The sequence below is a fragment of the Quercus lobata genome, chromosome 5 (genome assembly GCF_001633185.2).
Source record: "Quercus lobata isolate SW786 chromosome 5, ValleyOak3.0 Primary Assembly, whole genome shotgun sequence".
NCBI lineage: Eukaryota > Viridiplantae > Streptophyta > Magnoliopsida > Fagales > Fagaceae > Quercus > Quercus lobata.
In genome coordinates, this window is record NC_044908.1 from 3,076,397 (window position 1) to 3,148,485 (window position 72,089).

At 33.8% G+C, this 72,089-nt stretch overlaps 5 protein-coding genes, 1 long non-coding RNA gene and 1 other non-coding gene across 9 annotated transcripts in view; all 7 read left to right on the plus strand.

Moving 5' to 3' along the window:
* Positions 1 to 27,816: 27,816 nt before the first annotated feature.
* LOC115989298 (MATH domain and coiled-coil domain-containing protein At3g58210-like) lies at positions 27,817 to 31,463 on the plus strand. The gene is made up of 5 exons (XM_031112971.1): positions 27,817 to 27,884; positions 30,029 to 30,198; positions 30,535 to 30,826; positions 30,941 to 31,101; positions 31,300 to 31,463. The coding sequence occupies exons 1-5, from the start codon at positions 27,817 to 27,819 to the stop codon at positions 31,461 to 31,463; spliced, it is 855 nt and encodes a 284-aa protein (XP_030968831.1).
* Positions 31,464 to 38,666: 7,203 nt separating this feature from the next.
* LOC115992150 lies at positions 38,667 to 40,904 on the plus strand. 2 transcript variants are annotated; one of them, XR_004092432.1, is made up of 3 exons: positions 38,667 to 38,878; positions 39,462 to 39,536; positions 40,033 to 40,610. It is a non-coding gene; the product is annotated as an uncharacterized LOC115992150 (long non-coding RNA). The 2 variants fall into 2 exon arrangements; XR_004092431.1 differs by lacking the exon at positions 40,033 to 40,610 and adding an exon at positions 40,621 to 40,904 and having other exon boundaries at positions 38,669 to 38,878.
* Positions 40,905 to 42,720: 1,816 nt separating this feature from the next.
* Positions 42,721 to 44,618, plus strand: LOC115989302 (ubiquitin carboxyl-terminal hydrolase 13-like). The gene is made up of 5 exons (XM_031112975.1): positions 42,721 to 42,746; positions 43,367 to 43,513; positions 43,745 to 44,008; positions 44,121 to 44,281; positions 44,473 to 44,618. The coding sequence occupies exons 1-5, from the start codon at positions 42,721 to 42,723 to the stop codon at positions 44,616 to 44,618; spliced, it is 744 nt and encodes a 247-aa protein (XP_030968835.1).
* A 2,968-nt stretch (positions 44,619 to 47,586) lies between these two features.
* On the plus strand, positions 47,587 to 47,659 carry TRNAA-UGC. Its single transcript has one exon. It is a non-coding gene; the product is annotated as a tRNA-Ala (tRNA).
* Positions 47,660 to 47,689: 30 nt separating this feature from the next.
* Positions 47,690 to 52,724, plus strand: LOC115992467 (2Fe-2S ferredoxin-like). Of its 2 annotated transcripts, XM_031116673.1 has the most exons (8): positions 47,693 to 47,810; positions 48,412 to 48,485; positions 50,110 to 50,177; positions 51,084 to 51,151; positions 51,381 to 51,487; positions 51,842 to 51,891; positions 52,170 to 52,252; positions 52,337 to 52,724. In XM_031116673.1, the coding sequence occupies exons 2-8, from the start codon at positions 48,428 to 48,430 to the stop codon at positions 52,410 to 52,412; spliced, it is 510 nt and encodes a 169-aa protein (XP_030972533.1). In that variant the 5' UTR covers positions 47,693 to 47,810; positions 48,412 to 48,427; the 3' UTR covers positions 52,413 to 52,724. The 2 variants fall into 2 exon arrangements, with proteins under 2 accessions (XP_030972534.1, XP_030972533.1); XM_031116674.1 differs by lacking the exon at positions 52,170 to 52,252 and having other exon boundaries at positions 47,690 to 47,810; positions 52,337 to 52,415.
* Positions 52,725 to 56,510: 3,786 nt separating this feature from the next.
* Positions 56,511 to 58,876, plus strand: LOC115992068 (trihelix transcription factor ASIL2-like). The gene has a single exon (XM_031116112.1). The coding sequence runs from the start codon at positions 57,352 to 57,354 to the stop codon at positions 58,645 to 58,647; it is 1,296 nt and encodes a 431-aa protein (XP_030971972.1). The 5' UTR covers positions 56,511 to 57,351; the 3' UTR covers positions 58,648 to 58,876.
* A 9,910-nt stretch (positions 58,877 to 68,786) lies between these two features.
* The window catches only part of LOC115992566, a 13,218-nt gene continuing 9,915 nt past the window's right edge, over positions 68,787 to 72,089 (plus strand). The window contains exons 1-5 of the mRNA XM_031116783.1: positions 68,787 to 69,186; positions 69,816 to 70,032; positions 70,130 to 70,312; positions 70,425 to 70,524; positions 70,622 to 70,652. Of these exons, the coding sequence (XP_030972643.1) occupies positions 69,974 to 70,032; positions 70,130 to 70,312; positions 70,425 to 70,524; positions 70,622 to 70,652 (373 nt within the window). The 5' untranslated portion in view covers positions 68,787 to 69,186; positions 69,816 to 69,973. The remainder of the gene's footprint in view (positions 69,187 to 69,815; positions 70,033 to 70,129; positions 70,313 to 70,424; positions 70,525 to 70,621; positions 70,653 to 72,089) is intronic.

Here is a 72,089-nt window from a genome sequence, read left to right on the forward strand (position 1 = left end):
TGGACCTGAATTTGCTTTGAATTCCTTTTATGATTCTAAAGGAATTATACACCAACTGTCTTGTGTGGAAACACCTCAACAAAATTCAGTTGTTGAGAGGAAACATCAACATCTTCTTACGGTGGCTAGAGCTTTGAGATTTCAAGCTAATTTACCTCTAAAATTCTGGGGTGATTGTGTTCTCACGGCCACTTATTTGATTAATAGAACACCTAGTCCACTTCTTCAAAATCTCACTCCTTATGAAAAACTGTTAGGGCATTCACCTTCCTATGGTCATTTAAGAATTTTTGGTTGTTTGTGTTTTGTTTCAACCTTATCTAGAGATAGGACTAAGTTTGATGCCAGGGCTAAGCCTTGTATGTTCCTTGGTTATCCTTTTGGCACTAAAGGCTATAAAGTTTATGATTTGGCTACTAAAACTTGTTTTGTCTCTAGAGATGTTGTTTTTAAAGAAAGTATCTTTCCTTTTAAACATTGGTTGTCCAATTCTAAGTCTGTTCCCATTTCTTCCTGCCCTAACATGTTTCCTTCTCAACCTATCATATCAGATTCCTCTTCTTCTTTTCCCACTGCAGAATTCACTCCCTCTTTCTCCATAGACTTGGCTGTACCTCCTGATGAGTTCCCTGACCTTGTTCATCCTGATTCTAACCATTCTAATTCTTCTTGTGATGTTCCTCAATCCCAACCTAATGATCAACCTGTTAGACAGTCCACTAGAGTTAGGAAACCTCCTAGTTATCTTCAGGATTATCATTGCAACTTGGCTTCTGCACATGTGTCTGCCTCAGTTTCACTTCCTCAATCAGATGCTTCCACTGCTTCTGGTGATACAGGTATTCTTTATCCTCTTGCTTCAACACTTTCCTATGCCAAACTTTCTTCTTCCCATAAATCTTTTGCTCTTGCATTAACCATTGCTAAGGAACCTGAAACTTATGCTCAAGCTTTGAATGATCCTAAGTGGCTTGATGCCATGAAGGCTGAAATTGATGCACTTCAAGCTAACCGTACTTGGGTTATGTGCAAGCTTCCTTCTGGTAAGGTACCAATTGGGTGTAAATGGGTTTATAAAATCAAGTCGAAGGCTGATGGTTCTGTTGAGAGGTATAAGGCTAGGTTAGTGGTCAAAGGTTTTACACAAACTGAAGGTATAGACTTTTATGAGACCTTTTCTCCGGTGGTTAAGTTTGTTACTGTCAGGACTCTTTTGGCTCTTGCTGCTATTCATGGTTGGCATTTAACTTAGTTAGATGTCAACAATGCTTTCTTGCATGGGGACTTACATGAAGAGGTTTACATGCTCCCTCCACCTGGGTTTGGCAGCAAGGGGGAGGTTTGTAGACTGACAAAGTCCCTTTATGGGCTTAAACAGGCAAGTAGACAATGGTTTGCAAAGTTATCCTCTACAATTGTGGATCAAGGCTTTGTACAATCAAAGGCTGACTATTCTGTTTTTACTAGGATTAAGGGAGGTTCTATGATCATCATACTCGTTTATGTTGATGATATTCTTATTGCCAGTAATGATGTGGATGCTGTGAATGTGTTTAAGCAATTTCTGGACAGCAAGTTCAAGCTCAAAGATTTGGGAACCTTGAAGTATTTCCTAGGTCTTGAGGTAGCAAGAACTGCCAATGGAATCTCATTATGTCAGAGAAAGTACACTCTTGAGCTTCTGTCTGATACTGGTATGTTAGCTTGTAAGCCAACAAACATTCCCATGGATCAATCAGCTAAATTCAGTAGTTTAGTTGGTGATGCAGTCCCAGATGCTTCATTGTACAGAAGGTTAATAGGAAGACTTTTGTATTTGACATTGACTAGGCCTGACATTTGTTATTCAGTCCACAAGTTAAGTCAATTCATGAGTTCACCTAAAGTACCTCACCTTCAAGCTGCTTACAAAATCCTCAAGTACTTGAAGAAAACACCAGGTCAAGGCTTGTTCCTGTCTGCAAGATCAGAATTGCAATTGAAGTCCTATTGCGATGTTGACTGGGCAGCCTGCCCTGATACCAGAAGGTCAATCACAGGGTTTTGTGTGTTTTTAGGAGATTCACTAATCTCTTGGAAGAGTAAAAAACAGCAGGTGGTGTCCAGATCCTCTGTTGAGTCAGAGTATAGATCAATGGCAACAGTCACTAGTGAGGTGGTTTGGCTCATTACTTTGCTCAACACTTTTGGCTTAAATCATTCTCAACCTGCTTTCCTTTATTGTGATAGTAAAGCAGCCTTCTATATAGCTGCTAATCCTGTGTATCATGAACGAACGAAACATATTGAAATAGACTGCCATTTCATTCGAGAAAAGATTGAAGATGGAGTTATTAAAACATTTCATATTCCTACACGGCACCAGATTGCAGATTTCTTTACCAAAGCTCTTGGGCAGAAGTAGTTTCATCACTTACTTTCCAAGATGAACTTTATTAACATATACGGTTCATCTTGAGGGGGAGTATTAAATATCTTGTAATCTTGTAGATATTTGAGTCTTGTTGAGTCTTGTAGATATCTGTGAGTCATGTAGTTAGTCATGTAGCTATCTGTAGTATCTTGTAGATATTAGTTTAGTTTAGTAGTTTTATATTGTAGTTTGTAAATAAAGTGTTAAGCTATATGCCACTTGTCATGTTTGTATTGGCTGACTTAGGATTGAATATTGTTGGTCAAATATGGCTACTCTGTTTCTATTATATATAAAGAAACAGAGTCAGATAATTATATGATATGAAAATCATTCTCTCATACCGAATGTTCATTCTCTCTCTTTGCATGCCTTCACGTCTCTGCATGCTTTCCGCCATTGCTGAACCTTCTTTAAGCTTGATTTTCAACAAGTTCAAGGTTTTCTCTCTCACAATTGATGCATGAATGTATAATTCTGAACGAAATTGAAATATTCTATTTCATTTTTTGTGTCACTCTATACTCCACCAATTGTGTTATGTCATGTTTGTTTGATTTTATTTTATTACATTTTCTACATTTGATTTGATTTTTTTTTTTTTTTTTTAAAGATGCCGGTGGTGGTGGTGCTATAAAAAGATTCAATGACATAAATAGCGAATGGGGATTTGCCAAATTTCTTCCCCTTGATACCTTTAATGATGCTTCTCAAGGATACCTTGTCAATAACTGTTGCATATATGGTGCAGAGGTTTTTGTTCATGAACACAATGTCAAAAGGCAGTGTCTTTCCTTTATTGTAGAACCCTATAACAGCACTTTGACTTGGAAGATTGAAAGATTTTCGACACTGAATGAAGAATATTATTTTTCTCAAGAATTCACTGATCGAGATTCAAAATGGTAATATATATGCATGCATTACTAGAAGTTGCATTAACATTGTTATAAAAATGAAAATCTTGCTTTTCTGAACTTAGCAACTGTTTTTTGTAACTCTTGCTTTTCTGAATTTTTGCTCCTAAAGGTTCTCAATACTGCATCAAAGGGGTTTCTTGTGAATGATACTGTACTTGTAGAAGCATAAATTATAGTGATGTCTAAACTTAAGTAGTTAAGTAACACATCACATACGTATCAGCGAACTACATTTGGTGATACTGTGGGACCATTATTAGTGCAATTTTATCAATATGAGAATATATAGTTTAAATTCGTCTTGGTTGGTCATTCTACCGTACCCCCTATTTTTTTGGGGGGTACAGTACCCTCTTTAATCTTAGTCATAGATTTTGCACATTTGAATCCTGACCATTTATTTATTTTTAATGAAAAATTAGTTACCAGTTAAGTAGGTAATATATAAAAGCAAGAATACACAGACAAACAAACTAATGTTCTCTCTCGCGTCTTCTCTCTCAAACTAAAAACCTAGTGGGCGTTCTTTCTTTCACTTCAAAATACTAAATGATGCATCTCTGCAATGCTTGGTTTCCACCGCCAATGGCCCAAGAGAGAGAAGGACTCATTCTGTTGGGTCGTGTGCTTCATCAATAACTCATTCAAACCTAATTACCTAGATTTTGTCTATTCCACTCTCAAATGGATCTCTATCATCGACCTGAGAGATTTCTTCAATTCTCTTTACTCTTAATATTTTTTTAGTCTTATCAATTTGTTTTATGAAGAAATCTTAGCCAGATTTCTGTATTCGATATTTATTTTCAGTATCATTTCAATTCTGGGTATGTTTTGTTTTTCCTTATCTTAATTCAAGTTGAAAATTTGTTTTGTTTTGTTTTTGTCTCTAAAATTTGGTTATGCCTTTTGTTTGCATGAGTAAATAGCAATAATTTGCTGGCTCTAAATTGTGGATTATTAGATGCTCATTTGATCAATGATTGAGTTAAGAAATGAATCACTGACGGTGAATATTGGGGTTTAAGTTAAAGTGAGACTACATAAAGAGATGTACTTCACTTATGGTTTGGCCCTTTTCCTTTTTGTTTCATTTTTCATATAGAAAGCTAGTTTTGCTTATATTTCGTCCTACCTAACCATGTGGTTTGTTGGGGGTATTTGGATGACATTTATCTATGGAACTGTACTAATTTCACCAGGAAAAAATGTGTTTTTTTCTTTTTTTTTTCTTTTTCTTTTAAGTTAAATTAATTAAGCAATAGTGATAGAAGACCTTTAGGGGTTGATTTGTGAAATGCAATAGATAATGAACTTGTTTATCTTTCTTGATATTGAGAAATGGAGGAATTTCTAATTATCTACTGAAATGCTAGCTGTAAAGTATGCCTTAGCTTGAGTCATGGAGCAGGGAAAGTTGCGAAGGAGTAGAGGGATGATTATTGCAATTGTGAAAAATTTGTAGCCATTACCATTCATTTGCTTTTGAAACTATCGTAACGGTATTGAATTGAAAACCTTGTGAAACATACCATTCAATAGCTTTGTTTTGGTGGGTCAAATTTGAAACTATCCTAATTGGAATGAACTAAGTTCCTTGATAAAAAATCTACCCCATTTATAAGTTATTACTAAGAACCTACTCCTAATCCAGTGGTGTAACCAGAGACTAATCCTTTATTGATGGGTTTATTAAATAAGTTTAATTATTTGCTTACTTTGTGTATTGCTTCTGTAAATGGGTCCAAACACTTATAACATGTTTTTTAAAGCAATATCTAATTTTAATAACTCAACTTATATATAACCATTTCATTTTTCCTATCAAGATAACTCAGCTTATCAATATGAATAATTTATTCATTGTTTCCTTTTCGGCCTCATTTTATGCTTAACTGAGTACTTGTTCCTTATTCCTTTTTTCCTTTTTAGCCTCATTTATTCTTGAGCTGTTATATGCTACTCCTCGGAAACCCCAACTATCAAAAATACACAAGGGTTTAAAAGCAAAGAAAATGAAAAAGCCTTGTAGTTAATTTAGAATAATTATCATGTTATTTAGGGTTTCCAAGGAGTAGCAAATAACAGCTCAAGAATAAATAAGAAGAATTAGTCTGACAGATTTTGATTATGGTTTTATTTCTTCATAAATCTGGCTGTTTTTACTTGTTTCTTCTTTTTCCCCCCTTACCAAAGAGATGCAGATAGTGCACTGGAGCAAAAATAGATAAGCGGGAGAGATAATCAAGTTATCTCTGTGTTTATAAAATTCTTTTTAAGAGAAAAGACAATGTAGTCCAAGGATGTTGAGTACTTTTAATCAGTTATTCAAAATATTGCTAGTTTTAGCTATTTCATGTCTTGTTATTTAATTGTAGTTGTTCAACAATTAAAACATTGAACAACATTTCAAAGTCTCATGTGCTCAATTTTGATTTTAGCTTTGATTCTATCACTTTTAAAGACATGACAAGCATGAGTGGAAGGTAGAGTTAATTGATAATTTTCTGGCTCATGAAGCAAAGATTAGAAAAGGGATACCTCTTAGTGTTTATGAATCACAGGACAAATAGGTGTGGTTACCCTCAAACCATGGCGAATACACCACTCGGTTAGCCTATAAACTGCTAGCAATGAATGACAAAAATTTGATGCCAAGTTGCTCATCAGGGGAAAGGAGTACATAGTTATGGAAGGGGATATGGCATCTACAAGCTCCTTACAAGGTGAAGCACCTGATTTGGAGAGCAACTAGTGAGGCTTTACCAACTCTACATAACCAATTGTGTAGAGGTGTGGTTAAGTATGCTTGCTGTCTGAATTGTAAATCTGATGGTGATAATTATCAAATCGTTGTTGGCCAGCGAGGTCTCTCATCCAAAATATGGCCATGTTATCCAAGATGTTTTGTTTATTGCTTCTGGTTTTCGGGTCTGTAACTTTACCCATGTCCAACACTTAGGCAACTCTGTTGCCCATTTTCTTGCCAAACGTGCTAAGTTAGGCAATGAGCTACAGGTTTGGTTTGAGTCTATTCCTGATGATATAGCTCCTCTATTTTAGAGATGCTTTGTAATTTATTTCATCAATGAATAAAACAAGGGCCTCGGTTTGGATTCTCAAAAAAAAAAAAAAAAGACATGGCCTATGTGTTCCCCTTAGAAAAATTGCAACTTTATGCAAAATTGAAATAATGAATTCTAATGACCACTTGTAGATCAAGTTTTCCATTTGCCCCACATAGATTAATTCAAATGACCATCAAAGCACATTGAGCTCACAAGTTGTGCGAGGTCATGAATTATCTTCTATATCATTTTGATTTAATCTCTCGTGTTTGCTAAAGGATTTTTTCTATTCTAGCATAGAATGATGTACTTTGATCCATTTGTCCTTTAATTTCATTATAAATAAATAAGTAATCTAAAACATTTCTCTGACTCTGAGATAGTAATGGTGATATTTGGAACTTATATAAAATCATTGTCATGGGTTTTATTAAAATTGATCAACAGCCACCAATTCTAAAGAGTTACTTGGAGAGGTAGAGAGTGTAAGAGTGACGGACATACTTATACTCTTTATATAATCCAATATTTTTTTTATCAAAATATGAAATTTATTTTTTTCAAAAATTTGTAAAATATCTCAAATGCAAAGATGGCTAGAAGGACATATGAGAGAGAGAGAATATCGTGTTGGTACCATCCAATGTGACTAAAAATAAATGAATGAACTACCAAATATGACATTGGTACTAACCATTTTGATGTTAGTATTATCTAATGTGACAAAAAAAAGGGACTACCAAATGTGGTCATGGTATTGTCATGTGATATTAGTACCACCAATTTAATGTTGGAACCATCCAATGTGACCAAAACATAGGGGAATCATCAAATGTGACAATAGTACAGTCATATGTAATGTTGGTGTGATTTTAGGGTAATTCGGTCATTTTTTAGGTCCTAAGGGTAGTTTGATCATTTTTTTTATTTAGGTTCTAAAGGTATTTTGATCATTTTTAAGGTTCTAAGTGTATTCCAGTAATTGTTGAGGGTGTTAGGGGTATTTTGGTCATTTTCAAGTTTTATGAGGTATTTCGGTCATTTTATAGGTTTCAAGGGTATTTTTGAAATTTATTCAAGGTTTTAGGGTCATTTGGGTCGTTTTTAAGGTTCTATGGGTATTTCGGTCATTTTTTAGATTTAAGGTGCATTACTGTCGTTTTTTAGGTTCTAAGGGCATTACAGTCACTTTTTAAGTTACAAGGTCATTTCAGTCATTTTTTTGGTTTTATGGTCATTTAGGACATTTTTTTAGTATCTAAGGGTATTTAAATTATTTTTTAGGTTTATAGGGTATTTAAATCATTTTTTTAGGTTTTTAGGATATTCCAATAATTTTTGAGAGTTTTGGGGTTATTTTGGAAATTTTAAAGTGTTAGTATGCATTTTGGTAATTTTAGTATATTTAAAGGTATTTCGAAAATTTTAGAGATTTTAGGAGTATTTTTGTTATATATATTCATTGATTATTAGGTAATTTGGTGGGGTTGGGTTGGGTTAGGTTGACTATGCCCATATGTAATGTTGTTATGGCTTAATGTGACGATTGAATTGTCAAATGTGAGTAAAAAAAATGAGAAACATTGAATGTGACAAAAGTACAAATATGAAATAAGAATGTGATGATACATGGAAAAACTATTGAATATGAATTATTAATTAATCTTTGTTTATTTTCTACAATCAAAGCACATGGGAAAAAAAATTCTAACAATGAAATAAGAATTTAAGCTACTACTTATTCAATGTTGCCTTAGTAACCTTGCACAAAACAAAAACATGAGACAAACACATGGAATGGGTTTGAATTTTTTCACAGAGAAAGAAAGCATAGGATATTTATCATTAAGTTTTGTGAATGTGAATAAATATTGCACATTAGTATCTAACTCTCAACACAAATAATGAATGTTGCACATTAGGATTCCAATCTCAAAAATCCCTATCCTTGATACAAAACATTCAATTACAAAATTGAAAATATCAATTAAACAAAAATTTAAATAAAAATTAGGATTCCAATCCCCCCAAATAATCAATAAAAAATTAAATTTAAATTTCTGACATTCCAATCTCCTAAATCACATGAACCTAGATAAAATTCACAATATTAAAGTCAAATCTAATCAAAATACCTAAAAAACATAAAACTTGGTGTATTAGCCTTGATTGATGATTAAAGAACCACCAAATGTGACTAAAGAACTGTCACGTATAATGTTAGAACTGCACAATGTGAGGATAGAATTGTCAAGTGTGAGAAAAAAGTAAGGGAATCACCTAATGTGACAAAAGAACTGTCATATGTGATGTTAGAACCGTACAATGTAAGGATGAAACTATTAAATGTGAAAAAAAAAAAGTAAGAGAATAGCCAAATGTGACAAAAGAATTGTCACATGTGATATGGAAACTGCACAATATGATAATGGAACCGTCAAATGTGAGAAAAAAGTAAATGAACCACCCAATGTGATAAAAGAACTGTCATATATAATGTTAGAATCGTACAATGTGAGGATAGAACCGTCAAATGTGAGAAAAAAAAAAGTAAGAGAACCACCAAATGTGAGAAAAAACTGTTGCATATGATGTTGGAACTGCACAATGTGAGGATGAAACTATCAAATGTGAGAAAAAAGTAAGGGAAACACCCAATGTGAGAAAAGAACTGTCATATGTGATGTTGAAACCGCATAATGTGAGGATGAACCGTCAAGTGTGAAAAAAAAGTAGCGGAACCACCCAATGTGACAAAAGAACTGTCATATGTGATGTTGGAACCGCACAATATGAGGATAAAACCGTCAAATGTGAGAAAAAAAAAGTAAGGGAACCACCAAATATGAGAAAAAAATTGTTACATGTGATGTTGGAATTGCACAATGTGAGAATAGAACTTTCAAGTGTGAGAAAAAAGTAAGGAAACCACCTAATGTGATAAAAGAACTGTCATATGTGATATTGGAACCACACAATGTGAGGATGGAACCGTCAAATGTGAGAAAAAAGTAAGGAAATCACCCAATATGACAAAAGAACTATCGTATGTGATGTTGGAACCGCACAATGTGAGGATGAAACCGTCAAATGTGAGAAAAATGTAAGGGAACCACCAAATGTGAGAAAAGAATTGTCACATATGATGTTAGAACTACACAATGTGAGGATGGAACCGTCAAATGTGAGAAAAAAGTAACCTAGTGTAGCAGGTTATCTACTAGTGGATACCGTACCCCTCTTTTTTTGGAGGGGATATCGTAGAATTACTCTTCTTGGTTATACAGTAATTAATAGAAAATGCTAAGGTACTGCATAATTTATTACATAATGCTTACAAACTTATTTGACAATGGATATGATTGGTATACTTTAACTACCTCATAAATGAATATTTTTTTATGGAAAAGAAGACTTTATTGAACTAAGAAACAAAACACAATCAAAGGCTAGCTTCCTTCCTAATTATAGAAGCAAAACAAAAAGGACAGCTACCCTAGTCAAAAGAACCAAAAAAATTACAAGTTAGAGGCCACTTAGCTAGGGAGTGAACTGTCATATTAGCTAGCCTAGGAACCCAAAAGATAGACACATTAGAATAAGTTACAAGAAGAGACTACATGTCCACTAAGATTGAAGCAATTCTCCAAAGTGGGGGCAAAATCACCTCATAAATGAATATTTGAACTACCACTTTGTGATCATTGACATATTAATTGTAAGGACGCAATTTGAGTCCTTAGCTCAAAGGATGAATGAACTTAGACCCAAAAAGCTCAATACAATGAATTTGTAGAGAGTGAGTTAGAAAATTGGGCTTTAATGAATCAGGCAACAAATATAGTGGATTCAGATGACAAGAAAATGAAGATAGACTGGTTTATTCTAAAGAAAATCGTCCTCGGCACAACCCGAGGAGATCAGTTCTGATATATTTATCTCAAGTTTGATTACAAGTTCAGTTCTTGATTGCTACAGTATTTCTCTCTTAATTTCTCGATCTCTGCTCCATGGAGGGTCTCTTACATTATATACTTTTCTTTAGACGATCTTGGCCCTCCACTTGTTGATCATCCAAGCCACTACTTAAGTGCTTTTCTCATTGGATACCCTCTCAGGTCTTCTGTGAGTTGGGGCAGCCAAAATAGCAATGTTCAAGGGTCTTCTCCATATTAATGCAACCAAAAAGTTAGCTGCAGAGCATTTAATACGGTGGTAGCAGTTTTTCCTTAAGATATTTCATAACCTCCCTCTGTCCTATTCCTTCTGGATACTTATCCTCATCAGCGGAATCTTCTGAAACATTGCTCTTGATTTAGACCGTATCTTCTGACATCGGCTTTGCCCAGCCGAGGAAGCATTCATCCTCGAACCACCTTTTTGGATGATCATTATCATACTTCACTTCTTCACTTACTAACATGGATTCTCATGAGAGTGTTTACTCGTCCTCGGCCTATTTAATATCCTCGGATTAGGCCTCCGGCCCAATGTATACATAGACATGTGCTCCTGGGCCTATCACCCCTACAATTGCCCCTCAAGATTCATCTTTCTGGCTCCTTAGGAAGAAAGAAGGATTTCGATGTCACTACAGATACTCTGTGCTCACCGTATACCACCCCTAACTGTGAAGATGCCCTTTTAACTACCCAAGACACGCTCCTGTTGTTTCGGCATTCGAGATGCACCTTCATTAAATTTGTACGGCTCCCTATCCCCCATATTCTACGATGTGATGCGGATCCAACAGCTGAGGATTTCGCTAGAACTCGAGCAGGAATTTTCCTGCTTGTACCTATCTTTTTAATATAAATACTACCTAAATCAATCATCCTCCACACTTTAGCACTCATACACTGAACCCGCAAACTTATCCAATCTACTCATGCTCTCACAAATTTCAAAAGCCTATTTGAGGAGACCTTTCCTCTCTACGTAAGTCATAATAAACCCTTCCATTTATTTTTCAATCTATTTTTCTTTCTCTGTGTCTTTTTCTCTTCAGCTCTTCTTCCTTCTCATTATCTTCTTAGTACCTCCAAGTCTCTCTTAGAAATGGGTAGATTCGCCTATTTGGTAGACTTCAAGGAGGGACTAGAGAGTTTTAGAGCTCTGTATAGGATTCCTCCAAGGGTGTCCATTAGTTATTGTAAGGAAGGAGAATGGCACGAGAAAGGGCAAGAGGGAGAATTGGTAATCCCAATGATTGCCTTTACAGAGGGTGGGATGAGAATTGCCATAGGCACTGTAATTAGGGATTACCTTAGGGCTCACAGGTTAGCTCCCATCTAGTGTGTCCCAAACATGTTTAGGATTCTAGGGAGTGTAGACGCCCTTAATGAAAAGATGGGCTTAGGGCTTACCCACCATGATGTCAACTGGGTTTACAACCTCCACCACCTAAAGGGGCAGGGGTATTACCTAAAGTCTAGGTACCCTGAGATTAGGCTCATTCAATGCCTCCTTGAATCCAACAAAGGCCTGAATAAGGATTTCTTGATCATGTTGAGGGAATGGCACGATGGCCTTTCCTACCCGACAAGAGAAGGGCAACTAGGTGGGGTTTTAGGTTTAGGGTGATTATTTTAAAGTTACCCCATTTCCCTTGATTTGTACCATTCCTATTTCTAACAGCCTTTTTTATTTCCCTAATAGTTTTGCAGATAAGCACACTATCAAACCAAACTTCAATCTGGTCAACAAGGAAAGTCTAGACAAAATACTCCAGGTCGAGGTTTTTGTACACAAGGACGGTCAACTACAAGTGGCCCACTTAATCCTAGGATACACATCGATCTCGTCCAACTTCTAAGCACCTAAGTGCGTAATTAAAGCAAAAGACCCTCACCTACACCAAATAAGTGTCGCTGCTCTGGGTTTTCTCATCATCGGTCTTATCCTAGAAGGCGTCCTCACCACCAATCCTATTCCCGAAGGCGTATCTAAGGTAGTGTTGTCATTTCAACGAGTTGTCGAGGAAGAGGCCACACCATCACAACCTGCCAACGTTGCCATTTCAATGAGCTATCGAGGAAGAGGCCACACCATCACAACCTACCATTAAGGAGGAGGAAGAGGTAGTTGACATCTCTGAGTCCGAAGACGATTTTGAAGTCTTCAACTACCTTCAATCCTTAAAAGTTCCTGCCGAGGGTTTTAGCTACTCCCCCTTTACCCAAGTGAGTCAAATACAAAAAGATATGAGGATACAACGCAAACCCAGGGCCAGCCTCATGGAGGCAATGGAGTCCCAGGTTGGAGGAAAAGCGCCCGAGGTTGCTGCTCAAACTAAACTCCCCTCCCTTCTCACTCCTCATGACCCTCAGTAAGAGCTCGCATATAAGAAGAGTAAACGAGAGAAAAATGGGAAAGATGTGATGGAAGAGGGCCGAGGTGGCCTCCCTAAGGAGATGGAGCCTCAAAAGGGGGCTAAGGTGGCCAAGACTAATCAGAAAAAGTCCTTGGGTGATGGGGCGCCTAGAGATAAAGGACAAGATCTTCGCACCAGGGTTCCAAACTTGAACCCCCCTCTGGTGCTAGATGGGTCCTTTCTATAACATCCCGTCAGTTAAAAAAAAAAAAAAATGTAAGGTCAGATTTTAAGTTCCCACATGCCCCACCTAACCCCACTACCCATCATTCTCAACCACTCATTTTCACACTATCCATTTTCTCTCTTTGGCCGGCTCATTCACTTCACTTCTTTTCTTTCTTTCTTTCTTTTTTTTTTTTTTTCATTCTCTCATACGCTCCTCTCTACTCTCATCTTCTCCACCGGCACTTCCACACCACCACCACCATTTCCACCATCATTTTCCGGCAAGATCACCTGAAAATTTTTGGGAACCCATAAACACCTTCACATCCATTTTTTGAGGTAAAAATTTCTCATCTTTTTGGTGGGTTTTGCACTTTTGCTTGAGGTTATTTTTATCTAAACTTTAATAATAATACCCATGTGATTTATGAGCATTGAAAGTGATATTTATGTGTTTTTATGTATTGGTTTTGTATTGGTGGAATAATTTGATGAGTGGGTATATACTTTGTGCTATTGATGACTACTTAAGGTTTATGTATGGTGGAAAATTTAGGGGTTTTAAGTTATAACATGTGATGGTTGGTAAATTTTTCCATTGCCATTGGGTTTATTTGGAGTTAGTTGAAGTTCTAAATTTCTTATCTTGGAGGATATATTGATTTTGCTTTCATAGTTCTCTTAATGATGTAGTGTAAATTTTATGGAAGTTAGTCATAATGTTGGAAATGATATTAAATAGGTTAACTTTGTAAATTGGAGTTTATGTCCTGTGAATCTAATTGTTGAGAAACTTTGGAAGAAGAATATATTATTATTGATGAGGTTAAATACTAGGTTTGCCTAATTAAGTGATTATTTGGTAACTCCTAAATTGTGGCTAGATGCAATTTCAAGCTCTATGCTTATTGTGATAGGTTTGCTTGATATTGTTTAGGTTCTAACTAATCTCCTTGGAGCTTGGAGAATTAGGATTTTGCGGTTGCGAGGTAAGTAGCTTTTTAATGGGATTTTGAAAAATAATCATGTTGCATAAATGTTGTTTTTGGGTTAGACACGATTTTGGAAAATACCTATGGAAACTATATTTTCCTAAAAATTATTGTGTCGTAACCTTAATACATATATGATTATATATATGAAAATGCATCATATTTGGTATTGCATTTGGGGAATGCATGAACTGTTGATATGGAAAAATGAGCATATTTTTTAATCTTAGATTTTATGGTATATTAGAAAATTTAAAGATGCTTATCTCGTCTTGTTATGTGGGAAATTGTTAGAAAATCTTTTGACAAGAATGAAGTTGAAAACCTTACAAACTTTGTGGAAGTTAGATTATTTAAGGTTTTTCTGAAACTACCTGGATATGAACTATGTGCTTCAAAGTAATGTAACCTGTGAGTTGTTTTAACACCATGCTATGTGTGATTTTCTGGTGATCACCCGATTTGGTTTCCGTAGTCTTTGTGACAATGGAATCAAATCTAGGTTAGTGCCTTTTCACTTTGGATGACGCGTTCTTCCCTGCTATCCATGGGGGGAAGAGGTTCCTTGATTGCGTGTAGGTGAGGCTGCTGTCCATAGGGCCAAGAGACCACATGCAAGAGAGGTCCTATTTGACACGCTCGCTTTGCTACCCATGGGGGGAGAGACAAACTTTGAGGGTATGGGTGAGGCTGCTGTCCATGGGTCCAAGAGTCTGCATACCAGAGAGAACAATATCATGCCAGTTGTGAATGGGTGGATCCCCTGACCGGTTTATGTGGTAGTGTGATATATTTGTGATAAGTTACCTTATGTTAGATATTATGGCTTTGGAAATTATATTATTGGTGTTCACAGATTATAGTATGTAGTTTCAAGGTATTTACTTTGGGAAATTTTGTGTTTCATTATTTAATCATTCTTGTCATATTATTATTATTGAGGATGAAACTTGCATTTCCCCCACCCCCATTAAATATGCTACTTACTGGGCTCTATCTCATCCCATTATTTTATAAACTTTTCAAAGTAAGCAATAATCTTTTGAGACAGCTTTTTTATGGCTAATAGTAGTTAGACTAACTATTGATGGAGACTGAACTTTTGTAATGGATATATTAAATGGTGTACATATTAGACTAGGCTTGACTCATTCTTTTATATATTATAGTGGCTATGACTGTATTCCCACTGATGGGACAAGCTGTTGATATGTAATTATTTATTCAAACATCTATTCTTTTTTGGCCATTGGTCCTTGTAATTAATGCTTAGAGTTCTGACTTACTCTAAAAGTATATTCTATGGGATTATTATGATAATTCTTGATGTTGATACTTGATAGGATTTATGTGGATTGAATTTATGTGGATTGAATTGTCAAAAAAGGAAAATTTTACAAGTACTTGAGACGTCTTTCTCATGCTTTGGACCCTTTGGGGTTTAGGGTGTGACACCTTCTCCTTGCGAACTCATCAATCAGGGACTTTCAGAAGGGAAAGGTTGGGTATGTAGCAGATGCTGTAGAGCAAGCTCTACTACTTCCCAAGGACATGATTGATTTGAGGACCATGAAGAAACACTTCGTGTTTCTTAGTCTAAAAAGAGACCTCACTATGGTAAGCCTTTCAAACTAAGTTATATATATATATATATATATTCACTGCCAAGTTTCCTTTATGGGCTGTTCAAGCCACTTTCAGAGCCAAGGTGCTGGTGGATATTTCCCACTGGCGAATGAAGGAGGAGGAAAGGAGACGAATAACGGCTGTGGATGCCTTCCACGTGGCCCAAAAAAGCAATCAAGAGCTTAAGAGTAAGTTGCTCAAGGTGAAGAGGGAAAAAAAAAGTGTTGAGGCTGCCTTGGACAATGCTGAGAGACAAGCTGAAAGTCAAAGAATGCTCCTTTGCCAGACCGAGTACCAACTGGCCACCTCCAAACAGCAAATCATCGCATTAAAGAGGAAATTGGAGGAGGTCGAGAAGGCCAGAGATAAAGCCGAGCAGGATGGCTATGACATAGGGTGACAGAAACCGAGGAGGCCCTAAGGGATAAGGTTTCGGGGGTGTATAAAAACTACTACCTCCAAGTGTGGAATGAGGCCCTCAACCAAGCCGAGGTTGAGGCCTCTTCTATTCTCAGGAGGGCAGAGAGTGTATACTACCCCCTGCTATTCGTGCCTCCTCCTCTAGTAGCTCCAAGGCAGACACTCCTTCTGAGGTGGCATCACCTAAGAAGAACAGCCCAGACGAAGTCCCTCCCTCCTTTGGCAGCCCTCCAAAAGAGGCCAAGCAGCTTGGGACTTCCATTAATTTTCTTTTTAGCGCTAGCTTCTTAGTACAAAATAATCTAAACAATTATTAGTAAAGTCTTGTAGAGTAGGGTGGGAGAGACTTTGTTAATGAATAGTAGTATTTCCCATTTATATACCACGTGAATAGTGATCCAAGTCTCAACGTTGTACTTCTTTATAGCCTCCTCATCTAAGCACTCCCTCAATTGCCTGATGTTCTTAATTATCTCGTATAATTCTTCATGACTCTTGCCAATTTTTTCAATAAAGTTGTTCGTTTGGATTTAAAAAAAAAAAAAAACTCGCGTTAAAATTAAAAAAGTTATTTTATTTAATATAGAGTTCATTAAGATTTGATATAAACCCTTATGCCGCCAATAAATTTTTTTACGTAAACCCAACACAATTCTTTTTGTTTGGTGGCAACACACTACAATTCCAACAATAGCAGAAATATTTGTGGGAATATAACCCATTAAACTTTCAATAAAGTCAAGAACATTTTTCTTTGCTTAAATTTGTCAAACCAAACTGTAAAGTTGTAATTTACAACTATTTTATGTTGGTTTTAATTCCGTGCCAAATTTGATTGTAACTTCTTGAATCATATTTCCATATATTTATATGGGTTTTTAATTGTAAGGGATGAGTGTAAGAAAGAGTGAAGACTCAAGCTTAAAAGAATGAACAAGTGGATTTTTCAAGTGCCTCATGAGAAGCTTACCAACGAAAAAGTCACGTCTAGAGCATATAACTGGAATGTGAAGAGTCATGCCAACCTGGAGGATTTTGCAAGTGTCTTGCGGGAAAGGCCTACCCACGAAATACTTGTGAAACATTCTGTTTGGCAAAATGTCATGTTTTGTTTTACCAAGTCTTTACTCACCCTATATATACCCTCATTACCCACAAATTGGAAGGAGTGCTTTTCAGAGAAAAAAACCCTAGAAAATATACTTGAGAGTTAGAGATTGTCATACCCACAATCATCTACACATTTCCTTGTAGTTTTCCCCAACTCCTACCTTCCTATCTTCATATCCTTGAAAGGTTAATAGCTCAAACACTTACCACATCCATTCTGAGTGTCAAGTAAGATTTTAGTATTGTTCGGAAGTATTGGAAGGAGTCATTCACTGGCGGATGCAATCAGGCTGAATTGCGGGATCCGAAAAGTTAGAGAAGACAAGGTTCCGAGAAGCCATGTTGGTAGCATGAGCTTGAAGAGCTCAAGTACATGAGGTAGACTAGGCTTGGAGTGTCTTTTGTTATTCATGTACTCCAACTTTATTCTCTAGTGGAACGATTTCGAGTTGGAGGGTCGCGAAGAGGTTTTTCGCCGAGTTATTCGGTTTCCTCTTCGATAACACGTCTCAGTGTTATCTTGTGTTTGCATATCTCTTCCCTACTCTTTAAGTTTTTCTTTAATTATTGAAAATGAATGAATATGGCTTAGGGTAGTGTTATCGGTTGTTTGCGCTCATTTACTCTTATTCAGCACTTAGCTTAAGTTAGAGTAAAAGCAATCTAGCTATAATTTTTAATTGGGGGTCTGAAGAAACTCTTATGTTTTCACACAAATCTGAACTTTCACAAACACTATTCAAAAACTGAACATTATGTGCCAAAACCAACTATAATCCAATGGAAAAAAAAAAATAAAGATAAAAAAAATTGGCATTTGCTAATGTGGCAAATTGTTAGTAGTGAATAAAAATGTGATGTCAATTGTGACCTAAACGAAAACTAGTGAAAGATTGTCAATTCAACAATTGTGAAAAAAGTTGTCAAAAATTTGTTGGGTATCATGTTTGCATTACTCAATATGAAAAAATTTAGGCAATGATATATAGACATGGCAAAACGGGTCAAAAAATTCTGACCCGACTAGACCAGACCCGAAAAATACTTGACCCAAACCCAATTTTTTTTACTCAAAGCAAAAAATAGGTTGACCAGTGACTCGACCCTTGTTTTTTGCAGGTCAACGTGACTCGACCCGAACCCAAACCATTTTTTAAAACTTTTTTTTTTGGTAAAAAAAAAATTAAGACAATATTGGTTTAATTGTTTGTTATGAGCTTTAAGAAAACAACTGAGACATTTACATAACTGCATGCAAATTAATTGAAAGATGAAATAATTGAGCATATTGTAATGAGTAAAGAGTTTTAGATATAAAATAGTAAAGTACATGTCAAGATAATCTGGTTACAGTAGAGTTAAAAACATAAATTTAAAATTGTAGACATGTGTGAGAAACATTCACAAGTGTGAAAATAGTGAAGCCAAAGTATCAAATTAGCATAAATCATGAATACTTAGACCTATTTTTTAACAATTTATGTCCAAAATAAACGGTTTTTCAAAATAAATCATGATATTTCCTAGTGTGTGTTACTTAACAATGATATGATATTTATAAAAGATACCATGTATAAATAAGTAAACAATCAAACTTTAATGTATATCTCAAATTGAAATAGAGTGCCAACCACAATTGAAAATAGATTATAAAATTAATTTTCAAGATTGTAAATTTCTTATATATTTTTATTCTTTGTTAAATGAGTTATCCAATAAATCATTTGTAATTTTGTTTTATAGTTTAGGATGTTGATATTGTGTAGAAATAAAACCTGTGTATTTGTTACTTATCTTTATGTTATTTTGTTTTAGATAGTAGTGTTAGGATTTGTATAATTTTAAAATTATTGAATAAATATTAATAATTTTAACTGAGTTCATTTTTGATATAAGTGGTGAATTCAAAGTAATGCATTTTATATCAAATAATTTGTTGTATGAATTTCCAAATGGAAAATACATATTGTTTTCTTTATATATATATATATATATATATATATATATATATATATATATTTTTAAAAAAAAAAATCATGTGAAAAATAGGGTCAACCCAACCCAACCTGTAACCTGATTGATTCAAACCCATTTTTAACTTGATTCAAATGACCCAATTTTGACCCACTTCAAATGACCCATTTTTTACTCGCAACCCGATTGACCCAACCCGACCCGCTCATTTTGCCATGTCTAGTGATACACAATATAAATAAACAACCATATAAATTCTGTAGCTGTGATTGGAGGAAAGTGAAATTAGTCAAATTACCAGCAATGGTATATCTCTCACAATTGTTACGGTAAGCTTAATGGAACAATCAGTTACAATTACAACTGCAAATATTTTGTGGACTGCATTTAAGGATACGCACGCTTTGATTTGCCTCAATGTCATGTTATCAAATGCCTTTGAACTATTGCTGGTTTAATCCAATTGTTGTGTAATCTTTTTGTATGCTTATCTCCCTTCTTTGGTATACCAAAAAAAAAAACACTTCAAACCCGCTTGCTTGAAAGTACTGTTTTTCTCACTTTTTGTGAAACACATCCCAATGATTTTTATCATTTGACAGTTGAGAAATGATGTTATTAATGATTTTTGAAATGGTATTAATTGTTAGAGCATATTTTCTATGTATTGACTTATCTTTTGACAAAACGTACTTTGCTTGCAATTGAGTAGATTTAAGTTGGGTTTAATGTATCATCAAATATGTGAAGTTCATTTTACAAGTGGTATCATTAAATAAATAAAGATTGATCCAAGAAATAAGTGAAGAAAAGTTGTTTCATTAAAGCTTGACACTAGGCTTGACACTAGCATATCTATTGAGGATTATTAAAGAAGCTCAACACAAGCTTGATGCAAGCTCATTCCATCGAGACTTATGATTTTAAAATTCTCAGATCTGAAATTCGGCTTATGATGACTTGGATGATTAGGGTTTCTCTCTCTACAACCCTAGACCATATAAAAGGCTTATTTTAAAATCATCAAACATATAAAGACTCAATTAGAGAACTCATACACTCTGTGATAAGCTATTTTATCTATGCACCTTAGGGTTTTGAAACCAAGTGAATGCTTTCTAATCTTTAACGTGCTTTAAAGTAAAAAACTTTGCAGCTAACAACAATTAATTAGTTACTAAGAGTTAATCACGTACTAAAATCCATGTATACGAAGAAGTCTTCTACAATATCAAGTCCAATTAGAGATTGGTGCAAATATTCAACTGTAGTGGATTCTTAGGAGTGGTGACTTAAAAATCACCCAATGGAGTTTTTTCTTTACGAAAGATTTTCCCTATTTGTCAACAAATCACCGTGTCCATTTAATTTCTGCTGCACTTAGTTTATTTGCTAACTTGTTGGTTCCTCCACTATTTGCATGTAATTTGACCTAATTAATCAACTTGGATAATTGAATTAATTAACTGGGGTCAATTTATAACCCAACATTAATGTATTGTTTGCTCTTTCAAAAAAGGAATTAAAGTATGGCTTGTGAAATTTTAGTTTGGAGAAAATAATGGCTTGCGAATTTGTGATGGTGATTGAGTGTTCTGAAATTCATTTAATATAGTTTAGTCTTGATGTGGTAATGAAGTCTCGCTTTTGATGTAGAAAACTAGAGAAGACAATGGCAGTAGAAAAATACCTAGAGATAATGCCACTCTTGAATTGTCAAAGCACTGGCCCAGATGCCATGTTAAAGACAATTATATATATATATATATATATATATATATATATATATTGATGATGCACAAAATCCTCAGTGAGTTGACCATCCACACACGTACCAATGGGTGTACCTGAAGAACAAAAGAGAAGAACCAAACAGAGAGCACCAATAGAGTGTCGACCAAAGACCCTCCAAAAATTAAGTCAGTAATAAGAATCTCCAAGAACTCGAGAGTGCAGGAGCTAAGGAGGGTTCACGTCCCTCAAGAAGGTTAGGGTTTACTATTTATATAGTAGTGGAGAGCTGACCTGAATCCCTTGATACAAGGGGAATTTTCTTATAGAGAGAAAGATCCCAAGATCTCGAGGATCCTCTTCCTATACAGGGAAGATCTTATCGTGCAGTAGGATCTTTGGTCATAGTGTGCAAGTTATTTCCATGTAGGGACATATGAGTGGGACCCACGCGAATCCCATGTGGAACCCTAGGGCATCAGATCGTCGAGAAAGGGGTTGGATCGGCATCCTACCTAACCTGACGATCCTTGAGATAGGTAACTCCCTTGGGATCGGTTTGTAGGCACAAAGCCGATGATCAAGCAAGGATTGTTAGTTTAATTTTGAGCCACGTGTCTCATCTAATTTTTAAATTTGTGTGTCAAGTGAATTATTAGATGCAAAAATAAAGAGTCTAAATTCAATTAGATTTTAAATTGAAGTTCAATTTTGCATCATGTGTCTCATCTAATTTTGAAATTTTTGTGGCAAGTGATTTATTGGGTACAAAAACTGAAGAATCTAGACCTAATTAGATTCTAAATCGCATAGATATATATATATATATATATGTGTGTGTGTGTGTGTGTGTGTGCGCGCACGCGCGCATGCATGTGTGTAATTATAATTGTTTTTAAATGCACCTGTACATATGCAAGAGGTTACATACTAGTATTGAATACTATGAACATAATGTACAAGATACTGCATTTTATATAGACATAATATGTTTGATGTACAACTAATAAGAGTGTAGTACACTCAAGTACTATAATAACAATGGATGGCATGAAATTGCATGTAAAAATGAAGTTGGAAGGAGACATCCAGAAGTGTTGGTTTGAGTCCAGTTCTTATTGAAGACAGGATCGTATAAATACAAAGAAACATGGGACCGCATATATAGTACTGTATAAGTATCTAAGAAAACGTCGTGTAAAACACACTTCTATATTAAAAAAAAACGAATTCCTGAAGTTGAAGTGCATGTACAAGTAAGGTTAGATACATGAAGTTGCATGTAAACATAAGTTTTACATAATTAAAGTATAATTGAAAGAACGCTTGACACAAAATTAGAGTGTCGTTTAAATATAAAGACACTTGACATAAAGTAATAGAACAATTAGAATGACACTTGCACAAAATTGAAATGTGCTTAGAATCTAATTTGGATTCTTGACTCTCATTTTCAGCTTTTATATATTGTATATAAGATGATATATGATTTCCCAAAAAAAATTTAATTGTAATATGACAGATTCCGTGTGTTTTAACTTTAAAGTGCAATGATATGTTTAGGGTCTGTTTGAAATGAGGGGGAAAGGGGGTGGAATGGAGTAGAATAGAGTTCGTTGAAAATAAACTAATTTTGTGTCAATTCTACTATCCCAAACATAAAGAGGGAAAATGCTTCTTCCTCCCACCATCAATGATTGTTTCTCCTTATCTTGACCATTCCTGGCTTTGCTAACTATGAAAAAGTTTCCTCTACAGATATTACCATTTTATTGAGGATGCTTCATGACTAGAAGATGAATATCGCTGAATTAACAAGTTGAATATACTCTTCAAGTGTTGTGATGATATAGCTCTGGGCAATCGTACCAGTCTGAAACTGCCAGCCTCGAGAAGTAATGGAAAGCGGATTGCATCCTACTGACCATACCAATTCTGCCAAGTTGCAGGCATTTCTAACTTTCAAAAAAAAAAAACTCTTCTAATATTTTGGGATGAATAGTTATATACACACGTTTCTGGTTGAGCCTGCACGTTGTAAATTTGAAAAAATTGGTCTTTTTTTTTTCGATGGTCTTGCATTACAGTAGATGTAGATAATTCTTATCTGAATGTTGACACTAGAAAGCATGTTGTAATTAACTAAAACAAAAAGAAGCATATATATGGTATACGATATACATGGTAAAGTGAAATTAAAATTTTACAATGGAGCATGAGATTGAAGTCTTGAAGCAGCTAGGGAGATGAGTTGATGCTACCTTTGTGATTTGAATTTTAGGCACCAGCCTTTGCCCTCCAATCACAGGGCCTCCCTGCAAATGGAATAAGAAAAAAATTGTGAGAAAATCTCTCCTCTTTCTCTCATTGAAGAAAAAGAATGTAACCTAGAGTCCCATGTATTTATGTAATATGATCCTCTATTTGAAATACTACTGTTGAACACCAAAGAGTCAAAGTACTACTGTGAGCTCGGTTAGTCCATTTCTAATGGTTTCACTGCACTTGAATAGATCAGCGTGAGCTCTATCCGATGGCGACAATGGTGTGTTGAACTGAGGTGATCAGTGGATAGTGATTTTAAAAGAGGTAAAGTCTTGCTTCTAACGGCGGCAAACCAAAGAAGACGAGGGCAACGAAAGAATACATAGAGACATTAATTCTACTCTTGACCACCACAGAGTCAAAAGCATTGACTCATATACCACGTTAACGACAAAATCTTATTGTATTGATTAAATTGATCAATGTGAGAATAATGTACAAGTGATAGGAGTGTAGTATAATCAAAGTACAAATAGTACAGTGGGTCAATTGGCATAAAACAACGTGAAGTTGAAATTGCATGTACAAGTAAGGTCCAATACATGAAGTTGTACGTGAACATAATTCACACAATCAATTAAAACAACACTTTGGCATGAAATTGGAGTATAAATAAAATGGGGAGACACTTAAAATAAAATGATAGGACAATTTGAATAACACTTGCACAAATTGAAGTGAACTTAGAACCTAATTTGGATTTTTTTTTTTTATTGAACTTATATATTATTTCTCTACAAAAATTAATTGTGATATAGAGTACCTAATTTTTTTTCTACTTTTTTTTCCACCTTATTCTCCACCAATTATGATATGCTATATGTTTTTTTTTTTTTTTAATTTTGGTTATTTTATAAAAAATGTTAAATAAATACATGACAAATTGTAATTAGTGGAACATAAAGCAAAACATAAAAAATGAAACGGGAGATTTGTATCATCTCTTTCTCCCTTCACTACCAAGTTCCAGCCACTAACAGGTTCCGGCTGTTTTAAGTGCAATGTATAGAGTATTAATGCACTTTGGTTTCCCTCCATGAATAATGCCATGATATGTTTAAAGTGCATTGCATTGTTCAAGGTACACCTATATCCTTTGATTTTTTCTATGTAAATAAAGCCATGATAATTGATACGTTAAAGTGCATTGCATATATGGTTGCTAATTAAGTACACATGCCCTTTGATTTTCCATTGATTTCTCTCTATAAATACATGTCTTGTACGGTTATGTTTCACACACATTAGCCTAATATATTGATCTTTCTTGTTATAAAAAAAGGATTTCCAGAATCCTAACTATTCAGTCATGGGCGATTTTCCTACCACCCGCGATGAACCATGTATGTTCTCTATGTATCCCCTCCGAAGTTATATTTCACTGTATATGTTCGAAAACAAAAAATTTCATATTTTCTAGCCTACAATTAATTATGTTAGACCTCTTGAGGTAATTTGAAGATAAGAAAAGAATTAAATATATATATATGATCATAAGAGTCGGAACACATGAAAATAGGCCGTATATATGCAACTGTCCATGATGACTCTGAAATACTTTCTGTTTATTTTTATTTGTTTTATTTTTAATTTATGCTCCTTACAGTAATCTTTTTCTCATCTAGAAAAAGTATTTTGTTTCTCAAAATTTAAAATAAAAAGAAAGTATTTAACTAAACATATATAATATGACACATGATATATAGATGATAGACGATGAAAACAAAATGCGTTTTATTTTCATGATTTATGACCACACTACATTTTTCTAGTTCCTTTGACTTTATTGATTATTCTTCATAACTTGTCGATTGAAATCTTTCCCGAACGCTTCACCTACGTATTATTATATACCCAATATTTATAGATTTCTCACCTTAATTATTCATATTCTATTGTATTGCAGTAATCACAAGATCAAGAAGACATTTTCCTCCAAATAATTTCTTACTTAAAATAGAGTCATACTCGTTACTGTCCAAGACTGGGCTAGAGTATAAGTCCGATGTTTTTGAAGCTGGCGGGCATAAATGATGGGCTCTAATTCTCTACCCATTGAATTGTATGCTCCATAAAATTATTAATGTTTAGTCAATTAATTATATCACCTATCTGCTTTTGCAGGAGGTTGTCTCTCTATCCAAAAGGAATTGAGAAAACAAATGAGACTGGTCATATCTCCCTTTACCTGGCAATTGCTGAGACAGAAAATCTTCCTCTTGGTTGGGAGGTTAATGCCGGCTTCAGATTGTTTGTTTATGATCAGATACGGGACGAGTACTTGACCGTTCAAGGTTTGCTCTCTTATAATTGATGCATAAATGTTTAATTCTAATTGGAATTGTAATCTTCTATTGTATTTTTTGTGATATAGACCTATTGCGGCAGTTGTCAAATGCCGCTATAGGTCTTTTTCATAACAAAATATAATAATTACATTTTTGAACCTATTGCGGCGCTGTACGAAAAAGGCGCCGCTAAATACCAAATCTACTGCAACGCTTTGACAAATGCCGCAGCAGGTCAGGGTTTGTAGCCAAAGGAAAAAAAAAAAAAAAAAACCGCTATAGACCAGCTTTTTAGTAGTGCATATTTGATGATTTTTTTTTTTTTTAATTGGTTGTAGGTGGTGGTGGTGGTGGTGGTACTAAAAGATTCAATGACATAAATAGTGAATGGGGATTTGCCAAATTTCTTCCCCTGGATACCTTCAATGATGTTACTCAAGGATACCTTGTCAATAACTGTTGCGTATTTGGTGGAGGTTTTTGTTCATGAACGTACTGTCAAAAGGCAATGTCTTTCCATGATTGAAAAACCCGCAAACAGCACTTTGACTTGGAAGATTGAAAGATTTTCGACACTGAATGAAGAACGTTATCACTCTCAAGAGTTCACTGTTAGAATTAGAGATTCAAAATGGTAATTTGTATTATTGGAAGTTGCACTATCCTTGTTATGTTTTTTCAAAAAAAGTTACTTTTCTGAACTTAGAAGCTGTTATTTGGAACTCTTTTTACTGAATCCAGGAAGTTAAGGGTCTATCCCAAAGAAAATTCTAGTGGAAAGAATACGGCAATATCAGTTTACTTGTATTCATGCAGTTGTCTTCGGTCAGAGCAAAATGTTTTTGCAGAATTCAAGCTGCGCATAAGGGACCAAATCAAAGGAATGCACCAAGAAAGAAGTGGTAAATCAAATATTCCTATCATTTTCTCGTCAATGTTGGGAATGTAGGTTGTGTGTTTTCAATATGCTTAGAATTGTACCAGAACTATGGTCAAAGTTGGGGTTTCTTCACTATATATATATATATAAATATATATTCATTACATGGTATCTTTTATTTGTTTGGATCCCCTCTAAGCTGAATTTTTTTTTTTTTTTTCTTTGTAGTTAAACATTGGTTTTCTACCAAAGAGGAGGATTGGGGTTTTCCAGAATTTTTTCTTCTAAGGATATCAATGATGCAGCAAAGGGGTTTCTTGTGAATGATACTTTACTTGTAGAAGCAGAAATTATGGTGATGTCTAAGTGAGGTAGTTCTCTAAGTAACAGCACATACTAAACTGGAAGTGGGAACTACATTTGGCGATACTGTGGTGTGGGACCATTATTAATGCAATTTCAGAGAGAATTATCTATATGAGAATAGTTTAAATTCGTCATGGTTATATTATTGTTACAAGGATCTCAAGAATATGAATATATATATATATATATGATAGATGATTAAACTAATTAAAATAAAATTTAAAATTTACTTTAAATTTTGAATTTTTTTATTATGGAATTTTGAATATATTTGACTGTCTTGAAAAGAATTGGATAACAGAATTTTACCTAAATAAAACCATCTTTACAATTATTTTTTAATAGAAGTATAGTTGGAGAGTAATTTTTAATTTCTTGAAACTTAGGAAACATAATTTTAATTTAACTAAACTAATTAATTTTAAAATTGATGAGAATGTTTTTTTTTTTTTTTTGAGAAATGATGAGAATGTAGTTATAGGGAAAAGATAGTCACTTGACATAACCATAACTTTAAAAACTCAATTTTTATTAGAAAATGATAGATAATACTAACAAGAATTTAGTGAGCGTTTGGATAGCTGAAATGATCCTGCGTCTTACGATTTGCGGGTTTTTTTTTTTTTTTTGGGACCAGTGCCTCTTGCACTGTTCATAGGACATGAACAATGCAAATAGGCAAATGAACAATAATTTTATTTATAAACAGTAACCAGAAAAGCATTTTTTATTGTTTTTAGTTTTCAATTTTCAGTAGAATAAGTTTTATCCAAACACACTCTTAATCATGCACAGACTAATTGGTGCTAAGTGAGTACTATCACTTGGTATTAAAATGAAGAGTTTGAATTTAGTAAGGACATGGTGTAAAACTCATGTTTTACACATCCAATTATAGATTGTCACGTAAGCCTTTTACTTAATAAAAAATACATCATATCACACCTGATAAAATCTCAATTAACTCTCTCTCTCATCAACATCTTTAATTTTAGAACAAACTTAAACCCAAATTTCATCCTTTTCTATACCAAAAAAAAAACCTCAAATCTCATCGTTTCCTGCAACGTTCGCTCAAGTTTTAATTTTTCCAATCTAAAATCTTATCATTTCAGCAGGTTTGTTTAAGATTTAATTTTTCTTGATTTCTTCTTTTTCCCAAATGGATTTCAAGATTTCTCAATCGTTCCAATTATCGTTTGCCCAAGCGAATGTTGCTGAGATTTCTTGGTACAAACTATTACTAATTGGATTACATCATTAAGCATATTCGGTTACATATTGGAACTTCATAAAAGACAAGATCCTATGTTAACAGCAACTATCAATATTTCAAAATATGGAACAAAAAACAAGATTCCGGCAACTGTCAATAAAAGGCAGGATTCTATGTTTCTATGTCAACTATGGAATTAAAAACAAAATTCTATGTTACTGTGCAAACCCATACCATCAAGATATCCAAACACACTTTCATCACCTAGTAAAACCCAATAACATATATATCAAAACAGACCTTGAAGTAGTGACTCCGGTGAACTGATGCAGTGGAGAATAGAGGTCCAGCGACGTCTGCGGTGATAAATGGAGGTCCAACAAGGTTTGTGGTGGGTGATAGAGGAGCTGAGGAGAGAGATAAGATTTTAGGGATTCTTTTTCACATTAGGTCTGAAAATGTGAAATACGGTTTTTTTTATTTATTTAAGTGTTATTAGGTATATGAGGATGTATTAATTTTAATTACTATGAGTCTAGTAAAAAGCTGATGTGGCATTCCATATTGGCTGGTGTAAACCCACCCGTCCTTATTGAATTTATTCTCTAAAATGAATAGCTTTTAAGTTTCCAAATTTGTCAAAAATATTATAAATTCACATAATGTGCATCATAACGCATGTCATAATGTATAATTTTACGCCCTCTCAACTAAAATCTCGGTTCTACCACTGATATGATAAGATTACATATAATTAACGTAAATGCATTCCTTTCAAAACAAAAAATGTTAATCCACATCCTTTGTAAGCCTATATGAGCCTAAGTACATTAACCCAACATTATAGCTCAATAACATGTTTTATTACTCTATTTTTTAAAATTAATTTTAATTAATTTTTTAAACTTTTTTCATTATTTTCTAGTACTAACCAAAACATCAATAAATTCAATACCATCTAAGATTCTAAAACACGTGAGAAACATCAATAAATTCACTACCAAGTTCCAGCCACTAACAGGTTTCGGCTGTTTTAAGTGCGCACTTAAAACAGGCGGAACCTGTTAGTATAGAGTATTAATGCACTTTGGTTTCCCTCCATAAATAATGCCATGATATGTTTAAAGTGCATTGCATTGTTCAAGATACACCTGCCCTTTGATTTTTTCTATGTAAATAAAGCCATGATAATTGCTACGTTAAAGAGCATTGCATATGTAGTCGCTAATTAAGTACACATGCCCTTTGATTTTCCATTGATCATTTCTCCCTATAAATACATGTCTTGTACGGTTATGTTTCACACACATTAGCCTAATATATTGATCTCTCTTGTTATAAAAAAAGGATTTCCAGAATCCTAACTATTCAGTCATGGGCGATTTTCCTACCACCCACGATGAACCATGTATGTTCTCTATATATCCCTCTCCAATGTTATTTCACTCTATATGTTCGAAAAAAATATCTCATATTTTCCGGCCTACAGTTAATTTTGTTAGACCTCTGTGAGGTAATTTGAAGATAAGAAAAGAAATAAATATATATATAAAATAATCATAAGAGTTGGAAGTCGGAACACATGAAATTGGCCGTATGTTAGACCTTTGTTTTGTTTTTAATTTATGCTTCTTACAATAATCTTTTGCTCATATAGAAAAAGTTTTTTGTCTCTCAAAATTTAAAATAAAAAGAAAGTATTTAGCTAAACATATATAATATGACATATGATAGATGATAGACGATGAAAACAAAATGTGTTTTATTTACATGATTTATGACCACACTATTCATTTTTCTAGTTCCTTTGACTTTATTGATTATTCTTCATAACTTGTCGATTGAAATCTTTCCCCAACGCTTCACCTACATATTATTATATACCCAATATTAATTTATAGATATCACCTTAATTATTCATATTATTGTATTGCAGTAATCACAAGATCAAGAAGACATTTTCCTCCAAATAATTTCTTACTTAAAATAGAGTCATACTCGTTACTGTCCGAGACTGGGCTAGAGTATAAGTCCGATCGATGTTTTTGAAGCTGGCGGGTATAAATGGTGGGCTCTAATTCTCTACCCATTGAACTGTTTGCTACATAAAATTATTAATGTTTAGTCAATTAATTACATCACCTATCTTCTTCTGCAGGAGGTTGTCTCTCTATCCAAAAGGAATTGAGAAAAAAAATGAAAATGGACATATCTCCCTCTACCTAGCAATCGCTGAGACAGAAGAACTTCCTCTTGGTTGGGAGGTTAATGCCGGCTTCAGATTGTTTGTATTTGATCAGATACGGGACGAGTACTTGACCGTTCAAGGTTTGCTCTCTTATAATTGATGCATAAATGTTTAATTCTAATTGGAATTGTAATCTTCTATTGTATTTTTTGTATGTCACTTTACGTTTTGATCATGACATTGACCTATTGCGGCAGTTGTCAAATGCCGCTATAGGTCTTTTTCAAAACAAAAGATGATAATTTCATTTTTGAACCTATTACGGCGCTGTATGAAAAAAGCGCCGCTAAATACCAAATCTATTGCAACGCTTTGACAAATGCCGCAGCAGGTCAGGGTTTGTAGCCAAAAAAAAACCGCTAGAGACCAGCTTTTTAGTAGTGCATATTTGATGATTTTTTTTTTTTTGGTTGTAGATGGTGGTGGTGGTGGTGCTATTAAAAGATTCAATGACATGAATAGTGAATGGGGATTTGCCAAATTTCTTCCCCCGGATACCTTCAATGATGTTACTCAAGGATACCTTGTGAATAACTGTTGCGTATTTGGTGTAGAGGTTTTTGTTCATGAACGTACTGTCAAAAGGCAGTGTCTTTCCATGATTGAAGAACCCGATAACAGCACTTTTACTTGGAAGATTGAAAGATTTTCGACACTGGATGAAGAAAGATATCACTCTCAAGAATTCACTGTTGGAGATTCAAAATGGTAATTTGTATTGCTGGAAGTTTTTCTAACATTGTTATCTTTTTTTCTTTTTTTTTTCAAGTTACTTTTCTAAACTTAGAAGCTTTTATTTGGAACTCTTTTTACTGAATCCAGGAAGTTACTAGTCTATCCCAAGGGAAATTCTACTGGAAAAAATACGGCGTTATCTTTCTTCTTGTCTTCATGCAATTGTATTCGGTCAGAGCAAAATGTTTTTGCGGAATTCACGCTGCGCATAAGGGATCAAATCAAAGGAAAGCACAAAGAAATAAGTGGTAAATCAAATATTCCTGTCATTTTCTCGTCAATGTTGGGAGTGGCGGTTGTTTGTTTTCAATATGCTTAGAATCGTACCAGAACTATGGTCAAAGTTGGGGTTTCTTCACTATGTATATATTTATTACCTAGTATCTTTTATTTGTTTTGATCCACACTAAGCTGAATTGTTTTTTTTTTTTTTTTTTCCTTTGCAGATAAACATTGGTTTTCTACCAAGGGTTGGGGTTTTCCAGAATTTTTGCCTCTAAAGGATATCAATGATGCAGCAAAGGGGTTTCTTGTGAATGATACTCTACTTGTAGAAGCTGAAATTATAGTGATGTCTAAAGTGAGGTGGTTCTCTAACAGCACATGCTAAACTGGGACGTGGGAACTACGTTTGGTGATACTGTGGTGTGGGACCATTATTAATACAATTTCATTGTGATTTATCTTTATGAGAATAGTATAAATTCCTCATGGTTATATTATTGTTGCAAGGATCTCAAGGATTTAAAATTTATTTTAAATCCTTGAATTTTTTATTATGGAATTTTAATTGAATATATCTAACTGTCTTCAAAAGAATTGGATAATAGAATTTTATTTAAATAAAACCATCTTAACATTTATTTATTAATAGAATTATAGTCGGAGAATAATTTTTAATTTCTTGAAACTTAGGTAACATAATTTTAACTAAACTAAACTAACTAATTAATTAAATAATTAATGAGAATATAGCCATAAAGAAAAGATAGTCACTTGACACAACCATAACTTTAAGAACTCAACTTTTATTAGAAAATGATAGATAATAATAACTAGAATTTAATCATGCACAAACGAATTGATGATAAGTGAGTAATATCACTTGGTATTAAAATGACGAGTCTAAATTTGGTAAGGACGAGGTATAAAACTCATGTTTTACTCATTTAATAATAGATTGCTACGTCAACCTTTTACTTAATAAGAAATACATCCTATCACACCTAATAACATCTCAACTAACTCCCACTTTCACCAATTTCTTTAATTTTAGAACAAACTTAAACCCAAATCTCATTCTTTCCTATACAAATATATATATATATATATATATATATATATATATATATATATATTTAAAATCTCATCGTTTCCTGCATCGTTCGCTTAAGTTTTAAATTTTCAAATCTGAAATCTCATTGTTCCGGCAACAACTATCAATAAAAGGCAGAATTCTATATATGTTTCTATGTTAGCTATGAAAAAAACAAAAAAAAAAAAACAAAACAAAATTCTATGTTACTGTGCAAACCCATACCATAAAGATATCCAAACACACTTTCATCACCTTGTAAAACCCAATAGCAAATATAGCAAAACAGGCCCCTTGAATTAGCAACTCCAGCAAATTGATGTGGCGGATAACAGAAGTCAGTGGCAGCGCCACCTTATGGCCAGGGTAGTCGACTACCCTGATCTAAAAAAAAAAAAATTATATATAATAATTTAAAATTGTATATTTATTTACCTTTAAAAAAAAATTTGGGACCAACCTAAATTTTTTTATGCCAATAAAATTAAATGTTGATCCATAATTTGAGCAACTTAACAATATATTGGGGTCTTTCAAGCAAAAATGAAAAACTCAAAAAAAAATTGAACTAAAATCTGAAAAATAAATAAATAAATTTATAATAAAACTACTATAGGCAGGGCAGTGGCTTGATTCCTTCGACTAAACACACTGCCCAATATAGCACAATTTTCAACCTTTTATTATTTTTTATTACAGTATTATTTTTCCTCACCAAATATATATTACTTGCTTCTTATTTTTAATTATTTTTTCTTGGTTATTCTTAACCATACACATCTTCTGTCTCCTCGATTTTTACTCTACATACTTTTAAATTTTATCACATCTTCATCTACACTTTTACATCTATGCTTTGCCTTCCTCCTTGTTCGTAACTTCTGTGTCTTCTACCAGTACCAATGTAGCAATGCATCTTCTCAAGTTTTGAGTTTCAAATTTCTCAATACAATTTCTTTTTAGCTGTACAAGTACCTTTGTTCATTTCTTTTCTTTTCATTTTTTTCCTTTTAAGGTTTTTTGGTTTACAAAATGCAAATTTGTTTTGGTTTTAAGAACAATTTTTTTTTTTTTTAAGCACAAACTTCATGCCGGCCGAATGTTGAATTTCGGCCAGTATTTACCAAAACACTCGAAATAGACCGGAATGATCCGAAATTTTTTTCCAAAGTGGAATAGGGTGGGTTATTGTTCCAGTTTGTTTACCGACATAGTATTTTCATTATGGCCGGAACGGCCGAAATGAAATGAAATTAATAACATTGAATCAAACTCAATTACCTAAAGGCTAAAAAGAAATAAGATTATATAATTTATACTTCCTAATGAACACCCTGAACAAAATTCCTAGAGCCGCCACCGACAGAAGTCCGGCAAGGTTTGCGATGGTAAATGGAGGTCCAACAAGGTTTGTGGTGAGAGACGGTGGAGTTGAGGAGGGAGATGAGATTTTAGGGATTCTTTTTCACATTAGGTTAGAAAATGTGAAATAGGGTTTTTTTTTTTTTTTTCTTATTTAAAGATGTTATTAAGTGTATTAGGAAATATTGATTTTACTATGAGTTTTAAGTAAAAAGCTTATGTGATATGTTCGTATTGGCTGGCGTAACCAAAGGATTTACACCCCGTCCTTAATGAATTTATTCTCTAAACTAAATAGCTTTTAAGTTTTCAAATTTGTTAAAAGTATTATAAATTCACATAATGTGCATAATTATGCATGTCATAATGTATAAATTTTAACCCCTCTTAACTAAAATCTTGGTTCTACTACTGATATTATGAGATTACATACAATAAATGTAAATGCATTCCTTTCAATTAATTTTAATCCACATCCTTTGTTAGCCTATATGGGCCTAAATACATTAATCCAACATAAAAGCTCAATAACATGTTTCATTACTCTATTTTTAAAAATTAATTTTAATTAATTTTTTAAACTTTTTTTAATTATTTTCTAGTACTAACCAAAACATCAATAAATTCAATACCATCTAAAACACCTGAGAAACCCTCAACACAGCTGTTATAGACCACTACAAATCAATAAATGTTTTTTTTTTTTTTTTTTTTTCAGAAGAATAATAGTACTGATTTAGTAGTTGGTAGTTGGTACAGAACAAACCATCCAATATGAACACGTACCTTGTTCAAAGTACCTCTAAGATTTCGGCAATTATCAATTTATCGCTCGCATACACTTCATGGAGCAGACCTCTCATAATGTGGGATCCCATGTATTTATAGAAAATAATTTTTTTTTAAAATAAATTTATTTTATAATTCGTATTAAATATAAATTTAAAGGTGTATTTAATATCACCACATTTATAATTTTAAATGACATGCTATAATTTTAAATGACATGCTATTTTGAATGGTACTCACTCATAAGATCTGCAAGAAACCAATCATGCTTCACAAAAAAATGATTGATTTAACTTTTGAGTGTCTCTTTTCTGAAATGGGAATGTAGCTCCAACGGTAGAGCGCTCGCTTTGCATGCGAGAGGTCGCATCTCCATTTTTTTTCATTATATTCACCAAACACGATGTGTCGTTTTTTTCATTTGAAACCTATATATAACTATTAGCTAGCCCCAAGTTCTTACTAGTTGCCTTTTCCTACTGTTAGAGATATGTATTAGGCATATTAGCCCAATGTAATAGACCCAAACCTAATCCTGCTTGTACTAGTAGTCTAGGGTTCAGTCGTCTATATATACTCATGTTATGACTCATTGTAACACAGGTTTTTGTATTACATTCTTATATAATAAAGATGTAACCCTTAAGAGATTCCTCTGTGGATATAGGTCGTCAAAACTGAACCACGAAACTCTCGTGTTCTCAATGTTCCTATTCTATGCTTCTCTTTCTGCATCCACTCTAGCATATACAACATGGTTATTTGACACCTACAAAGAACAAATGCAGAGTTTCAAATTTCAATACCCATTTCACAAGGTGTTCCGTCTTCTCTAGTTTGCTTTTACTGTTCTTCTGATCTCTTTTTGCTTTTGTGTATTCCCTTATGCATGTATATGTTTCAATCTGAAGTGGGTCCTTAAAGTTTTCTGTATTTGACTGAGTATTTCCCACTTTCGCTAGAGGACATACCAAGTGTTCACGTTAAATGTTGCAGAAGGAAATGTATCTCACTTTGTTTAAATTAACTCACTTAATATATTTATAAATCAACCAAGTGAGAAAATGGAGATTCTGGGTACCTAAAGACTAAAGTGTGTTACTTTCTGCATAAAGATTTTATTTTTGTTCTTCTAGTGAGTAGATACCACCTTTATTTGTATATATCTGAGTATATCCCACTTTTACTAGAGGATACCAAGTTTTCACGTTAATGTTGCTGAAGGAAATGTATCGCACTTTGTTTACACTAATTACCAAAAAGATTACACTACTAAAGTAACTCACTTTATATATTTATAAATCAACCAACTTTGAAAATGGAGCTTCTAGGTAGTTAAAGCATGTTAGAGCATTATCATCAGGTGTGTCAAATGCCAAATATTTGACATTTGACACACCAAACACTAAAAACCAACCCTCATCAGATATCTCAAATCTCAAAATTTTTGACACACGGCTACAGTACCGTCTCATATTTGAGACGGTACGGACAAATGTGCCAAAATTTTTATTATTATTTTATATACTTTTTCTCTCCTCCCCAGACATATCTCTCTCTCCACTTGGTTCTCTCTCTCCGTCAGGTTCTCTTTCTCAACTCTCATCTCTATCGTATCTCTCTTTCCTTAGTCATTCTCAAACGCAAATGCAAACTCAAGGTCTCCCTTAAAAACAAAACACAAAAAACTCTCTAAAGATCACTCAAAAACAAAACCACCGATCAATTTTCTTTGTTTATTTTCCTAGTTCCCCATCTCTCTTCGGCACTCCCTCTCAACCTTCGATCTCTCTAACTCTGACCCAAACTCTCATCTCTGTCTAGCCCTCTCTATTGCTCTTTCACAGCCACGTTGATCTCACCACAATGACCACCACGCCGCGCCGCCGAGCTTCATGCCATCCACCACGTCACGCCATGCCGCGCCGTCGAGCTTGCCGTACCATCCACCACACCACACCACACCGCTGAGCTTGCCATGCCATCCACCCCCACGCCGCCAATCTCTCATAGTGTGAGACATTTCTTATCTTTTGTTTTCTGATGGTGGTTTTTTTTTTTTTTTTTTTTTTTGGTTGCCGTGGGTTTTATTGTTGTGGCTATTGGTTGATTTTCATGGGTTGTGGTGGTGGCTTTTTTTGTTGTTGCCAGTAGGTTGTGAGGTTCAAGTTTATCTAAAGGGATTGGAGGTTGGGTTTGTTTGATTTGGGATGGGTTTTGAGGTTTGTGAATGTGTTGGGTTGTGGGTTAATTGTGGCAGTAGTATTGTAATTTGGTGGTTGTGGTGGCCGTTGGTGTTGTTGGTGTGGTCGTGGTTGTTGTTGGTGGCCGTTGTTGCGGCAGTGGTGGCTGTGCCATTGTTGCTGTTGTTGATGAGAGGAGTTAATATATTATTTTAATATGTTATAAATATTATTTTAATATATAGAATTGAAGTATAGAACATCTGATAAATGGTATATTGTAAAATGATGTGCTAAAATGATAAAGTAGGTTTTTGGTATGTCAAAATGGCATTTTTTATGAGAGAGCTGATAAAAATGATCTTACTTTTTGCTTAAAGGTTTTATTTTTACTCCTCTAGAGACCACCTTTTTGTTTGCATATATTTGATTCATGTTTTTTTTTTCCTTACTTTTTGGTAATGGCATAGAACTTTTGTATTTTATGCTTGTTTCAAAGATATCTCAGCTTGGAGCTAGGATGGTAAAGAATCTCACAAGAAGTATATACTTGAAGTTGACATGCAATGTGTTGTGCTTCAGCTCGACATTAATATTGGATCAATTCACTAAAAGATACGAGTGGGAGGCAGCTTTACCCCCATTTGTGGTTAATTTGTTTTCAATAAAATCTAGTCAGACATATTTAAGTTTATAAACAGTTTTAGTGGTAGCCTTCTTTAAATAATAAATATGTTAAACTTGAGATATAAAGCGTTCCAACTGATGATTTTGTGTACATGTGGAATGGAAGTTGGAATGTCTGATCCCTTTTGTAGTCTAGAACCTAATTAGACGACCACTTTTTTCTTAAATTCCCTTGGTACAATGCTGTATCCTATCTTGGATCTTAATTTGAGTGGATTTTTCTCCGAAGTTGCCCCATGTGTTAAGAGACATAGTCCAACAGAGCACTTGACAAAATGCAGGATTTGATTTGGTCATAAAACACAAAAATCTGTATTTCATGTTGCCTTGTCAAAATGCAGGATTTTGATTTAGTCAGACATGAAATCTGCATTGTTAATCATGATTAGTGGTGAAGAAGACAAGGTTAATTTTAGAAAAGTGAATTTCTTGAAGATAACTCTGGCTTTAATATTGGCACAAAAATGTTACTAGTTTTCCCCTAGCTTCTTTTAACTTGTATTAGTAATATAGTATTTTATTTGTTATCAATATGATTGGAAGACACTAATTCATAGTGGCATGTGCACTTTCATGTGGGTGGGAGCTGAGATGTGATATCTTTAGGGCTTTGGAATTTTCTTTCTGTACAAGTAGAGCTACTAACTATCTTGCCCAATATCAAGAAAATCAGAGGTTATTGGATTGCTTGTGTGACTGTGTGCACTGAAACCCTTATTTTATTATATCTTGTAATTACAATATTTTTCAACTTCACAATCTGTATTTGATTAGTAGAGGGTGGACTCATATTCCAGGATACTCCCATGTCTCAAGCCCAGATTTTGCAATACTAAGTTATGTCCATGTAGTTAAGACAAGGCTTTGTTGAATTGAATGAAGTTTGTAGTCATTGGGACCAGTGCTTCCAAGTATTTTTAACACATGCTCTCAGTTGTGCCAGGTGCTGTTCCCAGTACATTTATTGGTGTTTTTTTTGCTAAATATTCGGTTTTTAAATATATTTTGTTAAAAAGTATTTATTACAATTTATTTAGTTATGGAGCCTTTTTTTGGAACTCAACTTTCTCAAAATGAAATTCAAAGTAAAACTCAATTTCGCCAAAGTTAAGTTCTATGCAATTCAATAATATCATTGATATGTGGCAAATGTGGAACTTGATTTCTCAAAACTTGACTTCTACATTCCACTGAATTGCATAGAACTCAAACTTGGTGAAATCGAGTTCCACATTCCACTAAATTACTAAGTTACAATAGCAACTTTGTTACAAAATAATTTTCAAAAGCCGAATATTTAGCACAGACACACAGACACAGACACACACACACACACAGACACACACACACACACACACACACACACACAAAAAAAAAAAAAAAAAAAAAACCCGGAAGAAGAAGAAGAAGAAAAGGGGGTCAGATATTTCAAGTGTCCCACGTGCTCCCACCTACCTACCATTCTCCACCACTCATTTTCACACTATCCCTTTTCTCTCTTTTGGCCGGTCAACAAGGGTCCTCTACTCTTGTTTTCTTTTTCATCTTCTCACAAATACAAACACTCATCTCACACTCCCTCGCACTCTCCCACCGGTATCTCCATGCCACCATCTCCACCATCTTTTTTCCAGCAATGTCACCGGAAAATCCTTATGAACCTCTAAGCATCTTCATCTTTTATTTGAGGTAAAATTAATTTCTAATCCTTTTGGTGAGTTTTATATTTTGCTTGAGGTTATATTTTTATCTAAACTTTAATAATGATACCCATGTGATTTATGAGCATTGAAAGTGATATTTATGTGTTTATATGTATGGGTTTTGTATTGGTGGAATTATTTAATGAGTGGGTTTATGGTTTGTGTTAATGATTACTATCTAAGGTTTATTTATGGTGGAAATTTAGGGGTTTTGAGTTATAACATGTGATGGTTGGTAAATATAATTTTTCCATTTCTATTGGGTTTATTTGGAGTTAGTTGAAGTTCTAAATTTCTTTTCTTGGAGGATATTTTGATTTTGCTTACATGGGTCTCTTGATGATGTTGTGTAAATCTTATGGAAACTAGTCATAATGTTGGAGGTGATATTGAATGGGTTAACTTTATAAATTGGGGTCTATGCCTTGTGAATTAATTTGTTGAGAAACTTTGGAAGAGGAATATGTTATTGATGAGGTTAAATACTAGGCTTGCCTAATTAAGTGTTTATTTGGCAATTCTTAAATTGTAGCTTGATACAATTTTAAACTTTATGCTTATTGTGTTAGGTTTGCTTGATATTGTTGAGGTTCTAGCAAATCTCCTTCGGAGCTTGGAGAATTAGGCTTTTTACGGGTTGCAAGGTAAGGAGCTTTTTAATGGAATTTTGAAAAATAACCATGTTGCATAAATGTTGTTTTTGGGTTAAACACATTTTTGGAAACTACTTATGGAAACTATATTTTCCTAAAAACTGTTGTGTCATAACCTTAATATATATATATATATATATATATATATATGATTATATATGAAAATGCATCATATTTGATATTGCATTTGGGGAAATGCATGAATTGTTGATATGGAAAAATGAGCATCTTTTATTTAATTTTTGATAAGAAAATCATGGATTTTATGGTATATTAGAAAATTCAAAGATGCTTATCTTGTCTTGTTACGAGGGAAATCGATTGAAAATCTCTTGACAAGAATGAAGTTGAAAACCTTACAAACTTTGTAGAAGATAGATTATTTAAGGTTTTTCTGAAACTACTTGGACATGAACTATGTGTTTCAAAGTAATGTAACCTATGAGCTTATGTGGTTTTTAACACCATGCCATGTGTGATTTCTCAGTGATCACCCGATTTGGTTTTCGTAGTCTTTGTAACAACGGAATCAAATCTAGGTCAGTGCCCTTTCACTTTAGATGACGCGTTCTTCCCTACTACCCATGGGGGGAAGAGGTTCCTTAATTGTATATGGGTGAGGCTGCTGCCCATGGGGCCAAGAGACCACATGCAAAAGAGGTCTTATTTGACGCGCTCTCCCTGCTACCCATGGGAGGAGAGAAAAACCTTAAGGGTATGAGTGAGACTACTGTCCATGGGGCCAAGAGTCTGCATACCAGAGAGGACAATATCATGCCAGTTGTGAATGGGTGGATCCCCTGACTAGTATATGTAGTAATGCGGTATACTTGTAATAATTTACTTTATGTTAAATATTATAGATTTGGAAATTATATTGTTGGTGCTCACAGATTATAGTATATAATTTCAAGGTATTTACTTTGAGAAACTTTGTGTTTCATTATTTAATCATTCTTGTCATATTATTATTATTGAAGATGAAACTTGCATTTGCCCCCCCCCCCCAATTTAATTATGCTACTTACTGGGCATTAGCTCATCCTACCCTCTAACAGTTTTTCAAATTTACTAGCTATACCTTGGGTATGGAGCTTACTTCTTTGGTGATGATTAGAGTGCTATGTTAAATTTGGAGACTCTTGCTGTAAATGGTTGGTGGCTCGATCTTGCTATATTCAACGAGACCTTAATTAATTCTATTGGAGGTGAGTCGCTTGAGGTTTGTTAGCCTTTGGCGTGGTAGGCCTAGACACGATGTTAAGGTCCTTATTCTTGATAAGATTGTGACTTTGTGTAATTTAATCAGAGTTTTGTAATATATTCATGTATTATGTGGAGACACATGATTTTTAGTTATTGTTCGTAAATGTGTTATACAGCTCTGACTTGTAATGTGGAGATTTTAGTATGGTTATATACTCTTATCCTCTGGAAAAGAAAGGAAAATAAAGATCTCTTATAGTTTGATTTGCCAAAAAGGAAAAATCTACATGTACCCTTGAGATGTATTTCTCATGCTTTGGACCCTTTTGGGTTTGGGGCATGACAAAGGCCTTGCAATATCTATTGGATGGTATAATATTTTGTGTTTCAATTTATTACTATTGTTCTTTTTTCTTTTTATATGTAATTATCGTCATTGAATAGTATCTTGAATAGTTATGGGGTACATTATTCAAGAGAAGGGAGTAGGACTGCATGGAAGATAAAGATAATTAGAATCCTAATGTTTATTTGCATATTTCATATTTCATATAAGGGTTAGGGATTTTTTAGATTGGAATCATAATGTGCAATCAAAGAAGAAAAAACAAAGAATCATTTAAATTTTATACAAAAATCTATCAAAGTTACTTTTGCAAAATATTCATATATATTGTAGATAAATAAATAAATTTGCTAAACAATGTGGCCATTTAAGGTTCATTCCCAGAAGAGTAACAATATTTATTGGATAATACTCGATTTTACCAGTTAAAATAACTGGGACCCACAATTTTATGTTATAATTTATTATGTATGTTCAATTTTATTTTAAATTTCATCTAGCAAAATCGTTGCATATTGTATATTATTAATGTTACCCCATGTTTCTAAGTAAAGCATGCACTACCGCACACCCTTGGTGCAATGGTCACTCCACAAATATAAGTGCTTGTAGAGTGTAGGGGGTAAGGGTCGGGATTCAAGTTTCCAGAAAGGAGTTTCACACACATATACACTTAAATTAGGCTATAATAGAATTCTATCTTGTATCAAAAAAAAAAAAAAAAGTAAAGTATGCATTTATACAAACTAAGTTTTCCTATTAAATTATAATGATATAATGATTGTAGTAAATTAAACCACCTTCTCAAAAAAAAAAAGTATATTAAACCAAGATTAATTAATAAAATATATAACAAATTGTTATTGACAAAATATAAAGTAGAATATAAAAAGTGAGACTTGAGGATTTGTATCATCCCTTATTCACTTCACTTCCAAGTTCCATCCAATAACATGTTCCGGGTGTTTTTAAGTGCAGGATCCGACTTGTGTCCAATGAAAGTTTTCACTGGACACGTTGGATCTTGAACACATGTCCACTCTTGGACACGTTTCCAAATCTTGCCGTGTCCAATGAAAATTTTCATTGGACACAAGCCTTGCCCTTAAGTTCAATGATATGTTTAGAGTGGATTGCATTGCTCTAGAGTATTAACGCACTTGATTTCCCTCCATGAATAATGCCATGACGTGTTTAAAGTGTATTGCGTTGTTCCAAACACGTGCCCTTTGATTTTTCTATGTAAATAAAGCCACGATAATTGATACGTTAAAGTGCATTGCATGGTTGCTAAGTACACATGCCCTTTGATTTTTCTATGTAAATAAAGCCATGATAATTGATACGTTAAAGTGTATTGCATGGATGCTAAAGTACTCATGCCCTTTAATTTCCCTCTGATTTCTCTCTATAAATACATGTTTTGTACTGTTATGTTTCACACACATTAGCCTAATATATTGATCTCAAAGGATTTCCAGAATCCTAACTATTCAGTCATGGGCGATTTTCCTACCACCCGCGATGAATCATGTGTGTTCTCTGTCCCTCTCCTAAGTTATTGTCACTCTATATGTTCGAAATATATATATATATCTCATATTTTCTAGCCTACAAGTAATTATGTTAGACATCTGTGATGCCATCAGGTAATTTGAAGATAAGAAAAGAGATGAATATAAAAAATATGATTATAATAGTTGGAACATGAAATAGGCCGTAAATATGCAGTTGTCCATTCATGAATCTGAAATACTTTCTGTTTATTTTTTATTTGTTTTGTTTTTAATTTATGTTCCTTGCAATAATCGTTTTCTCATCTAAAAAAAGTTTTTTTTCTCTCAAAATTTAAAATAAAAAGAAAGTATTTAGCTAAACATAATATGACGTATGATAAATGATAGTTGATAGATGATATATGATGAAAAGAAAATGTGTTGTATTTACATGATCTATGACTTTATTGATTAGTCTTTAGAACTTCTTGTTTGAATTCTTTCCTGAACGCTATTACGTACCCAACATTTATACATTGCCCCTTAATTATTCATATTCTATTATATTGCAGTAATCACAAGATCCAAAAGACATTTTACTCCAGATAATTTCCTACTTAAAATAGAGTCATTCTCTTTACTGTCCAAGTCTGGGCTAGAGTACAAGTCCGATATTTTTGAAGCTGGCGGGCATAAATGGTGGGGGCTCTAATTCTCTACCCTATGAATTGTTTAGTCAAGTGATTATATAACTTGTCTTCTTTTTGCACGAGGTTGTCTCTCTATCCAAAAGGAATTGAGAAGAGTAGGAATGGTCATATCTCCCTTTACTTAGCAATCACTGAGACGGGAGAACTTCCTCTTGGTTGGGAAGTTAATGCCAGCTTCAAATTGTTTGTATTTGATCAGATACGGGACGAGTACTTGACAGTTCAAGGTTTGCTCTCTCACAATTGATGCATGAATGTATAATTCTGATCAACGAAATTGAAATATTCTATTTCATTTTTTGTGTCACTCTATGCTTCACCAATTGTGTTATATCATGTCTGTTTGATTTTATTTTATTACATTTTCTACATCTGAATTTTTTTTTTTTTTTTTTTTTTTTTTTTTTTTTTTTTTTTTTTTGTGTGTGGTGCTATCAAAAGATTCAATGACATAAATAGCGAATGGGGATTTGCCAAATTTCTTCCCCTTGATACCTTTAATGATGCTTCTCAAGGATACCTTGTCAATAACTGTTGCGTATTTGCTGCGGAGGTTTTTGTTCATGAACACAATGTCAAAAGGCAGTGTCTTTCCTTTATTGTAGAACCCTATAACAGCACTTTGACTTGGAAGATTGAAAAATTTTCGACACTGAATGAAGAATATTATTTTTCTCAAGAATTCACTGATCGAGATTCAAAATGGTAATATATATGCATGCATTACTAGAAGTTGCACTAACATTGTTATAAAAATGAAAATTTTGCTTTTCTGATCTTAGCAACTGTTATTTGTAACTCTTTTTACTGAATCCAGGAAGTTAATGTTCTATCCCAAAGGAGATTCTACTGTAAAAAATCCAGCCGTATCAGTCAACTTGTTCTTATGCGATTGTCTTCCATCAGAGCAAAATGTTTTTGTAGAATACAAGCTGCGCGTAAGGGATCAAATCAAAGGAAAGCACAAAGAAAATAGAGGTAAATCAAATATTTTTATCATTTTCTTGTCAATGTTGGGAGTGAAGGGTGATTATTTTCAACATACTTAAAATAGTACCATATAGTCAAACTCAAGGGTTTCTTCACTATGGATGTATTACCTGGTATCTTTCATTTGTTTTGCTCCAGTTCAGTTTGGTGAATTTATTTGATTTATTTTTCTTTGGCAGCTGAAGATTGGTTTTCTTCTTCAAAAGACTTGGGTTATCCAGAATTTTTGCTCCTAAAGGATCTCAATGATGCATCAAAAGGGTTTCTTATGAATGACACTGTACTTGTAGAAGCAGAAATTATAGTGATGTCTAAACTTAAGTAGTTAAATAACAGCACATACTTATCAGATGTTATCAGAGAGCTACATTTGGTGACACTGTGGGACCATTATTAATGCAATTTTAGATATATTTATCTATATGAGAATAGTTTAAATTGGTCTTGGTTATACAGTAATTAACAGTAATTAATGGAAAATGCGAGAATACTACAAATTTTATTACATAATGTTTACAAACTGATGTGATAATGGATATAAATAGTATATTTAACCACTTCATAAATCAATATTTGAATTTCCACTTTGTGATTTGTGATACATTAGTTTGTAAGCTCAATTTATTAATTATCGTTGCAAGGATCTCAATGATACCCTATATATGATACACGGATTATTTATCATAATTAATTAATTATCATAATAATTAGTTAGTCACATGAATCTCTAAATTAATTAACATAATGCATACATATATTGAGTCACTTGGCACAAAGATGGCTAGTATATAGTGGGTAAGAGTTTTGTTATATTAAACTACAAAATTATGATAGATGAATAAATTAATTAAAATAAATATTAATCTTTATTTTAAATCTTAATTTTTTTAAAATAGAATTTTAATTGGAGTATAATTTAATTTTCTTGAAGGTAAGATAATAAAATCTTACCTAACCACCGCACACCCTCGGTGCAGTGGTCACTCCACAAGTATAAATACTTATAGAGTGTGGGGGGCAAGGGCCGGAGTTCAAGTATTCAGGAGGGAGTTTCACACACATATACACTTAGATTATGCTAGAGTAGAAATTCTATCTTGTAAAAAAAAAATGAATAAATAAATAAAAATCTTACCTAAATTAAATCATCTTAATTAACAATTAATAACTTAGTTGGAGAATGTTTAATTTCTTGGAACTTAGGTAATAGAGTTTTTAACTAACTTAAACTAACTAATTTAATAATTGACAAGAATGTAATCATAGAGATAAAGATAACCACTTAGAACAATCATAACTTTAAGAACTCAACATTTTATTAGATATTAATAACTAGAATTTAACCATGCGTAGAATTATTGTTGATAAGGAATTTACATCACTTAATATATTCAAATGAATAGCTTTTAATTTTTCTAAAGTATTATACATATTCATATGCATAATTACATGTGTTATATATAAATTTTGTCCCCTCTCAACTCATTTTAGTTTCACTATATGATGAGATTACATATAATTAATGTAAATGCATTCCTTTCAACTAATGTAAATGTATTATCAATTTTTGTATTTCCAACGAAAACATCAAAGATTTAGGGTATGTTTGGTAATTGTTTTTTTTTTCTTATTTTCTGTTTTCAAAAGTAATTTTCTATTTTTGAAACTAAAAAAATTGTTTAGCAGCTCTAGATGAACAAAAAACAAAAATTGTTTTCAAAACTCAATTTGTGAAGTAAACTGAAAATATGCAAAAGGTTGTTTTCAGTTTCTAATTTTCAAAAATCAATTTAATTTAATGAGTTAATATTAAAATTCAAATTCTAGTAACAATATATTTTAGTATTTTCTATTTTTTTCTTCCAAAAACTAATTTTTTAATTACAACTAACTAAACATGTTTTTTATTTCAAAAATACAAAAAAATTCTTTTTACTTTATATTCCTAAAAACAAGTTTTTGAAAATTAAAAAAAAAAAAAATTTATTACCAAATATAACCATAAATTCTCCTCCTCTTTTCTCCTGTTGTAATTATTAGATTATCATGACATTTCGGACCAAGTTGTGCACCCTTTTTCTTAATGATATTCTTGGGTTGTGCACGTGTAAGAGGGGGAAATTATTGTTAATGTAGTGCACGTGTAAGAGGGGGAAATTATTGTTAATGTAGTGCACATGTAATTAAGAGGGATGCAGCTTTCAAAAAAAAAAATTTAAGAGGGATGTAAGGACCTTTTGCATATATATATATATATATATATATATATATATATATATATAATTAATGTAAATGCATTGTCAATTAAGATGAGGAAATTTTCATTAATAAAAAAATAAAATCTATTTATTATTAACAAGTAACACATATACTTCCGCGCATTCTTGGTGCGATAGTCACTCCACAAGTATAAGTGTTTGTGAGGTGTGAGAGGTAAGGTTCAAAGTTCAAGTCTCCAGGAGATAAAGCTTCACACACATATATATTTAGATTAGGGTAAAGTAAAAATTCTATCTTGTAAAAAATAAAAATAATAATAATAAAAAAATAAAAAAAAGTGACACATATAGAGACAATAAATTCGAGGTGGATGAATTGTGACTTGCCGTATGGAATTGGTAGGCCACATGGCCTGAATAGATTTTTTTTTTTTATAAGATTGCCACATGTAAAATATTTGAAGTTTCAAATCTGACAATTGGTAAAGCCTTGGTAAAGGCTTCTACTTTAATATATTAGATTAGATTAGATTACCCCAAAGAAAAAAAACCATTGATACAGATTTCAACAACTATCTCTTATTTCTGCTTGGTGAAGCCAACCCCTCAAAATCAAGGTAGCCAATATTAATCCAAAAGTTGGTTCGTTTTGTTTAGTGGAATAAAGTATTTTAGTAAAATATATGCAGATAGATAAGTATGTATTTATTTATTTAAAATCCAATTACTTTGTAATCTCAAATATTGGCCTAAATGCATTAATCCAACGTAACAGTTAATTAAAATTTTTTATAAATATTTTCATGTCATTTGTAGTTTTAAATAACATGTCGTTGGATGTCATATCTCTTATCCAATAATTAAAAAAAAAAAAATTATTAGTTGAATTAATTAAAACTCACGTTTGTAATAACACCTTCACTGTAAAAGTAAAATAGCCTTTTTATGGGCTTTTTACCCAAAAAAAAAAAATTTATGGGCTCACTCGTTCTAAAGATATCAGATGTGCAATAAACCAACCAAGCTTCAAAAATATAATAATTGATTGACCTTTGAGTGCATCATATCTCAAAAGGGGATGTAGCTCAAACGGTAGAGCGCTCGCTTTGCATGCGAGAGGCACGGGGTTCGATACCCCGCATCTCCATTATCTTTTTTCCACTATATCCACCAAACACGACGTGTCGTTTTTTTTGGTCGAAACTCGAAACCTATATATAGCTAGCCCAAAGGTCTCCCAACAAAGAACAAAGGCAGAGTTTCAATACCCATTTCACAAGGCGTTCCCCTCTTCTCTGGTTTGCTTTTACTTTTCTTCTCACTTTTTGTTTTGTGTTTTCCATATTTATATGTTTCAATCTGAAGTGGGTCTTTAAAGTTTTTTGAATTTGATTGAGTTTTTCCCACTTTCACTAGAGGACACCAAGTGTTCACGTTAATGTTGCTGAAGGAAATGCATCTCACTTTGTTTAAATTAACTCACTTTATATGTTTGTAAAATCCACCAACTGAGAAAATGGAGATGCTGGGTAGTTAAACTTTGTTACTTTCTGCATAAAGGTTTCATTTTTGTTCCTCTAGAGAGTAGAGGCCACCTTTGTTTGTATATATCTGAGTATTTCCCACTTTCACTAGAGGATACCAATTGTTCACGTTGTTGCTGAAGGAAATGTATGGCACTTTGTTTACAATAATTACCAAAATGATTACACGACTAAAATGGGGCTTCTGGGTAGTTAAAGTATCTAACTTTTTGCATACAGGCTTTATTTTTCTTCATCTACAGGCCCGCCTTTGTTTGTATATATTTGATATTTCTTTCTTTTTTCTTTTTTCTTTTTTAATTCATTTTTGGTAATGGCTTGGAACTTTTTTATTTTATTATGGTCTGGTTTCCAGGTAGTTGTCTTTCGTTATGCTTGTTTATAAGATATCTCAGCTCGGAGCTAGGATTATCAAGGATCTCACAAGAGGTACGACCTTGAAGTTGATATGTAAAGTAATGTGTGTTGTGCTTTAGATTGATATTATTAATAATAATATTGTTGTTGTTTAATTAGATGAAATTCACTAATGAGTAGTAAAAGTCATACTTAATGGACAAAACTCTCACTTTTGTGGGATCCAAAAGACATGATTGGGAGGCAGCTTTTTTTTTTTGGGAGAGATTGATTCTGGTACTTGAACCCACATCATGCCGCTTTGGTGGAGGGCACTAATCAGTAGTAGTTTGCTAAAACCTTATTGATTTTCAAGTTGGGTAACAAGTGAAATTTGGTGCTTTTGCATGAATGACCTAATTCAATTATCATGTACTGAATTTACATATCTGGTAGGAACTAAGTTGGTGGGAATGGATGCCTAAGTGTACAGACTTTAAATTAACACTAATACACTATGGAAGGCATGGGCTTATTGGACGTGGATCCTTTGGTCACTTACTAATATTAATGTTTCCAACAATCACAACATGAATGAATAAACATAAGCAAATATTAATTAAATACAAGTGGAACAGTTTTTGTGCTTTTTTGATTGGGATTAATATCCACTTCTGCATTCTTTGTAGGATTTTTCTGGTAGTAATTTCAAGTTAGTTTCCTGAACAATAAACAATGGTTGGTTTGCTTTAATGAAATCTAGTAAGGTAGTTGCCTTCTTTAGGATCTTTTAAACTTGATAAGTAAAGTGTTCCTACTAATGATTTCGTGTACATGTGGAATGGAAGCCAAAATATATGATCCCTTTTCTAGAACCCAATTATCAATATACTCTTGTTGTTATAAATTCCTTTGGTGCTATCCCCATTCTTGAATCTTAATTTATTGGGAGTGGATTCTTTTTCAAAGTTGTCCCATGTGTTAGGAAACTTAATTTAACAGAGCACTATGAATCTGTCATTACCTTATAAAAGATTAAAAAAAATTCATTTCATGTTCCCTTGAAAAATTGCAAAATTTGTCAGAACTGAAAACCTTCATTGTTAATCATGATTAGTGCTGAAGAAGAAAAGGTTAATTTTAGAGAAGTGGATTTCTATAAGATAAGTCTGTCTGTGATATAGCAACAAATTTGTTGTAATTACTGTTCCACATCTTTAAACTTGTAGTAACATATTCTTTCTTATCAACATGATTGTAAGGCACTTCATAGTGGCATGGACACTCAGTTTCATGTTGGTGGGATCTGAGATGTGATATCCTGGGCTTGGGAATTTTCTGTCTGTACATGTAGAACTACTAACAATCTTGCGTAATGACTAGAAAGTCATAATTTATTGGATTGCTTGTGTCCACTGACACCCTTCTTTTATCATATCTTGTGATTATAACATTTTATAACGACATAATTTGTAATTGACAAGTAGAGAATAGAAAATGTTTCAATACTAAGTTACATCTAAGTAGTTAAGATCTAGGCTTTGTTGAATTGAATAAAGTTTGAAGTCATTGGTACTAGTGCTTCCAAGTATTTTTAACCCTATCAATTGTCTCAGGCTCTGTTCCCAATACGTTCACTAAAATTTCCATAAAGTAGTAGTGTCAGTCGTTATTACTTTGACTAGGTATTGTTTTGATGTCATATCTTTATTGGCAGGGCATTTGACATCCGCATCAAAGATGGCACAATCACATGCATTTTGCAATCATTATTTGCAACCTCTGGTTAGCCTTTTAAAGTAAAATTTTGTATTTTTTTTTTCATTTAAAAAAACCTTCTAAGCATGCCAATGTTCTTGGCTACCATGTTCTTTCGTATCATTGTTCAGAAAGTTTCATATGCATCCAAGCAATTGATTAAGTCATAACTATGTAATCATTTTGGTGACAATGTTCATCTCCATATTCATATGGCCATTGCTTCATTCTACTATCTTTTGGGAAGGAGAGGGGAGGGGCAATAATACCAGTTTGAAGATAGATCTTGATTCCTTAAACATGCAAACAAGGATTGAAAGAGTAGCAGAAACACAATTGGCACCCTTGTGGTTAGTGATAAAGAATTGTAAAAAAGTGCTTTACTCTAGCGATGGTTTTTCTTTTTTTCAATAAAAAAAATTGCAACATAAGTTGAGTGGACCTTGCCTCTAGGTTTTGAATCCAAGCTGTCCCTAATGGGAGAGCTGGAAGTGCAACTGAGCCAAGAGTATCTTGGCTAGAGTAGTGATGGTTTGCTTGGCTCTCTAAAGAGGCAATTAAATTGAATGATACTTGCAGCTGGCCTCTCCTATCTTCAAGAAGATATAGACCTAGTTTTGTGTATTGAAGAAGTTTTTTGTGGAAGGGGTGTGATTGCAAGTGATAGGATTGAGACTGCACAGTAGATTAATTGGTTATGTAATGTAGAGTAGCTTTTGCTGACAGGTTTTTTCTATGTGCCTCTTATATGCTTTTGTATATACATACTTTGGTTTCATATCAGTTTGATCCTTTTAAGGGTGCAATCTAATGTAAGTACTTTGGCAGTCAGAGTACTGTATCTGAATTTTTTCTGCTTGAAATACATGGAATCTCTTGTTTTACCTAGCACCAAAAACGTTGTTCAGTCTCTAAATATTATCTCCATTTCAGAAGAGTCATTCTTTTTGTGCAAAAGCTTCTGACAAGGCCCATGAAGAATGGAATGAAGAAAAAAAAAAGTAAGTTGCTCTGTATATGGAAAGAGGCTTTTAGGGACAAGGGTTTAGGGGTTTTAATATTGATATATTCAAGAAGATGAACATGCCTACTTAAACTCGTGCAATATAGTAAAATATGAAAAAATGGACTGCCATCCTTGATGCCATCTATTGCTCTCATTTCTAATTATTGGAACTCACTGTTATTTTTTCCTGCTCTGTCCTCACACCCATTTGTTCAATTCTGCAGAATATGCGTGACATTTATTGAGAAGGATGGAGAGGAGAAGGTTATTAATGTTCCAATTGGAATGTCTATGTTAGAAGCTGCCCTCGAACATGACATAGATATTGAAGGTAATACTTGAGCATGATATTCAATGTTTTGCACCTCACCTGAGTCTCCATTTTTTGGCCTCCTCTTGATATTGCTATTCTTTTAACCTTACCAAAATAAGGGTTAAAGGCAGAAGTTATTAACTCTTTCCACAATGTCGAATTGTGTTTTATGTGAGATGAATTGATTCACTGTTTCATACCGCTTAACAATTACTTGATTGATTTGAATTATGAAGACAATTAGTGAAATTGTCCTTCAGCGATTAGGGTCAAGGCTTTTTAAATTGGTTCACTTGAAATTCAAGTAGAAAAGTCCCAAGTATACTTATAGTGCATTTCTTGTAAGATTAATGAGTATTAATGTGATTGTAGGGGCATGTGAAGGATCGTGTGCCTGTTCCACATGTCATGTAATTGTGCAGGTATATGTGTGTTTGGAACTTGCTTGTTTCTAGAAGAAAATTTAGCCTTCGCAATACACACTACATGAGAGCCAATAATGCAAAATAATGTTTATTGCACTTAGCTCTTATCCAGTGAATGTCACCATACCACTTTCCTTCCCTGGCTAAAATGCATGTTTTTCCTATCTTCCTTTTCCCCCCTATGTACTTTTGATTGTGTTGAGTTAATTTGGTTCCAATGAGCTAATGAGGTATGGTCTGAGGGTCTAATGCTAACTCCTAAAACTCTTGGCTAGGATATGGAGTACTACAATAAACTAGAAGATCCTACTGATGAGGAAAATGACATGTTGGATCTTGCTTTTGGGCTAACTGAGAAGTATATCCCTCTGCATTGAAACTGGCCTGCAAATTCTCTTGCTGTCCAAGCTAGTTTAAATTCTATATTGATACTTTGTTTCAGGTCTCGTCTAGGTTGCCAACTGATTGCAGAACAGGAACTTGATGGAATTCGCCTAGCACTGCCCTCTGCCACATGAAACCTTGCTGTCTATGGATAAAAAGCAAAGGTACACTAGATTTTTTCTGATTAGAAGATGCAAGATTACTCAGGTATTGGATGGAACTATCTCAATTTTGTAACATGCCTCATCTTAGCAAATTACATGTGGCCCTGGCTACCAAAGTAGCTTGTTCATATTGACTGCATTATTATTTTGTTGATGAATTATATATTTATCTACAAGTTCAGTGCCTTGTGGTTCTGTGGCACTTTATCTATATAGATTAGCATTGCTTATGTGGCTGCTAGTAAACCCTAATTCTTAATATTATCAATGACTTCTTTTCTCGATTTTGTTGGTGATTTTTGTTTATGAGAAGTATCTAAAGCTTAGTCATATTTCAGGACTTGCATATAGTTATTTGATCATAAACACAAGGCAAATTTATATATAAAGATAATTCAACTATTAAAATAAGTGGGTGAGAGGGGATTTGAATCTTGGTTCTCTTCATAAAGATGACCAAGCTACAAGGCTCTTGGTGCAAAACATAAAAAATTGATACCTCAAAATTCCATGCTTAAGGCCTACAAAAACTAAATACTAGGTGTGATCATTCAAGAAAAATTGACTGCAAAGAGAGAAACACAAGACAAATGTGGAAGGTTTGAAAGACAACTGAGGCTTGCAAGTTGAACCAAACTGGCTTAGTCTCTTAATATCTGGTTACTTGCTCCTAAGGGTTCAAGATCTATCAAGAGCATGTGTAACTTGCCAATTAAAAAAAAGGTGGGTGGGGTTCATTTATTGTAAAAGAAGATAATAAATAAAAATTAGCAAACAGGCACCAATCACCATCAAGGATTCGGTTCTTGTAAGTTTAACTCATTCATGAACCGTAATTGAGCTTGGACCAACTATTATATCCTATAGAATTTATCCAACCTTTATATCACCAATATTACCAATTAATGCTCCAATGTCTGACCCTAACTGAGAGGTTAATCTAATTCTTTCTATAGATATATATGATAAACAGAGGTTAATCTAATTCTACCAAACCCAAAAACACCAGTACATCATGGTCTTTAATTCAATTGCTTCATACCATAAGTACAGTAGCAGCACGAATTTTATGAATTTGTACAAGTTGTTGCATCAATTGGAAAATTCCTCAAATTTTAATTTAGAATTTATTTTATCTAGTGTAAAAGGAAAGGGTCTTCACTTTTCTGAAAGTAATGATATTACACACGTCTTTCCCATAAAACATGGAGTAGTTTGTTTTATTTCAAAACAAATGGAAGAGTTGATTGCTAATATAATAAAGTGTAGTTCTAGGACCACAAATAATTTCACTATTTTTTTCTCACAATTCTAACATAGTAAATTATGAGTGATTAACTATCACTTTTACATAGACCCATTATTTTTTCTTTACTAATCACACTTTGTCAAATTACAATTATGACAAAAAGTTATGAAAAATTTTGTAATCTTGACTTTTCTTATAATAAATTTGTAAGAATAAACAACTTGAACACATGTCAAATAATTGTCGCATATCAATTTCTCGATAAGTCTAATGCACAGAAACCCTAAATCCAACATTTGCACCCTAAGTTAAGGGACACAAAATTAAAAAATTATTAAAATTGCTAAGTTATTATACATAATGCACCATAAAAATGGTATTAATTATAAATTGACTTGAGAATAAATGTGCTTGAACCATGAGTGTTATGTATAATCCAAACTTGTCATATGAAAAAAAAAAAAAAGGTAGGTGACAATCCATATGATACGTACACAACACTGCCGTATAAGTTGGGCAGCCGTCAGTCATTGAAGGAAGTTGTAAATTACCGGCAACGGAATGTCAATCACCCCGTTTTTCAAGTAACGTGAGTCCCGCTCCCGGTCTTTTGCCACCGACACCTGTCGGTTACGATCTCAATAGTATCACCCGACGGTGAGCTTTTTTGGGTTACCGCCGAAGACCAACTGCTACCGTAAAAGCTTAAATGAAACAATCAATCAGTGTACAACTTAAAAATAAGTACAACTCGTGAAGTGGTGGCATGCCTGCCTTTGCGAACACGCGCGCTTTGATTTGATGTCTTCTCATAAAAACAACTTCAGTTCAAAGTTCAAAGTTCAAAGTTGAAACACGCTTGCTTGAAAGAAATGTGTTTTTCTACTTTTTCTTAGTTTTTGTGAAACTCACCCACCAATGACTTTTGTCACCCCCATGTATTTGACATTTGAGAATGATGTTATAGGTGTGTTTTGAAATTAGAGAAATGTTAACGATTACTAAGGTGTAAAAAAAAAAAATATATATATATATATATATATACACACTAGAAAAAGGTCAAAGAAACACCCAAAAAAAAAGATAAAAAAATTTCAAAAAAGTTGTCAACGAGTACTCTACCTTGCCCGTTAAGGCATTAACATAACCTTTGAAATTATATAGAAAAATTGGTTTGTGATTTTTTTTTTTTTTTTCTAAAACAGTACTGCTTGTGAATTTATATAAGTAATTGTAAGGGCTAGATTTTAGCATCCCAGCTCAAGATGCGAATGGACTTAAACTCAAAAAGCCCAAAATAGTGAATTTGTAAAGAAGGGGTTAGAAAACTGGACTTTAAGTAACCGAACAACAAATTAGGTAGGTTGGGTGACAAAAGAATGATGAATGCACAAGTGTTAACTAAAGAAAAGACGTCCTCGGCGAAATCTGAGGACAATGATTCTTATTCAATGTTCTTGGGTGATGTTACAAGTCTAGTTCTACGTTGCTACAATGTTTCTTTTATAATTTTTCCGATCCCCTATTCATGGTATATCTCTGCCATTATAGAGCTCTTTTTTAACAATCTTATTCTTCCACTTGTTGATCATCCAAGCCTCTACTTGAGTGTCTGTCCCATCGGACACCCCTTCCAGCTAATGCACAAGCCAATATAGCCCTGTTTAGGGGTCTTCTCCACATTAATGCAGCCAGGATGTTAGTTGCAGAGCCTTTAATGCGGTGGTAGTAGTTTTCTCTCTAGATATTTCAAGACTCCCCTTTGTACTTTGTTTTTTCCATGTTTATCTGTGCTTGCAGGACTTTTGGGAACGTCTTTCTGAATGGCAGACCGCCTATTCGAACCTCGGCTTGGTTTATCTGAGGTGGAATTAGTCCTCGGCACACCTTCTTGTGTCATTATGTCCCTAAATGACTTTGTTCACTAATACGGGCTCCTTTGGTAACGTTTCCCTATTTTCGGACGATCTATAATCCTCGGCTTGGGCTTTGGGCCCAACACCCCTACAGTAATATTAACACACAAAATTGTTATAAATAAATTATGTAATTATTGGTGTTTTTAATTGAGACGTTAGGATTTAAATTTCATATTCCTCCTAGATTTCAAATACTTTATGCATAAAGAGGTGTTAATTCAGCTATATGACTTTTAGCAATATGATATAGCCTATAGGGGTTTACTAAGCATATGTTAATAGGGCAAGACTTAGGTACAGTACTTAGATGCTGTTTTTTAAATTCTCTTCTTAAGATTCTACCATGTAAAATTTTTCTCATGTGATGAAAGTGTATTTTTTAATTAAGTAGTCACATGACTCAATCTTAAGTGAGGAACTTAAGGAACAAAATCTAAGTTTTGTTCATATTAATAAACCATTTTAGAAAATTTTTAGTGAAAAAGTGACTAATTTTTTTCAATTTTTCATATAAAATTTTCTAAAATAGATGCTAAGAGTATACGTTATCCGGATCTATGATAAAAAATAAAAAATAAAAAAAAATAAAAAATAAAAAGTACTTTTAGTGATTTTTTTTTGTTGTTGGGGATTAAAAGGTAATTCAAATTAGTTGTGTGACTTGTGAGGATAGCTGAAGCTCAAAAAATCTACATCAATTCAAAACCTTGCAAAAGTTCCATTCAAGTACCAACTCCAAATAAAACTGTTCAAACTCGAGTAATGATAATAATGAATAGTATTATTTAATACAATCGATATACAAAGACACTTTTTCAAGTTTCTAATTTTCTTTTTGACAAACAAACCACTCTATATATATACACATAACTATCAATATTGTAGGCCGACACCTTAGGTGCAAAGCATCAACATCATAAAAACACCTTTTCTTTTCCCTATTTTTTTATTGTAAACACTTAAATACACCAAATGTTAGGATTGAGCTTAAAAATGCAGCAGCAGGAGGCACCGGAAACCGGGAAACCCAAATGGAAATTGGGTTCGGTAATTTCGAAGAAGCAGAGTGGCTTTTTCCGTCAAATTGACCGACCACAAATAAAGACAAACAAACACACAACACGGTTCTTTTTCTTGTACCTACCAAACCAAAAAACCAAACCCGAGCCGGCTTTAACATCTCTGATTTTTTTTTTATCATCATCGTCATCATCAACGACCGGTGACGGAGTTTCCTCGTTCCAACCAATCACGTCTTGCCACCTCACCCGTCCTCCTCCGACGCCGTTAACTTTTTAATTTTTTTCCCGTCAATAAAACAAACAAACAAACCAAAAAAAAAACACTGAAATTATAAAAAGTCAGTCAGTCAGTCAAGTCAGTCATTATATTCGCCGATCGATCACTCTTAAAAAAAAAAATCATTCAAACACATCACACAAACAAACCCTAATCTCTCTCTCTCTCTCTCTCTGAGAGAGCCTCTTTTTTTTTCTCAGATCGCCTTATTCTGCGCTCACCGGCGCACGTTAGTTACGATCGTAATTTTCCTTTCCTTCCTTTCTTTCCTCTACGTATATTCATACGTGTCCTGCGCTCACCGGCGCACTTTAGCGCGGCCTCCTTAGACAGAGATCTGGTGAACGTTAGTGAGGAGCGCAGCGGCGCACTTTAGCTGGACAGGACGGCGCACGTTAAGCAAGCGGAGGTGGAGGTGGAGGAGGAGGAACTGGAGGAAGAGATGGAAGAGGACGAGGAGATCCACTCGCCGCAGCGATCGCCGGATTCGGAATCTCCGGCGTCGTCTTCTCCGCCGCGACCGCCGACGAACGGTCGGATAACGGTGACGGTAGCTTCGGCTCCGCCGCAAGCGCTGCCTCCGCAGCAATCTCACCACCACCACCACCACCACAGCAACAACAACAACAACACGCTAACCCTAGCTCTCCCGATTCAACAGCCTCGATCCGCCGGTTCCGGCGCCGGAGGATCCGGCGGAGGAGGAGGCGGAAGAGAGGATTGCTGGAGCGAAGGCGCGACGGCGGTGCTGATCGACGCGTGGGGAGAGCGGTACCTTCAACTGAGCAGAGGGAATTTGAAGCAGAAGCACTGGAAAGAGGTCGCCGATATCGTGAGCAGCAGAGAAGACTATCGGAAGACTCCGAAAACCGATATTCAGTGCAAGAATCGGATCGATACGGTGAAGAAGAAGTACAAGCTCGAGAAGGCGAGGATCGCCTCCGGCGGCGGACCGAGCAAGTGGCCTTTTTTCGAGAAATTGGATCATTTGATCGGTCCCACGGCCAAAATTCCGCTCGCCACTCTCCCGAAAGTGCCGGTGGGAATTCCGGTCGGTAATCGGTCCTCGGCGGCCGCCGCCGCAGCGGCGAGTCAGTACAGTAATAGTCAGATGTTTAATAAACAATTGAGTAACAGTAATAGTAATACTAAGCAGAAGAAGTTGGAATTGGTGTTGAGAAATAGTGGTGGTAGTGGGAGTGGGAGTGGTAGCGGTGGTGGTGTTGGGCAGAGGTTTCAAATGTTTAAGAAGCGGAGCGGGGTGGAGACGGATTCAGACTCTGAATTGGAGGCGGAGGAGAGGGATTCAATGGATAGTTTACCGCCCCCGGTGATGACAAGGACCGAGAGAAAGCGGCCTAGGCTGATGGTGATGGGTGGGAGAGGAGGGGGGAATGTGGAGAGGAAGGAAAGAGGAGGAGGAGGAGGAGGAGGAGGGGGATGGGGGAATGCAGTGAGGGAATTGACTCAGGCGATATTGAGGTTTGGGGAGGCGTATGAGCAAGCTGAGAGCGCGAAGCTGCAGCAGGTGGTGGAGATGGAGAAGCAGAGGATGAAGTTTGCTAAGGAGTTGGAGTTGCAGAGGATGCAGTTTTTTATGAAGACCCAGTTGGAGATTTCGCAGTTGAAGCATGGTGGTGGTGGGAAGAGAGGTGGTGTTGGCGGTGGTGGTGGTGTTGGGAATGCTAGTAATCATCATAGTAATAACAATAACAATAATAGTGATGATAGTAACTAGGGTTTTAGATTTGGTGTTTTAGGATTTTATGTGTTTTTCTGATGAGTGAAGATAGACCCATTGGTGAGAAGGATCTGAATTGGTAGTATTTATGTGTGTGTGCAAGTGTAAGTTTATTGAGTCTTAGTTTGATCAGAGTTGTAACTTTGTTAATTTGGTGGAATAGACTGATTAGATGCTTAAATTACAGTAGAATGTGACATCAGTTGTCAATTTTTCTTTGCCTTCAGTTGTTAATTATTCTACCCTTAGAAATGTGCAGCTTAAACCTATTGATTTAATGGTCTATATAATACAGTTTCTCTCTGAAATCCTATGTTTGCTAACTATTAGTTTGAACATTGCTATTAGTTTGAATGTCATGCTCCTGCTTTTTCAATGAGCTTTGCTTAAAGTCCATTTTTTGAGATGGTACGGTATGAAATTTGGGTTTTGCTTCATGCAGTTTCCTGTTATGAATGTAATTTATCTTTTGTGATTGTTACAGAACAGCTTATTTGGTTCTGGGAATTTATATGGTAAAAAAAAAAAAAAAAAAGAATTGGTAGAAGATATAGTTGAAGAACTTGATTCTTTACCATAATCCTACTGTTACATTGTATGTATAAAAAATAGAAATGAGCTATCTGACAGGAGAAGCTCTTTACCTGGTGGAACATCATGCATTATCTTTTCAATGACATCTTCATGTGATATCTATGGCAATTCTATGCATTCAAGAAGAGCTTAAAGGCCTTTTTTCTGAGATGATATGAAAATGGAGCAATTCTGCGCATTGATGTAGTTTGCTATACCATAAAACTTATTAGTTCAAGTAAATACCTGTCAAGAATTGATATTGACTTCTCTGAACAGATTAATTGTTTCCAGTGCTTTAGAGTTTTAGATACTATCCAAGGGGCAAGAGGAGCAATTCTCTGCTAAAACCAGTCTGCAGGGTTGAAAGAAGAGTTCACTCTTTGCTCTCGACATAACTATGATTCAGGCAAGATTCTAATGGGCAAACTGAGAATTATTGATTTGCTAGGTGGAAGCCAATAGTTCAATGCCCAGTATGACTGGCAAAACCCTCACATTAGCATAAAAAGAACCATAAGATGTCATTTAGCAAAAACGTAGGAAGATGTTGAGATCTAGAAACAGAGATGCAGGTTAAGAAAGTCACATCGAAAGGTGAATGTGTATGTTTAAACTAGAACCTAGCTTTCCCATATCTGAGCCTGCTAAATGAACCTAGCACATTGAACATGTAAATTGCAAACCAGTGCAGGAGCTTCTCCAGAAGCATTCTGTGAACTGCTTCAAAATTATATCTCTTCATATAGAATGCGATGATCAACTTAAGCAAAGTTGATTCTCAAAAAAAAAAAAAAAAAAAAAAAAAAAAACTTAAGCAAAGTTCGTTTTATTTCCATATCATCTTCAGGGCAGAGAGAGCCAGCCATTTCAAGGAGAATCCAACACATTTAATTTCTAATCCGTAACCACACAAAAATGTCATCCAATTCTAGAGAGTAAGATAATCATTAATCAGCTGCAAAGGGAATAAAGAAGATCCAGACATCAATGAATCTTGCAGGTGAAGTTTTGATCATCAGGCACTCCCTATATAAATGTGAAAATAACTTCACTGCAAGCACAAGCATCTTGGCCTTTGTTAGCTATACATGTGGTCGGCAGTGCTACATATATGTTGCCCAAAACTCAAAATTAAAATTACACTATTTCGCTTTCAGTCAGAATCATTGAATAATTTGAATGTGCTCCCATAGTGGATATCAGTGCTTCCATTTTTCATGCTAGCAAAGAGAGTGGGGCTGATGGGCTCAAAAGCTAATAAAATCTCCCTGAACATCTGACAATATGGTTGAATTGTAGAAGCAACAAAAGCTGTTGTTTATCTTTACATCAGTTTGATCGGATTCTAAAATGAGATCTCATCTGATTTTGACTTTTCAAGACAATATTTGCAGAATAAACACATTGTTACTTTTAGTCTTACTATCTACTCTTTTTATCTGCGTCCAATTGTGTTGCATTAATCATGAATGCTATAAGGTAACATAATTTTTTATTAATCAAAACTTAGGTATCGATACTCCAAATGTCTCAATTAAAAGTGCATTGGCAACAAGCTAATACGCTATATGGTTCTATATTTGTCAATAAGCCATGAAAAAAAGTAAAGAACAGCACCTAAGAATGTGTACTTTTTATTTGGACATCAGCCATGATACAAGGTGGAACAATTCAAGCATTGTGTTTAATTAGTTTCCTTCCTAGGAGTTACTGAACCACTTGTTTTCTATAGGAGTGTTAAGATGAGCCAGAATAAGAAAAAGTGACAGCCATTAGAAAAGGTCATTCAAGGGAAGAATTATACGCAGTTCTGTCCAATCACTTTCTTTGTATGAAGTAATTGCTTTCAATAACTGTAATGAACGAGCCCACTTCACATGGTATTGACATATATGTATTGGTTGCTCTTAATAATCGAATCTGCAAACTTCACATGGTATTTATATGGCACTTCTGTTATGTTTAAACCCAATTATTCATGCTATATAATACTATCGAACATGCAATTGTATTGGTAATATATACCTTTTTTTAATCTGTGGTTGAACAGTGAAGAAAAAGAAACATGGGAGAGAAGATTGATGAAACAAGAAATAATACAAACGACAAGCTAAATTGTCTGACTAAGCATTCTACCAAACAACCACCTCAGGCAAATGAGTGCCGAAAGGATATGGACCTTAAAGTGTCCAAAAAAAAAAAGTGTATCAGACACTTTTTTTGGTCAGCAATTCACAACAGCTTACCGACTAAATAGCAATGTCCATCTAGAAGAAAAAAACACATCTTCCACAACCCTTAGTTGCTGGATGTTCTGCAGCAAAGACAAAAGAGTATATCATTTGGACATCCACTCATTCGGGACTGTGCCTGTTTGATATAGCAGTGTCAAATCTGCACTTTTTTTTTAAGCTCAAATTTTTTTTCAATTTTATTTTTTATGTATAAATTTTTCAAACAATCTAAACATTCGGTTAAAAATATCAAAACGTTAGTTGAGTTACGAGTTCGTACGCTGACGATGAAAACAAGCATAGCCATTCTCTATAGTCAATCCCATACATGTGTGAAGTGCCCCACCTATTCTTCAAGTGGTGGGCTCCCCTTAAAATTGAAATATAAGGCTGATTGTCGAAAGGCGAAAAGAAGTCCACCCATCATGCAATTAAGACCCTTAGATATATAAATGATTTTCTATGGTCCAACCGTTAAAATTACACTCAATGGCTCAAGGGCCACAAAAACAAGTATTGTCAGGTGAAGGTGTTGGTGGATCTTTTATAGTGGGCTCACTAACCATGTGTATCAAAATCCTCCTCCATTTTGCTTTTGATTCTCATGATAAAAAAGAAAGTCTTTTTTTTTTTTTTTCTTTAAATAATACTTTTGGGTTAACCTTAAATCCATCTAAAAGTTATGGATTTCTCATATTTTCTTCTCAATTATAATCCCAATCAAATGATAATAATCATATCATAATTACCAATTTAGATAAGTAAAATAGGTGGACTTTAAGGGGCAAATAGAGCCACATCCCACGTGCCTTAATGATTCATAAAGGGTTTTGCTCAATCTTCATTTTTTTGACACATGTTCAACAAGGATTGGTTAAGCAAAGTTTGTCAACAACCAAGCTAATCATGTTTGGCCAGTCACTCAAAGATGGAATGCATTTTCATCCATTGGTGGCCACATTGAAAGTTTAAGATGTTAACCCCTTTGAGGAAGAAAGTAGATGAAGAAGATCTATGTCACTGACACGTACCAAAAAAAATTGGATTGTTGTTGTTGCTGCACAAGTGTCTTACATCCAAACCACCAACCAAAGAATAGCAAATTTTGCCAGTAATGAAGACTTGTATTCTCTTTCATTTCAACTTTTCTGGGTAAGAAAGAGACACAAAGGAGGACAATATCATTGTAAGAATTTCACTTTTCTAGGAAAAAAGAAAAAAAAAATATACTTTTTGTTTTTTTTTTTTTTTTCCTATACTATTTTGCTGTGAGAGGCAAATTGGTAACTTGGAATAGCATTTAATGAAGCCCACTTTTGGTGGCTCTCTAAATATATATGATTACTTTTCATAGATAATGTTTAAATAAAGATTAGATAATGCTACTCTAAAAGAAAAGAGTATTGTAGCTGATCAGTGAGTTTGATAATCTAAAGTTAGATTTAGGACCTTTTATGCTTTAATTTGAGCTTGAATGGTAGGTACACATAGAATATGAGTAACATTCAATTGTACTTTTTCTATGAATTAGTATTTTTTCCCCCTTTCTTTATTTTGGGGGTCCTCTTTTTGGTACCTATATTATATATTCCTTAATTTCTTTTACCTATGAATTTACCAACACAATTTATTCTTTTGGTAGGTACACATAGAATATGAGTAACATTCAATTTTACTTTTCTTGCTATAAATAAGAATTTTTTTTTTTTCCTTTCTTTCTTAGGGGTCCTCTTTTTGGCACTTATATTATATATTCCTTACCAATGAATTTACCAACACAATTATTATTATTTTAGTATTATTTAGTAGGTATTTTCACCAACTAAGATGAAGATTATGGCATTGGCACTTCTTCTTCTTCTCTCTTTCCAATGAATTTACCAACACAATTATTATTATTTTAGTATTATTTAGTAGGTATTTTCACCAACTAAGATGAAGATTATGCCATTGGCACTTCTTCTTCTTCTCTCTCTCTTTTATGTGTGTATTTGTGTGCTAGATAGATGATTTAATTAAAGCCACTAAGAGCTAGTCTTATAAATTAATTGGTTGACACCTTTTTGTGTTTTCAAGGGAGACATTCAGGGTTCAAATATCATTTTTCTCATTATAACTATCAAATTATTATTATCTATAAAAAATTAAAAAAAAAAAAAAAGTTAAAGCCGCAAACAATCTAGACAAAATCAGAGGAATAATCTCACCTCCTACACGACATCAAAAACATCAAATGAAAAATGGAAGTGATGGAAAACATTCCAATTGAACTTTGCAAAACAGTTACAAATTTGTACTATTGTGGACCACAAAAATTAGAATTATGCATTGGCACTTATACATTATAAAGAAGATTGTGCAGTACATGAATAAGACATTCATAGCTTCTTACAATCATGGCCTGGAAGTTAGAAAGACTGTTTAGCAATTCAGTTTGCCACTTGAAAAGTAGCTGACTCCCTTGGTTTTGTGAATGCAGTGCTCTTTAATTCCTAAAACTACTGAATATCATGATTCTTTAAATGCTTAATTTGAAACATGGATGAATAGGTTTTGTGAATCCTCGAAACAATTAAATGAGTTAGGTTTTGAAATATTGAAGAGGACATATGAATGAAGACCGACCAACAAGTTGTTGCAACATCATGATAATATTGCCATCATGGAGGATAGGATGCAAATATTATCCATCTAAACGATTGGTAAATTTTGACATTGCATGGACAAGATTGGTAATTTTTATTGATAAGTGATAGAAAATGAAAAATTAACTGTTTGGTTACAATGGCCAAACCTCTATTGCCAAACCTCTATTGACTTGATTAGAATCTAGTGGTTTTTTTTTTTTTTACCCATTGAAAATGGTAACTTTTTTTAGTTCCCATGACATTGATATCAAAATGGAGTAACACATGTAAAGTGTATGGTACCAAATTTTGGGTGAAAAGAAAGAACATAAAGAAAAGAGCATAGGAACAAAGATTTTTTATTTCTCCTTATCTTTCATTATCCAAAAAGTTCTAATATTAGCAGCATAATTTAGTAAAAAGCGATTTACTCTATACTCTTTTACATTATGTATGTTTTTGACCAACAATAGTGACCTAGCAATTAATGTGTGCATTATTGAAAAGTGAATACGACTATGATCTTTTGACAAGGAAGAAGGGTGTATACAATACAAGCAGCATTCTATTAGTCTATTTCTTGTATCTTAAGTAATATATCAAAAACTTTTCTTAGACAAATCAAAATAATAAATTGTTAATTGTCTTATATTTCAACATTGGCATTGTCTAGTTCTTCCACCGATAAGATTCTAGATTCAAATATCCCTTCTCCAATAATAATAATAATAATAATAATAATAATAATAAATCATGTATCAAAGATGAGAAATTCTACAAAAGTAGTGCTATAAACGCATCGATTTTCATAACATTTTTTCACAAAAGATGGCTTGGTAGGTTTTTATTAGTTCTTGTTTGGGCCTATCATTAATATCACTTCATAATCTACCATTAACAATTTATCAACTTGACATTTATAAACTATTTTGTGAAAATTGTCATGGTTTGGGTAATTGCTATAGTAGTTTATTAATGAAGGCATTTATTTGGTTATAATGGGATGAAAAAAAGATGGGTAGAACTCAAAAAAAAATTTTAATACTAAATAAATACTTCATTCAAAACAAAAACGAGAGAAATACAATTTGGAGAGGGCCTGGAACTATTTCTATCCATAACCTAAACTAACATAGGTGACAGGTTGGAGATGGAGACTAGCCCTGTCCAATTAAAAAAGGTAGCTCAATGGGCTAAGTGGTGGGCAGAAATATTGCCCCCTCTTAATACAAAAGAAAAGGAAACATACTCAAAGAAATTAACTAAATACAAAATGTCCTTCGTACTTGTTTTGATACTCCAATGGGGAGTTGTTTCTCGATTTCCCAAAGGCTCTACTTACATTCCATGCATCTCCTTCAATCACAATACTCTTGTAACCTTCTTTTGATGTAACCTTCATCAAGCAACACATCCCTCTTACGGAGCATATTTGACCAATTCTCTAAAGTTATTGATTTTACAATACCAGAATTTCCTTAATTGGGTATAATATTCTACTGATTCTCTACTAATAACACTATTTCATATGGTAGTAACTTTATCATATTGATCACTTCATAATTGTAGTTATATTGAGCACCAACTCCACAATTTTTATAACATTTTTCATTATATTTTTCACATAAGAGCATTACCATTAGGTATGCCAAATGCCAAATATTTGGCATTTGGCACACCAAACACCAAAAAACCCTTCTCATGAGGTGTTTCAAATCTTATAAATTTTGACACATGTGAACAGTACCGTTCTATCTTTGAGACAGTACAAATAAATGTGCTAAAAAAATTAATTTATTCATTTCCTCTCTCTTCTTTATTACTTTTCTTTCTTCTCTCTCTTACTTTTTTCTTCTTTCTTCCTCTGCTTGTTCCTTATCTCATGTTTTTTTTTTTTTTTTTTTTTTTTTTTGCTTTTTTTTTTTCCCTGTCACTATCTCTCTCTCTCTCTTTCTTGTCCATGGCCTTCACCGCCGACCTCCACAACCTTCATCCGATCCCATTTATGACTCACCTGGTAATGACCGAGTCTTCGTCCGCATCGACAATAACCCCATCTCAATCTTTGCCGACTCCGGTGAGTACGAAGAAGAAGGCAATTTTGATTCGATATTCATGGATGCACTGGAGGTACTCCGGCGGCAGGGTCGTCAAGGAAACTGTTGCCGAAGAGTGTGAGGAAGGAGATTTTGGAGTTAGGTTGTGGGTTTGTTTGATTTGGGATGGATTTTAAGGTTTGTGAATGTGGTGGGTTGTTATGGATTTTTTTTTTTTTTTTTTTTTTTTTTTTAAGGCAGCATTGGTGGATGTGGGTTTGTGTCGGTGGTGGTTGTCGATGTTGTTACGGCAGTGGTTGTTGGTGGCTGTTGTTACGACAGTAGTGGTTGTGCCGTTGTTGTTGTTGTTGTTGTTGTTGTTGTTGATGATAATGGTGGTGGTGGGAGGAGTTAATATATTATTTTAATATATTGTAAATATTATTTTAATGTATAGAATTGAAAGATAAAACATGTGATGAATGAGATATTGTAAAATGATGTGGTAAAATAATAAAGTAGGCTTTTGGTGTGTCAAAATGACATTTTTTATAAGAGTGCTGATAAGAATGCTCTAAGAATTTGACAAGTCAAATAAGATGATATTTACGTCAACATCACATAATAGCCCATATTTATTTTGGGCAGACAAAATCATGATCACATATATTAGATAAATTTATCAACTTATGTCACATTTAACAATAACTCTACCCATAAATAAAAAATAATAATAATAATAATATATACCACAAACATTAGAAGTAGAATAGAAGTAGCTATCATAAATTTGGAAATGGTGAGTGGACATGGTTGGTAGTTGCTTGATACCACATAACTGACAAAAGACTGCCATGTTGGTAACGGCATATACTTGGAAGGTCTAAAACTAAAATTGATACTAGACAAACTACCTTTAAACTAATAATTTCCCATGCACAATCTCTCTAATACTTAACTATCATTGTAGTTAAAGTGATTGCTCACAAGTCATATCAATTTTTGATTTCTCGAGCTCAAATATAACCTATGAAATAAGGTTTTTTTTTTTTTTTTTTTTTTTTTTTTTTTGGGTGCTTTGTTAGTTTAGTAAACGGCCAATCTCCTAAGTTTGATTTTCAAATTCTTTCTAATTTTTTTTTTTTTTTAAAAAAAAACCGTCTTTTTCACCTTGAATAAAGCCCTAAAAAATTACCATCAATTGTGTTAAATGACTTTCATTTAAAAAATAGTAATAATTAAGGGATTTTGTTGTTATCATGGTGATGATTAATTGATTATAATTATAATTATTTCTATTATTAATAGTATTTATTATTCCATATGAAGCTGTGCTGACTCAAATGATGGTGACAAGTGTCACAAGATAAGTGGATATTGAAGAACAGTATAATAGCTTCTTTCGGGGACTTTTAAAGGAGAGTAATATGGTAATTTCACATATCCAAAAAAATTTAGAAAAACCAGGGTCACTGCTTGGGTTGCACGATATGCTTTTTCTTTCGCTCTCACTTTTAAAAGTTTTTTTTCCCCCAAAGAAACCGTTAAATTTAGAATCTCTACTTAATAGTGAATGTACCAAATTGACCATGCTTAAATTACAACAATGCCCACCTCTTTCAATAGTGGTCCATCCCATGATTCCACCTATAGGCTATAAGATCATGTATGTTTGGACAATGATGCCCATTTTCTTCACAGAAAGCTTTCCCACCAGGCATTATTCAAAAAAAGAAACAAAAAGGGAAAAGGCATTATTAAAAAATGAAAATAAAATCTAGGTGTTGCTTTCATCTTATCTCCTTTTAAGTTATAATATATTTTTTTAAAAATTATTTTTCTTCCTTGACATGTTAATGAGTCATATATATTAGGAGTGAAATAATATTGAAATAATTAAGGATAAATTGTAATTTGTTATTTGTAAGTAAGAATTTCTTGCATGAGAGAATAACTATGAACATGATAGAAGTTTTTCTTTCTCCTTTTAGAAAGAAAATTTTGATGCCCACCTCATTCAATGAGATAGGTCCAATTTAGTGAAATGACCATATTGATTCCGGTTAATGGATACTCTTACAACATTTGTAAATGAAAAATTTTAAGAATGAGATAAGTCCAATTTAGTTAAATGACCATATTGGGTTCGGTTAATAGGGCCACTTAGAGCATTTGTAAATGAATTATTTTACAAAAAATTTTATACTATTTTTATGAGAAATATAAAAATTGTTAAAAGAATCATTACTTTTTTTTTTCCATACAAAATTTCTAAAAATATTTCCTAAGTTTTTTTTTTTGGTTGGAAATAGTATCAACCTATAGGTTCCGTTCCTGATAATAACTCTTTATCATTAGACCAAGACACCAATCAGTTTTTGGTATAGGCGGAGATTGAACACCAAATTTCTTATTCAACCATCAGAGACTCAACCAGTTGAACTAGTTGAAACCCAAAAAAAAAAAAATTTCCTAAATTAATATATCTGTTTAACGTTTTCTTTTTTAATTTGAAAAAAGACTTTGGATCAAGTCAAGCTCATTTGAGTAAATTGACATGACCAACACCATACAGTCAAAAGACTATTTCTGTAATTTCAAAATTTTACATCACACTGTTTATGACTTAAAAGAGTCATTGTCTCTCAATCCTACTTGAGCTTTCTTAGGATTTGCAAATTACAAACAAACTTGTCTGAAAGCACACACAAAAAAAAAGCACACACACATACTCTCTCTTTCCTCTCCCTGTCTCTCTCTACTGTATCAGAGAGTGTAGAGAGAGAAAAAAAGAAAGTAATACATTTGAGGGAAGAGTAAAGCAAAGACTATCTTGTCAATGTTAGGGTTTTCTTAGAACTTAAAGAATAAAAAAATAGTAACAGAAACAAAAACAAACCCATTAAAGTAATAAAAAAAAAAGAAAAAAAGAAAGTTATTCTCAAAGAAGAAGAAGAAGAAGAAGAAGAAAAAAGTGGAATATATAAAGCTCAGAGAGTGAAAATGTTGGTAACCATTTGAACCCGATTAGGAGGATCCGATTTCTACAGTCCAAGATCTCAGGTACTCTTTGGTTTCACTGATCCCTCTCACATTTACTTAAATTATTGCAAAAGACTAATGGGTATTTTGAAAATTCTATTTTTGTATCTGGGTTGTGTGTATTAATGCGTATATCTATTTGTATGTGTGTATTCTCATCTGGGTCTGACTTGGTTTTGCATTTGAATTTGGATTTATGAGTGGAAACTATGAAGTCTTTGTGGGTTTGGTTTGGTTTGGCATTTGGGTTTGGATATTTGTTGAACCAGATCTGGCACAAGTTTGATTTGTGTGAAGTTTGGGTTTCTATTTTAGTTCAAGAGCTTGAATTTTTTTGTTGCATTTGGTTTTGGAGTTGTTCTTTGGGATTGAGATCTGTTGGGTATTTTTGATAAGCAATCTGGTCAAAAAGTTTAGTGGGTGCCGCTAGTCATCCACTTTTTTAATTTGAACTTATTTTAAGTAATCCAGTTGGATTTGAAATGTGGATTACCATAGATGGTTCCCTTATTTGAGTTGAATAATTAAAGTTTCTTACCTCTTTATTAGCTTCATCTATATTTGCAGTTTATGAATTTAGATTATGTATTTGCATCATCACTTCTATAAATGGTAACTATGTTTCTGTGTATTTTTATTGATTTTTCCAGAATCTACATTGTGGTAGTGGAGTTTTGTGATTGAAGTTTTGCTGGTTTATGACTTGATTAATTAAAGTTGTGAGGATCTGGGCTTGCATTTTACCGAAAGTACATCTGGGTATATGAATAATTCAGAGAAGAGCTAATTTAGCAATAGTAGGGGGAAGATGAAGTCTGACATGCCTCTTGATTATGCTGTGTTCCAATTGTCACCAAAACGTTCACGGTGAGGATAACTGTTACTGGGTTTTAGATTTTATTATTCTGTCTTCCTATTTGTATTGTTTTGATATGGGGTTATATTCTTCTTCCTTTCTGGGCAGTTGTGAGTTGTTTGTCTCAAGTGATGGAAACACTGAGAAGCTTGCATCAGGATTAGTAAAGCCATTTGTGACCCATTTAAAGGTTGCAGAAGAGCAGGTTGCACTTGCAGTTCAGTCGATTAAGCTTGAAGTTGAGAAGAGAAGAAATGCTGAGACGTGGTTCACTAAAGGAACACTGGAAAGGTAACACATACTGCCAGTTGAAACAAATTTTAAGTATACTTGGATTTTGCTGCCTTTCTACGTAATACAGTTTTGATTTTTCTCTTTGACTTGATTGGAACTTGTTCTCCAGGTTTGTTCGGTTTGTTAGTACACCAGAGGTCTTGGAACTGGTTAACACATATGATGCAGAGATGTCTCAGTTGGAAGCAGCCCAGAAAATATATTCACAGGTAATAACCACAATTCAATTAATTAGACAACCAATGTGCTGATAATTGGAAATACAATTATTTTTATCACTGAATTTGGGAAATTATTTTATGTCAGAGGGCAGGAGATCAGAATTCTGGGGCATTAGGTATGCTTTGTTTCTTGCTATTTGACTTTAGATAGTTTATTTTACTTTTAATCTTGGATGGTCTGATTACAAGAAAACTTGCCATGCAAAATCCTGTCTAGGAAGACATTATATATTTTATACACTGAAGCAAGTATGATGTTTAGGATTTCCTTAGATTTTACTTATTTCTCTCTGTTTAGAGGTTCATGTTGTATTATTCTTTTGTGATATTATGCTGTGGACAGTACCAGTGAAAGTTTAAGCCAAGAGTGAGAAGTGGGACATTAGAGTTAGTGGAGATGCCCAGTGGCTGACCATTATTGTTATTTTGTTTTAATCATTAATAGTGGCAAAGTCTGAGTTGCATTGGTTCTCAACATAGGCATAAACCAAGGTGCCAATGGTTGGTGATGCTGGTATGATCAGAAGAATAGCAATAGATATCCCATTGAGACTGCTGAATTTCTTGAATTAATTTTCTAAGGTGCCTATTAAAAACCTTGTACACACTGACATTATACATAATGGGAATATGCCAATGAGCTCTAGTTTAAATGGCACCTTGTCCCCCTGTAAATGCAAGGTGGAGGGGAGGTTTTGGGTTCATTACGCACTAGGTGCATGTGAAATTACTAGTTAAGAGAAAATTTTTACATAGTGATAAAAGATAAAGCACAGAACATCAATTTCACCGCTATGTTGTCAATCTTTGAAGCATAAACTGCCACAAACTGGACTAAATTCTGGCTAGCGGGGATTGTTTTATATAAATAGAGCACAAATCTATGCAAATGTCATCACTGAGTGCCTCTTCGTGAAGCCTATAATAAGTTATGCATGCCAAAAAGCCTTGGAGTCTTGTCAAGATCATATTCTTTTTGATGCAGTTATATGTTAAGTTATACATTCGTGGTGTAGAATGTCAAGCCGGAAGTATTCAATTATAGTGACTTCCTTATTAGAAAAAAAAAAAAATTATAACGTCATATAACCTGCTAATGTATGTCAAATTCAACTTATAAAAAAAAACCCTGCTAATGTATGTCAAATTCATTAGCAATCGGAATTTTATTTTCTTTGTTATCTGATAATTTAGCTTATTCCTCATAGAGGTGATCTACTTAAGTCACATGATTTATTTTGACATTATCTATGTAATTATGATCATTTTCTTCTAGTTATACATAGTGGATGGTCACTGTAGTTGCATCAATACTCATCTTACGCAAGGTTGGGCACTTATATCAAGTTGCGTTTAGAATGAGACTATGTTAAGTTTGCATTTGTATGTAGTGCATTGGTGCCTAAAGGAATAGAGATTCCATTCTTTACGTTATGGCCAGTTTACTTGGCAAAGGGGGAGCTTGTTTGTGTGCATGCAATAACAACAAGTACTACAACATATATTGAAATTTTAACAGCATACCTTCATGAATTTTGAAGATCAACACCCCA

Bases quoted from the DNA above. Each gene is read 5' to 3' on its own strand.
- LOC115989298 (XM_031112971.1), top strand. From the start codon at position 27,817: ATGGATTTCAAGATTTCTCAATCGTTCCAATTATCGTTTGCCCAAGCG. The intron at 30,199-30,534 runs GTTTGCTCTCTT...TTTTGGTTGTAG, and splicing joins CGAGTACTTGACCGTTCAAG to ATGGTGGTGGTGGTGGTGCT. The intron at 30,827-30,940 runs GTAATTTGTATT...TACTGAATCCAG, and splicing joins ACTGTTGGAGATTCAAAATG to GAAGTTACTAGTCTATCCCA.
- LOC115989302 (XM_031112975.1), top strand. From the start codon at position 42,721: ATGTTAGACATCTGTGATGCCATCAG. The intron at 43,514-43,744 runs GTACTTGACAGT...TGCTATCAAAAG, and splicing joins TTTGATCAGATACGGGACGA to ATTCAATGACATAAATAGCG. The intron at 44,282-44,472 runs GTAAATCAAATA...TTTCTTTGGCAG, and splicing joins AAAGCACAAAGAAAATAGAG to CTGAAGATTGGTTTTCTTCT.
- LOC115992467 (XM_031116673.1), top strand. From the start codon at position 48,428: ATGCTTGTTTATAAGATATCTCAGCTCGGAGCTAGGATTATCAAGGAT. The intron at 50,178-51,083 runs GTTAGCCTTTTA...TCTCCATTTCAG, and splicing joins ATCATTATTTGCAACCTCTG to AAGAGTCATTCTTTTTGTGC. The intron at 51,892-52,169 runs GTATATGTGTGT...ACTCTTGGCTAG, and splicing joins CATGTCATGTAATTGTGCAG to GATATGGAGTACTACAATAA.
- LOC115992068 (XM_031116112.1), top strand. From the start codon at position 57,352: ATGGAAGAGGACGAGGAGATCCACTCGCCGCAGCGATCGCCGGATTCG.